General features: G+C 33.4%; 2 protein-coding genes across 3 annotated transcripts; both read left to right on the plus strand.

The window, feature by feature from the left end:
- Positions 1-6,373: 6,373 nt before the first annotated feature.
- On the plus strand, positions 6,374-20,576 carry LOC124364338. Of its 2 annotated transcripts, none has more exons than XM_046819724.1 (3): positions 6,374-6,577; positions 13,888-14,233; positions 18,615-20,576. In XM_046819724.1, the coding sequence occupies exons 1-3, from the start codon at positions 6,459-6,461 to the stop codon at positions 18,819-18,821; spliced, it is 672 nt and encodes a 223-aa protein (XP_046675680.1). In that variant the 5' UTR covers positions 6,374-6,458; the 3' UTR covers positions 18,822-20,576. The 2 variants fall into 2 exon arrangements, with proteins under 2 accessions (XP_046675680.1, XP_046675681.1); XM_046819725.1 differs by lacking the exon at positions 6,374-6,577 and adding an exon at positions 11,986-12,825.
- A 22,945-nt stretch (positions 20,577-43,521) lies between these two features.
- Positions 43,522-53,422, plus strand: LOC124365195 (putative ferric-chelate reductase 1 homolog). The gene is made up of 5 exons (XM_046821151.1): positions 43,522-43,600; positions 44,487-44,593; positions 46,104-46,310; positions 51,241-51,332; positions 53,041-53,422. Exons 2-5 carry the CDS (start codon positions 44,489-44,491, stop codon positions 53,120-53,122), a joined length of 486 nt encoding a protein of 161 aa, XP_046677107.1. The 5' UTR covers positions 43,522-43,600; positions 44,487-44,488; the 3' UTR covers positions 53,123-53,422.
- Positions 53,423-72,089: the final 18,667 nt, after the last annotated feature.

The following is a 72,089-nucleotide window of genomic DNA, read 5'->3' on the forward strand; positions in this document are numbered from 1 at the left end:
TATTCGTGTCCTTTCGAAGTTTTTTCGTAACTGTGCACTAGCCAAAGCTCAACCTGGAGAAAACAGCCATGAATTCAATATTTGGTATGAAGGACACAAAAAGAGTTGTGATATAAACTACAATGGGTCGTCGCCTGTTTTGGAAGTAGCTGCAGCCGAAATATTATGACAGCAATCAATTGATTTTGGCTTCCGATACACAACGGTTGTGAGTGATGGTGACTCGAGTCTTCAGTCATTTGAAGGAGTTTGCTGTATATGATGACAATGTGAATCTGAAGAAGGAAGAATACGTATATACCGCATGTCTCCGAAAGATTAGGAATTGCTTTACGTAACGTAGTAAATGATGCCAGCAAAATCGGAAAAGTTATCATTGGAGGAAAAGCTCCAGGAAGCTTAACAGGCAAAACAATTTCAAAGTTGACAAAAATATTACCAAAATGTCATATCAAACAATGGTAATAAAGATGTCGATTCAATGAAAAGCTCCATTTAGGTATCCACTATCAGCGAATTTCTACGGATGCAAATACAAAACACTTCAAGTGCCCGCAAGGAGAGCACAGGTGGTGTTTCTATAACAGAGCCCTGGCCAATAAAGAAACACCAGGCAAACATGTACAACACTTACAACACCTATAAATAATACAGTTCTGAAGTACATAAAATATTCCCCATTTATAAAAGGTTGTCAGGAAAAGAACTGTTGCAAAGATGCCTTAAGGTCCAGACCCAAAATAACAACGAAAGCCTTCATAGCCACATTTGGCGTAAGTGCGACAAGACAAGAAGTGATTCCAGAAGACTTGTAGAAACTGCTGTGGCACATGCCATAAGTGAATGTAACTTTAGGAATATTGCTAAAGTTACATGTATGGTTCAAATTTCATTGCCACCTGGGAGCCAGGCCAGCAAAACTGCCAAGATACGGGATCGGCGTCGTCGTGAAAAGATTGAGAAAGCAAATTCAACTAGGCTAAAAAGGCGAAGATTATATTTGAGAGAAAAAAAGTTTTCAGGAAGAAGAGAGAAGAAAACACGTTGATTACAATACCTACGGCCTGGACAATTTTAAACGTAAGTTATCCCTAATAAACTCCCTGATAAAGTTCCTTTGCCTAATAAATTTCGTTGTTTTTTTTAGTAGCGTTTTCCGAAATATCACAGTTTTACAACATTTACCTCAATTACTTTAATTGTATAAGAGATAAATTAACGATTTTTTAAACTTTTTTACACTTAGACCTATTCTTCAATGTGTAGTAATTAATTGTAAAAGTAATGATAACAAATTGAAACTAATATGTTTAGGCAAAAGAGGAGTTTTGAGTTATAAAACTTTTTTTATCACATAGTTTGTTCATAAACATTAAAACCTATACTACACGTTATAGATCAGGCTTTTCTGAATAAAAAAAATCACCTCTCTATCTCTCATAAAACGTTAAGACATTTTGGCATACGTAAACCCATACAAACATTTAAAAAGCTCATGCCTCCTCTTTGTGGGATGGGAATAAAATATAGGTTTTACATAAAAAACTAAGGTTAATTATAAAGTAACACTTAAATATATAGGTATATAAATAAATTATTTGAAGTTTTTCATGGACTCCCCCTTAATAGCAATTTAAATTCAGGAACAATTCATCTATGTAACCTATACCTAACCTATTAATAATACAAAATTTTCAGTTTAATCACTTTTATTGATCCTATAACTGTACTATAGAATGTATAGCTCGTTTACAACGGCGTTGAAAATACGTGTAGGAGATAAATATCGACGATATTTCACAAAACATAACTTATATTTGGATGGTCTGATGCCAAACTGAACCAACTCCAATTTCAATGTTTTTCCGGTATTGTCATTTCTTACTTTATAAAATACAATACATTCACATGCCAGAGAGAACCATATTAAACAGCTGAGTTTGTGAGGGAAATTTTATTTTTCTGTTTTACCATACGGGGAATTTTGATTTTGTTTGTGTGGCAGACTGAACTAACTCCTGAAAAACATGGCTGACGCATTAGAGTTGGTTCATGGTGCATCCTCTTCTTTAATAAATAGTGAGTTAAACTCCAGTTTATCCGACTTATTTGAAGATTCTGGCGACGAGTACATCCCACCTCAACATGCTGAAGATAGTAGTGAAGGTAATATTTCACATTTACTAATTATCTAAGGTCATTTCAATTATATGCAATAGGTTAGTGTACATTAGCATTTCATCTTATGCCAAAGTGAACTAACTATTCCCTCCATAATATCAGCTGTTGTGGTTGTGTTTTTTGTAACATATTAATGTTGTAGCCTTTCAATAGTGTTGTTAACAGATATCTGCAATGCACGATATACTATCTGTTGTCATAACTGGGATTTTGGAGTTAGTTCACTCTGGCATACAGTGTTCAGATATTTAAATGATGTTAGTTCATTCTGGCAGACGAGATTGTAAAAATGCTGATTGTTTGTTTGCCCCTGGATTTTTATAAAGCTTATAGACAATGATAATAGATTAATTAATTCATTTTTTAATAAAACAAACCTTATTTTGTTTTTTGTGTGTGTATATATTGGTACATTATTACTACAGTAATCCTTTTACCACCATACTTTAATAAAATAGGACTATTTTATATTGTTGGCTTTGTACATGCTTTATATTGGCATTAATGTTGCAGATGATGTCCCATGTGGTTCTAAGCAAAAAAGGAAGAAGAAGAAGAAGAAGGATGGAAAAGATGTTGGGGCAGATGGATCAGAAATGAGACAGGAAACACTCGTAGCAACAGAAGAAAACCCACCCGAGAAGAAGAGAAGAAAGAGAAACTACGGAGATCCAGCTAAGTGGAAAAAAATATTAGAAAGATAAATCGAAACTCAGGAAAAGCTTATGAGAGTACTAGTGGTAATCCTGTTGCAAGTAAAATATTTGAACCGTTTGACTGTAAATGTAGAATGAAATGCGCTGAAAAAGTTAATATTGATGAAAGGAAAAAGATTTTTGATCTCTTTTGGAATTCAGGGTCATTTGATACACAGACTGCTATTATTGGTAGGTCTGTTAAAGTTCGAAATGCTTTTGAAAAAAAGGGTTCTGATGATTCAAAGAGAGAATTCTCTCGTTACTATTATTTGCCATGTCAAAATATTGATGTCAGGATTTGTAAAAGTATGTTTATAAAAACACTTAAAATAGATAGCGCGAAGATTCATCGCTCACTGATGAAAGTTAGTCGTGGTGAGGTTGTAGACAAAAGAGGTAAACATACGCCTCATAACAAACTATCAGATGAACGAATTAACTCTGTTAAAAATCATATATCATCTTTTCCTGCCTACACTAGCCATTACAGTCGCAAAGATAATCCAAACAAAAAGTATTTAGGGGCTGAATTAAATTTAAGTCTAATGTATAGGTTATATGCCCAAAAAATGGAAGCTGATAATGTTAAAGATCAGACTGTGTCTCAGTCAATGTATGAAAAAATCTTTTACAAAGACTTCAATTTAGGTTTTAAGACACCTCATAAGGACACCTGTAAAGTGTGCGATTCATATAATGTCCAGAAGAAAGCGATTGAGAGTGAACTAGACTCTGCAGAAAAAAAATTGAAACTCAATCAAGTGTTGGCCAATACTGAGCTTCACCATAGAAAAGTAAATGCAGCAAGAGATGAAATGAAGCGGGACATGCAATTTGCTAAAAACGGCGAATGCACCGTTTTAACTTTTGATTTACAGAAGACATTCTCATTGCCAAAGGTTCCTACAGGAATAGCATATTATAAGAGGCAATTGTCCGTTTATAATTTAGGCGTTCATGACTGTGCCTCGTCAAAAGGAACAATGCACCTTTGGAATGAATGTCAAGGAGGAAGGGGACCAGATGAAATTGGATCCTGCCTTTTGAAATACATTTCTGACCATCCTACAAAAGAAAAGATTGTGTTGTGGTGCGACTCATGTGGTGGCCAGAATAGGAATTTCAAAATGGTATCCCTACTCATGCGACTAGTGCAAAACCCTTTAAACAACATTAAAGAAATTGAGCAAAAATTTCCCATACCAGGCCACAGTTTTTTGCCAAACGACACGGATTTTGGTCACATAGAAAAAAGCATGAGAAGACACGAATACATTTATGTCCCACAACAGCTTGCTGAAATAATAAAGGGATGTAGGTCAAAGAAGCAAGCATTTGAAGTCATTACTATAAAGGAAACAGATTTGATAACTACTGATCAAGTTTGCGCAGCTCTTACAAACAGAAAAGAGTGTGACGGAGAGAAAGTTGAATGGTTAAAGATCAGAAGTTTATGTGTAAGACAAAGTCATCCTTATGTCATGTATTATAAGTACACACACAATAGTGATGTTGAGTACCACTCAATCAGTCTCAGTAAACGGCTCCAAAAAAAGAAATCAAAAACCCTTGAAACCAAGAGGTCTGAACCCAGTAAGACTCAAGTTCCTCTTCACCATCTTCCTTTAGTCACAAAGAATCCTAACGGCAAACCTCTTTCTTCTGAAAAAAAGGCTGACTTAAAATCAATGTTAGAACTTGTGCCACCGATTCACCATGGATTTTATGAAGACTTGTTCCAGAAACAGGAAATAACTACCAGTGAAATCAACGATGAAGAATTGGTTGATAATCTATAAGTTTTATTAAATTTGACCTGTTTTTAATTTTGTAATACTGTGTTTGTTTGGTCTTCTCACTTTTTAAATAATAAAATCAGAATGAAAAATCAGTAATGAACTTATTATTCCTCCCTAATTTAGAAGTAAAATCCACCTTAGAACATTTTAGATACAATTCAGTAATTTTAAAGATGAAAGAAAAATATTTTAAGTAACTTATTTTACATATAAATATTGGTTCACTGAAGCACCCAGGGTGCAATGGTAAGTTTCATGAACCAGACTGAACCATGTCAGTACAAAAAAATTTTGAAAAAATATTTTCATCCCTTGCTGAGTTTTATATTAATTTTTTTCAGTAATTATGAAGATACAATTAGTGTAACTTTTCAGATTATCACAAAACAACAATATGTTTTTCAATTTCAAAGTGCTATTTAGCATCAAACATTGAAAATCTATTATTGTTCGTACTGAAAAATTAAAAATATGGAGTTGGTTCACTTTGGTATCAGACCATCCATTTTACTGTTGTTGTCAAGAACGCGCAAGCCACCCACGATCGAGGCAACGTTGCCCTCGGCAGTCTCGGTTTGTACATTCCAACGAGTAGGCTCCAGCAGTAATAAATCAATAAAAACAGTTTGTTAAAATGAAAAGTTTTAAAGTGTGGTTTACTCAATTACATGCCCAAGATTATGACTTTAAGAGCTCATTAACGTGATCATTGCTGACATTAAAGTTGAAATGGCAATTTAATAACAATTTTTAATATAATTCTAAAAGTAAATTTTTAAAAACAGTGGAGATACCTATATCGTATTCAATCATGTCTTATAAAATCCCAAGTTTCTGAGTTATGAAGTTTTGAAGTTTGGTTGAAAAACGCCAAAAGCCGGCCTTTCTTGTCGTTCTTATTCATATAAAAATTTAAAGTTATTAATTGTTAATAATTTTATTTATATTTCTAAAATCAGAAATGTACAAACAAAATTGTAATGTAACTCTCTGTTAATTTTAATTAATTTATTTTAGCTCTACTAGTTAATTTGTGGTTAACGTTCAAACCTGGGTTTCTGTACTAGATCCAATTGTAAACTGAACCAAGAAAAGAGGACAATATAGTGAACAGAGATACGACAGCGAGAATTTCACAGATTTATTAGTTTACGTATATTTATATTTTCCAAGAGTAAAAACAGAGGATACGAACGTGGACATACGCTTCAAAATTACATGACTTCTTCATATTATACATAAGATACTCTCAACGAAAAAGCTATCAGTGTTTGACTTTAGGATTCCTCTCCCTAGCTGAAGATCATTTAAGTGCTAATTAAATACTTTGAACTATCCAATAAATAATTATAGAAAGTTGCACGGAAATTTAAATCGTAATACTCGTATCTTACAATGGCAATAAATTATCTTTCGAATGCTACGCCATTTAGAAAAGAAATAATTCTATGACATACTTGTTATTGAGAAAGAAATTGCCGGTAAAATATAACTTTCGATTGAAGTTATTACCACTACAAATAGTTTGTCTTTAATAAACTTTTATACTCCTTCTCTTCTATCATTCAACGAAACAAACAGAGTGGAGCAAATTCAACACTACAGTATTATTTAGCTGATGGGAGTGGGAGTCGATTGAGAGGGAGACGCATTGTTGGTGATGAGTTTGTTGATCTTGTGCTCGTATAAGTGCTAACGAAACATCGTTCACCACTCTCGCTCAAATAATTTGACCTTGCCCTTCAACTACCGTTGAGGCAGTAACGTGCCATTGTGGGTAATGCAGTTTATAGATTGGAAATTTAATAGAAACATGTGTAGTAAACTACCGGGTATAATTTTGATCGTATATATCATATCATATTCTAGTGCTATCCAGGACAAGGTCATTAGAAAAAGGTAAATTCATTATGTATTACATACAACTATTAATTTACTTCCATAATAAATAAAACAATTCTAAATTTAATATGTATTTAACACTCTCTAGTTAATTTAAATGCCTAAATCAGGTGGAAATTTAATCTATACTGTATTAGATTCAGAAATAAATAATTACTGTTTCTTCAAAAACAATGTTCACTTTGTAAACCAAAGGTTTATTGGCAAGTCCACCAACTTGACAATCCAATACACAGATGTAAAGTAGAAACTAGGAAACTGCTGACGTCGTCTGTAAAACTTCTGAATGATAGTAAACAAAATAAATGTTGCAGTAATTATTAATTTAAAATAACGTTTGCGAAATTACACTTTATTCTAGTAAATATTGAAATCTGTTTTAATTTTTATACTTCCACAATGTATGATTTTGTTTTGAGTAAATATTGAGATACCTATTAATGAAAAGGTTATAAACACAGAGCGTGTGTTATCAATGAATTTATGATTGTGTTCTAGATACATTATTATTTTAAATGTATTATTTAAAGTCTTGAAGAATATTTTACAGCTATGGTACATTTAATAGCTTAAAATTTTGCATACTTTGAGATTCTCCAAGATTTGGTTTACTAAAATTTTATGAGAAATACTATGCTTTTTAAAAATAAGGTTGCCTAACAGTAGATTGTGTTTATAAAACCAGATTGAAAAAAGTGTTGTTGAGCAAAAGATATTTGAAAACTAAACTGTTGAATTAATCTGCAATTGGTGAGGATGTTTATTTAATAGGCTACTGATGCATGTATGCCTACCATGCATGATGCATGGGGCAGGCTAAAACTTTATTAATATGTGCTAAATTTTATAATTATATTTTATTTTAATTTACAAAGTGTTTGGAAAACCTCCAGATTCAGAGGGAGATACTCTGCTCACTCAACTTTTTACATTTTTTACTGTTTAAATATATTACAAAGTGAATGTTTAAAAACATTTTAGATGAGTACAGATGTTAGAAAGATGAAATAAAAAAAATGTATTAATATCAAATTATGCAAAGAAATCCTCTGTCCCTATCTAGGGGTAGGCTACAATAAGCGGACCGGGTTTTTTATATCGAAGAACGTAATCATCGATACCTAATAATAAAAGTGTCTGTAGTCCGCAACAACAAACATATGTTTTAAATTAAAATGTGAATTTAATACTAACAGTGATCAAACAAATTATTATAACCAAAATTAGGAAAACTGGAGACGACCATATTTACTCCTCTCACAGTTACATTTGTTTCTTTCCCACAAATTTCACATAATGGGTTTTTCAGTACGAGTCCTACATGTTGAAGCTACGAAAAAACATGTATTGTCATCATTCAAAGCAATGTTGTGTAGTTTTCTAAAATTGACTGCCATTCTTAATAATCAAATGTTACTTATGTAAAATTTAAATATTACCTTACATGTATTACTTGAAAGTGTTTACAGCTGTAGATATAGATTATTTAAGTTAATTGTTCAAAATAATTAATTAGTATTGATTGATTATATCGATGGTTATAATTGAGTAATACCGTTTGCCAATTTCGATATAAAAAACCGGATCCGCTTATCGTACCCTACCTCTATCTAGGCTTACAGTTTGTTATTAAGTGATCTATACATAATTAAGTACATATGTATTATAGATAGAACAAATTTAATTCAATCTCAACGGGCGCTTATGTTTTTTGAGATTGAATGTAGGTACTAATATGAGGAATGTATGTCTTTCTACCATAGTGTGGGTAACAATGTGATGGCCAGGGTCATTTCTGATTGGTACTTTCCCATGCCAGATTGTTGAATGTGATCTGAAGTCAGAAAAGTACCAATCAGAAATGCCCCTGCCCATCAGTGTCGGCTTCAGTGGCGCCGTCGGCACCAGTCCACTCTTCTGGCAGAAAAAGATAAACATTCTTCCAGGTAATACCTAAATTTAAGCTCAGATTTTATTTTATACTCCAACGGCAATCATGTAAGCGCTTGTAAAAATTAAATTAAATTTCCTTTCTAATTAATAATACATACATACCTATCTACCTGTGTCACGTAATAACAAATAATAGGAGAGACACAGACACGTCTATAACCAGCCTACACTTGTTATTCTATTGTTATTATCTAAAGATTTACCCAATCTTTATACAATAATTGTACGCAAAAAGAATTATAATACATTAATAGCTAGAACAACACATTACAATAACAAAAGTAATTTCAAAAAGGCATTACAAATAACAAAACTAACTTTAGCCTGAACCTACATATCAGAGATGCTTACAATAGTTACATCTTGCCCAGCAGTGAGCTAATTGTGAAATGAAGGAAAAGATTTTCCACAGACCGGCACACTTCCCTGCGGTACAAAAAAAAACCCAAAGGTAGTCTGCTATAGTCTGCCGATATTCCACTCCTCAACATCTTGACTGCTCGCAACTTTTAACAATCAACATCTCAACTTTCAATCTCATATTCATCACTATATTCAAATTCTCCAAAATATAGTGAATTCTTGTTTATAGCTTACATTATACATTATTATAGGTTATCAATAAGTTAGTTATATTTTAAGTTAAATAAATTGTTATTAGGTTGTATAAGTAGGTAGATACATACATATGTATTATAAATATACAAAGTTAAGAGTGCTCATGTGATCTGAGGTTGAATTATTATATAATTAAAGTATTATCTTGAGGTATCATTTTCTTTTTTGGCCAGAAGAGTGGAGTGGCACTGATACCCGCACTAATGGCTAGAGACATTTCCGAACTGTACTTTTCCGACCTCAGGTCATGTTCCGGATCGTTGAAATTTTCAGATGTCAGATCACATTAGCACGGATATTGAGTCATTAAAGGTCAAAGCTTATTACTTGTGCAGGCTTGTTTAAGCAATCGGTGAAGGTAAGTGGTAAGGGGTCGCTGTGCCTAGTCTATATTTACATGTACACATATTTCTCCCCTATGTCATATCTTGCCTCTACCCTATCTCTCTCTATCTCTCCAAGGTTGTGGACACAGCTACATGCCTCCTTCTGTAAATAGGATTACTTCAACACTATAAAGGATACAGAGTCATTGTAGAAGCAGGCCTGTGTTAGCAATCAGGAAAGGTAAGCGGTGGCAGTGTCCAGCTACACGCCTCCTGCTGTAGATACATATTTTGTCTTAACAACACCCATTTTCATCTCAGATGTAATTAAAAACGGTTTCTTATTTCAATATTAAAGAAATTTAAGTTGATTGAAATTGTAGAGAATATAAAAAAATTGAATCGCGTAGGCTAATAACAAATAAATAGGTGATGGTGACAGAGGATTACCATGTCATATTCAGTTAATATTTAGAATTTTTTTTTCATTTATTTCATTTTTTCCAGCACCACTAATCATTTAAAATGTTATTACAAAATTAATTTTAAATATATTTAAATAGTAAAAGAATTGGAAGTTGTTACAGTAATTGTAGAGAATTACCCTGTGGTTTTAACCCAATTCCCAAGATCCATTTTTGTTTAAATTTAAAAAAACTCGCATTCCTTTTGAGGATTTTCACATTTTATAAAGTTGTAAAATTTTTACCAAATATTTTTAAAAGTCAGATAATAGTGTTTTATAACGATTTTCGAATAAACGCACAAATAATTTTTCATCTTCTGATCCAACTTTGGGGGAGTCAGAAAACCCTACCAAATAACATGACAGGGAGTTTGTATACAATTACTTTGTACTGGTCCTATTAAAATAAACATGTAATAAATATCTAAGGATGGAAGAGGCCATAGAGAGTCTGTGGTGACTACTCCCAAAAGACTTCCCTATCAGTATTAGAGTCCCATGACACTCATTTTTAAAGTTGTCCAATTTTTTAAACTTGTAAAATCTATGTCAATTTTCATTAATGTCTGATCGCGAATGCCTGAGTCAGCTAAAGAATACTAAAACTCACCTAACCACAATATTCTAGGTAGGATAACTATAATTTTGGAATCTTCAGATACAAAAACACAAACTGTATTTTCTTCACTTAAACTAAATGGATAACTATATCTTTCTATTCTGTTAAACTCTTCAACAAAATGTTAACAATCAGGATTATGAAAAATTAATCAATAAAATATGTGTAAAAAACACATATGAAGTGGTAGACAAGACTGAAATCACAGATACATATAGGTCTCTGAGTACTATGTTTTTTAAGGTGAAATTTTTGTTGAATTATGGTTACACCTTCCTAGGAATATTATAAATTAAAACACTTGATATGTGAACAGGGAGTAATACATAATTTATCAGGTCCTTGTTATTAAACTTAAGAGATATCTAAGAACAAAATTTTATCCTTAGATAATTTTTCAGAAAGTCTGTTATCGCCCATCCCCCAGCAGTTCAGCATAATCAGATATGCTCAGTTCTTTACCACCAATAAAATTTAGACAGATAGATTAATTTGCCAATCACCTACAAGGCAAATTGTGTACACCACATCACATGTTGCGTTACAGGCTTTGCTGAAGTTGATTACAAAATTTCAAATAGTATCTATTTTCATGTTTTAACAGTCTCCCACAAGACAAAAAAAATTATGTCAGTGTCCTGTGTGATAGGCTTCAATAACGCTCCGCCAAATTCTATGGTTAGACATGTAACATCACAGAACTTGTTCTTATCTATGTTGAAATGAGGTTTCACAAAAAAATTACACAAGAAATCTTTCTTGAGATATCTTGCCACATGGTACATTCACATTTTTCTTCATTAAGTGTTCAGCAGTATTCAAATAATAAAAGTTTCGGTGAGCTACGGAGAATACTACAACACAAGAATGTGCCAAATCAATTCTTTTCATTTATTTATAACAGTGACTTTCCACTCTATTGTTTTACTTTTTCCTCTGTTAATAAAAATGACATATGTTGAACTTCATATTATGATTTTTTATACATATATTTATTCTACTAATTTGTCATTGCTTTCATGGTTACCTATAAGACCAATGTAAAAATATCCCTAAAGCTCAGCCAAATCAAATGGGAGTACCATAAATGTTCAACAAACTCTGTTTTCTATGATCCTGTGAAGTACACAGTGGTCATCAGCAACACCTTAAGACTTATGATTTTTAAGAACCGTTTTAAGATCTATTGTGATAGTTGGATAAGGCAAATAAAGAAAATAAATTCATTGTTTATCTACAAGTAACGTTAGTTCTAGTTTCTTGTGTAGAGTGGGCAGTGGTTAGCAACTACTTCAGACTATTTGGTTCTTAAGAACTACTTTAAGATCTACTAAAGTAAAGTAAAGATGTCTTATTTTACCAGGTGAAGTTAGGGCTAAGAAGCCTTCTCTAACAATCTACTGTGTATGTTACAAAAATGATAATAAAACAATAGATTTATTTGACCAGTAATACAATCCCAGGCCATTAAACATTTACACTCTCTGTAAGTAACTCTTTTTAAGCACTTGAAGACCAAATAGGTACATTTTAAGAACATGATGTTACAGTCAGAGCTGTGACTTTGAATTTAAGTTGACAATCCTAAACTTGCAACAATCAACAAAAAACAGCACCTTAAGTTAATTTTGGGAAAAATCTTAGTAGTAGCAGCCAGTCACTGTTGGAACTTGGACCAATGTTTGAGGGCAAGCTAGACAGTGGCTGTAAGGTGACGGTTAGCAGCTCTGGGGCTCCTATTTATTATGTGGCCAACAACTACGTGGAAGCTGACTGAGGGCTTCACCCACAATAATCATGGGAACTGGTGTTAGTGTATCTGATAATTTTAATTTTAGTATCTTTTCTAGGACTAGACGAATTGCCATTCATAATCACCCTTAAAATGATTTTCTGAATGATTGGCTTTCCTCTAAGAGTAGATCAGCCCTCCGGCGATAGTGTAGGAAAGGCAAATAGGGTAATAAAGGAGGCTGTTGAAGATATTCAGTTCTGCAACTTTATTGACACCACTTTATTGTAATGTATACATTGTACAAAACATTGATTGCACATAAACAATACTGGAAAACATGTTTTGGCTCACTCGATCTGTCAATCTTGGAAATAGAGTAAGATATCGTAATATATTAAGATAGATAGCCACTAACCATTGCTCCTCACTAAATAATTCCACATTTTCTATCATCAAACATCACATATTTTACGCAGCAACCAATGATCTATCAGCAGAACTATTTCACCACTTTCATGCCTCTACACAGTAAGTAGTATTGATAAATTCTGATTCTAATAAATAAAAATATAAGCAGTATAGAAAATCATTAATAGTAATATAACTTGTAAATCTCTTTCAAAGAACAATTCCATTTCATTCTATGGATCTGTAAGTATTAAGATGTGTAGACAAATCAGTAATTTATAAATGATTTAACAATTTTTAATTTAATATTTAACTGGTGTGAAACATTTTCTAATGCAGAAATAGTAAGTGATTAGTAAATTTAAATCAAAGAAATCCCTAAGTCTAGATGAAATATCTCCCAGGATTTTAAAACAATACATTTATATGCTATCTAAACTTCTTGCTTCTATGGCAAATGATTCCCTGAATCAGGATGTCTTCCTTGACCACCTTAAGGTAGCCAAAATAAACTAATATTTTGAAACAAAGATTTAAATTCTGCAGAAAATTGTAGACATTATTCTGTCTTTTCAAAATTATTAGAAACCAATATAAACAAGGTTAAAAATTCGCTTCCAATAAGCTGTGGTAAAAAAGCTTTAGTGGTACAAAATTGACAGTGTTCACATAGTCTAAGAATATTTACTAGAAGGAAACGTTATGACTATTACGATCATAAGCAGCATTAATGTCATTTTTGTGATGTGTCTGACAAAGATAGCCTTGCTATCAAAAGGCCTCACAAAGATAAAAGTTTTAAGTATTGGTTTCAATGTAATAAAGTTAATTGTAGCCAATACAAGCTCCATCTTCAACAACAAAATATGTGTTGAATTCATTTGGTTCCATTTCAGATTTAACCTTTTGTCGTTCAACTTTATTACGCTTGCAGATTTACATTTGTTTTATTACTTTCAAGTACTAAACATTCATTAAAGGTTTGACGTCTTGTGAAGATTTTAAAACTTATTCAATTTTAAAGACTTGTTTTGTATTGATGATTTATTTTTACTATTCCTTTAATAAGGAGTTAAAATGTATGACTTTCTTCATAGAAGACATATACAATGTTTTATCTGGTTTCTTTTATTAGACTAGTTTTTGTCTTGAAAAAAAAAAAAAAATACTTTTATGTTTCAGAGAAGCTATGGAGGAGTTTGTACTGTTTGACTTCACCAAACTACCGAACTTGCATGGGTGGTCAGAAATGTCAGATGTTGTGAGGGAAGTAGGCATGTCTAAGGCAGTATTGGTTCTGCAGAAGACACAGAGGTTCCAGCGAGGAGTGCTCTTCACTATGCTCAATCCTCAGCCCAATGGGGCAGGGTTTGCTGGGTTCCGGACAGATACAGAGTTAGACCTGAGTGACTACAACACTCTCCGGCTCCACTGTCGAGGTCAGGGTGAGAACTACGGATATAAAGTTGTGCTGAGGCATAAAAATGAGAACACTGAACCGTTCCCTTCCTATGAACAGATGTTTCAGGTAAGAACACAATATAATCCCTGATTGACTGTTTGGAAAAGACTAATATAAACAACGAATATAGGTTCTTTATTGAATTATTTTCTTGTTATTGTCTTCATATCTTAATATTGGTGTGTGGCTTCATATAATAACAGCAGCCATCTTAAAAAACTGTTCCTTATTGGAATTAGAACAAAAACAGTTATTGTAAGTTTCGAAACGTTTCTTTGAAGTCAATAAATATGTCATACAAACTTGATTCTAACATTCTTTATTAAAATAACTACTAAGTTTATATCACTTTGAAAGCTTCCATTGATATGATGCCATTTTTTAGTGATAATAGAATATTATCTTTTTTTGAAGTCTGGATAGAACAATCTTTTTGATTAATTTTTAGACAGTTGGTAGCTGTGTCATATGTTGGACTAAGTTATTAGTAGGTTTCTCCTTGTCCATTTGTTTATACTCCGAGTACATTTTAGCTACTTAGTTTTTCTGGGGAATATGTCTTGTCCGAAAGAACGGTTGGTGATATGTAATGTGGGACTTTAAATTATCCTTCTTCGCAAAATTTAATGATTTTGGATGACATGTTGACCAGTCCAGAGGGTGTTCTTAATTGATAGGATTTTTCATTTCATCTCTTTCTTGGAGTTATTTCTGTTACAGTTGTTTCTATCCTGTATGGGGGATGATAGGTGTTATTCAGTGATATTTGATTTTGTGTTAGTGCCATCAGTGATGTTCAGAAAAAGGTGTGGAGGTAGTCACCAATTTTTCTAGTGTTGGTTTCATCAGCTCTTTGGATTTTCAATTAAGACAGATCTGAATTGGATCCACATTTTACAGCTTGTTCGTTATTTATTAACTTTTAGATTGCCTTTGTCCTGTTGTTTGCTTGATTTATACGAGGGTGGTCTGAAAAGTTTCTGACCCCAACGTGAAGATGGCAGCACACGGAAACAAAAGCTACTGAATTTCATTGTTCATCTGTTGACAGTTACTCTACAAAGTTTCAGCCATTTAGGACACACAGGTTTTATGTAATAGTTGTTTGAGTAAGTTGATGTCAGTTTTTTTTGTGAAAATGGAAAAATCGAGTATCGAGCTGTCATTAAATATTTGTTTTTGTAAGGCAATACGCCTTCACAAGTCAAAGATGAAATGGGGATTTTACACCATTATTTGCCACAGTGAAATTTTGGGCTGCTGAATTTAAATGTAGCCTTAAGAGCTTAGGAGACGGTTACAGAGATGGTAGCATCGCTGGGAGAAGTGTGTAGAGTTACAAGGAGACTATGTTGAAAAATTAAAATAAAATTCAGAAAAAATGTCTTGTATCTTTGTTTGATCGGATATTTTTCAGACCACTCTCGTATACTCTGCATTTGCTTCCTTTCTTAATTACCTGAGCTGTAGAGTATATGTCATCTTTTTTTGGAATGTTTCATTTTTGTCTTCCATTTTTCCTGTTAATTTGAACCTATTCTGAGCATTTATAAAGTAATTGTGTAGTTTCCTTATTGTAAATAATTTGATTTCTCCTGGATTGGTTTGATTTAGACATTTTCTATGGGTATGCTTTATCTAGTGCAGTTGTAAGATACTGTGAAGTTGAAAAAGCAAGATAATACCGCCTGTCATTGGGACGCTGAGGATCTATTGTGGTTTAATCTTGAAATCTAAACAACCCAGGTCATCTTGAGGCTCAACACATCCCCAGGAACTAAAATCCTATCTTAGCATTTTTTTAGAAATGCCTTGTACAGGTGTGAGGGCAGTCGCTTTGCAGTCACAAATACTGTGCTTAGTAGTTTTCCCGGACTCCCTGCAGAAGTGACATTTGTCCGAGTCAGAGATTCATTTGAATGTTGAGCTTAGCTCCAATTCACCTTCCTTTTATTGCAGCGTTTGATATCTGACACTGTCTCAGCCTTGACTCATGGAATCTGGAGTCATGTTCGTCTAAAGAGATCCAAAGAAAGTCGACAACGAAGAAGCTCTAAATGAAGCATTTACATCATTTCGACATCAGATATATCTGTAAATAGGTGAAGTGGTAGTCTCATTGTCTCATTAGTTACACAATTGAGTGCACTACAGTGTGATAGACACAATCTGTAAGCAGGGTGGAGCAACCGAGTTTTATACACATAATGTAGCTATGATAGGAACGGTTGATGATTGATTCAGTTGAATTTTGAGTTTAGCTCCCTACCACATCTTGTCAATAGTTTATCACCTCAGACATGTTCAGTCAAACTTCAAAGTGAAGAGACTTCGAAACCAGAATTATCAGCCATTAATGAACTGTGTGGATGTAAATGTTAATGGATTAAAAAGTGCTCTGCTAGGAATAAAACTTGCAATGCTTGTGGAAAACAATTGGACATTTTTTCAAGGTATCTACGTCCACTGATCAATACAAAAGTAGGTCAAGTTTATAAATATATTGAGTGGCCATTTTTGTAGGTGGACTAGCAAAAGCAAGAATAAAAAATCTTTAGTGTCATCTGTAATGATTGTAATGTCAAGTCCTAAGGTCAAAAGGGTTATGTTATACATATACACTGTATAAAATGATCATATAGAATACCTACTACTACACAGAATATAATATTTGACATTTATGTTAAGGAGTAAAAGTCAAAATAGATTAAATTAAATCTAAAAGGGAAAATTGTCTATGCTACACTGTAGTATTTCCACCACACTATAAAACAGTTTTTGTTGTAATTATTTCATTACAAAATTCTTGAAGGTTTTTACAAATATAATTTTTTTGCAGGCATAGGCAGTTTTTAAACAGTTTAACACCAGTATAAGAGTGTGCATTTATACTGGACCTTAGTTATAGTCAGCCTAACTAAGGTCTCGATGTCTAAAGTAGTCTTAAGTTTAAACAATTCTAATTTGTTTTAACAAACATCAACACTTAAAAAGTAGATATAAAAGGATAGAGAGTATGTTATGCTTTACATAAAATTACTTACAACAGTCAGTAAACGTTTACATTAAAGATTATATGGGTGGGGGGTCTCATTTGGCATATAATACCCCTTTAGCTCCAGTTATTTAGCTGCTCTGTACCAGCAACAGTTAATGGTAAACTGGTTTTTACTCTAATTGATACACATGAGAAGTTCTTTAAGTTTTGTTGAATGAGAGCACTACAACAAAACTAGGGTTACAGATGTTTCCTTCAACTGAAACAGTATCTTTGACATCAATATCAGTTACTTCAAAAATTACTGGTAACTGTATGATATAGCTCGCATTATTCGAACTTAAATATCGTGATATAAAACTCTTTCTCTTGTCAGACTTTTAATTCTGTAAATGTAATTCTGTACCTACATTTAATAATTGGGTATGATATATTGAAGAAGTACATTAGTGTGGAAGTGATATTTGGTGGTAATAAAGATTCACTGCCAGTTTGTAGTGTAGTAGCTTCAGTAGTTGAGCCCCCTATTTCATCATTTGCTAATATAAAGCTGTAAACTTGTTACCATTAAATCACAACATGATTCTTTGGGTGATATCAAGTTCATAGAAAACAAAACTGCTTGACTGTTGGTGAAAGATGTAATAGAACCAAGAAACTCTTCATGGCGAGCGCAGGTTCTGGTAGCCTGAACGAACACATATGGAAACATATGGTTATTGATTATTCCCAAACAATCAATAGTTTTACGCACTTTGTGTTAAATGTAGGATAATTAAAATTTAACCTATATCTAAAAAGTTACTTTGGCTCTGAAAAGGTAAATAAAAATATATGACCTTTATTGTTTTTTTCATAAAAATATCATTGACATAGTTTTTTTCAAATTATATAACAATGTTTTTACTTTTCTTATTATGATATAAAAGTAATTTGTTTGTTAAGTTAATGTACTACAAAGTACTACAGTCAATATTTACAAAAATTCCTGTATGGAATTATATTGAATGAATTAACTTATCTACTTTATTCATTATTTTTTACTTAATTTTAAACACATATTTTGGTTTTAAATTAATAATTATATAACTGTCATCATCATAATAATCTTGATCATAATTTTAAGTGGTTTGTTGCACTGTTTTTGAAATGGATTAATGCTCGTGTGAATTTTTAATATTTTAGTTCTTCTTGAAAGATAGGCTATATTGAAAAACAGTGTGTTAGTGAGTTGATATTTGAACATTAAAATAAATTAAATGTTTATGTTGATTGGGACAGTAAGTTCCCATATTGGACACCATATGCAAATAAGCCTAGCATCTGCCACCAGATTGGTATTCTCGTGCTGCTTATTAAGAGTCATGTACTAGCAAGCACAGCTGATATTGGTGGGTGGGTGGGGGGTGGGACCTCATCTCAAAGTTTAATTAAATACCTGTTTTCCAGGCACCTAACAGAAAGTTTGAAACTGTGGACCTGCCTCTGGCCGGATTTGAACCGTATTATCGCGGCAAGAAGCAGAATCAGTCGGCGCCGCTAGACAAAAGTCAGATCACCAACTTCGAGTTCCAGATCTACGGTGGGGTCTATCTCCCGGTGAAGCAGGCAGGGACCTCCTCCCTGGAGATTGACTGGGTCAAGGCGGTCCCTTAGTCCCTCTTCATATACCAATCTCTGTAACACTCTTTTGTGATGAAATTGGAATAAATGTTAACCTTTATTGCTCAATCAACCAGTGAAGAGTGAAAAGCAAAACACTATTAATAGTAACAGGTATGTTTTCGGGGATAAATAGGTCTTATTACAAGGTAGGAATATGCCACACACGTCGCGAAACAGGCTTTGCTGAGGTTGCATGCAAAATTTCAGATCTGTAATTCATTTCATTCTTAATATGTCCTGCTGGCAGATAGAGAAATATACAAACATACAGAAAAGAAATTTATACAAAGATTACGCTCAGCCAAATTTCACAATTCCATTCTGGTTGGACTTGCACCATACTAATATTGAACAGTAAATTTTACACCGTCTGTATAGATAAACTTAAATTGTACTGACATTTTCAATGGATATAGTTCAATTACATAAATATGTTGGAGAACTTAAGGTATAAAAACAGTTACACAGGCCTGCTGGTACTACAATTGCGTTCACTTAAGAATGATTTATTACTTATTTTTCATAATAGAACTCATTCTTGTCTATTTACGAATTGTTTCATCCAAAATACAAAATCTACGATCAAGTCTCTATTGGGATATCTTGCCACATGAAATATTTACATTTGTGTTCGTAAGTTAGGTTTCATAGCAGTGTTCAATAGTACAAGATCCAGATGAGCTAAGGAGGGTACTACAACGCAAGAGTTTGCTGAAATCAAATCTTTTCACCATCCTATAACATTAAATTTCCATTGTATTGTACATAAGACCAATGTAAAAATATACAATAACGGTCAGCCTAAACACATGGAGTAATGTGAACTATCATTGAACTCAGTGTTGTTTTTATAGAAATTAAGCTTTGAGCAAAATTTCATGACTATAAGTCAGTTTGTTTTTTAAATATTGTGAGGAAAGATAGACACATAGACAGTAGAAATTAGATTTTTCTAACCTCTCGAGTGATAGGGTTTGCTAAAGCTCAGCGAATTAAATTTTTAGCATCCATCCAAATTTCTGTTATCTACTGGTAGAGTAGGTAAGCTTTTTAAAATTATTTAGCATCATTACATCTAAGAGGCCAACTGCCTTATTGAGACCATAAAAAAATGTACTCTAAGTATAGGTTTCTCTAAAAACTCAATACTATCTACGTTATAAATATTATTATAAACTGTATTTATTATTTTCTAGTGGATAAGTCCTTTGCATCTGAATAGTTGTAATATGGTTCTGATTTACAAAAAAATTATCTTAATTTCTCTTCTCATTAAAATGTAGTTTGTTATTGACAATTTTTTTGTCCCATAAATGTCCAATATAATATCCATAAATGGACCATAACATCCTTGAATGTGTTGCCATTTGAAAATGTGCCATTAAATGCTTTTATGTGGCACATTAACAATATAATGTGCCATTATATTGTTCACCCCATTTAGGGAAGTGAACAATTACTGCTTAAAAATAAACCTCTGGAACTTTAATGAGTACTTCTTAAATCCGCTTTAAATTTTAGGTCTAACTTGGCTCCTAAATAACTAATTTCCTATAAACTATTATTTTATTGGGTTTTTGTACAGTTCCATTTTTATAGCATGAAATTTTGTTGATGTACCTTAATGCAGTTTTCCCAAATTTTAGGATTTAAAACTTTTTAATTGTTTTCAAGCATAATAGAGTTTATATTTTTGTACTGTAATTTCATGTGCTATATTATGTAATAAAAAGCTTGTTAAGTTTTCTTTTGTAGAAGTATCATTTATCCACAACTCTGTATGTAAAACTGCTACACTCACGTGTTGATAATGTAACTTTGAGTGGTGTGCTGTTCATGTGTGTTATAAGTGGATCAGATTTTAGTCTGTTCGGTGGCGGTGAAAGTTTTTAATTAAGTTTCAGAACATTTGATTAAAACAATATTTTAGTGCTGGAAATGCTTACTAACATAAATAATAATTTCCAATATCTAATCCAAATTTTATTATTAAGTTTTTTGTCGAAGAATAAATCAATTCACCAGGTGGCTTCGTCGTTAAAAATAACATGAATGAACATAAAACAATATGATCAAATAAAAACAGAAAACATTTTAAACGGGTTGGCCTATCATATTGTGTTGATAAGAAGAGCATTCAACTGGATAAGACAAGTCCTATGTGCTATTACTGATGAACAGCTGATTGTGGCTCAGGTGGCTTCAATTTGTGCTGAAAGAGGGCGTTAAGTAAACAGTTATAGTTGTACTTAAGCTCTTCATTGAGAACATTGTTCTTCATGCTTTTATTTTGGAATGTTTTATAAATTTCAAACTCCTCTAGCGTATTAAGTTTATTACCTCTTTGTCATATGGGTCCAGACAATCTTTAAAATCATTCATACAAATCAATCTTTCAAGTCCGTACAATTGTCGAGTAGGCATTGAGTGAAGTTCGATTTTAGCTTACCCTTTCTGGGTATAGGTCGATGTTCTTATATCGGGTTTCGAAAGTATCATATTCGGGAGTCTGACTATCATATAAACTAGGAGAGTTTGCACATTTGATCTTGTAAATACTTGTTTTATCCATAGCTGGTGTGTTTAATGCTTTTTGGGGACAGTACATTGTGTAGCAACTCTCCACATAATGTAGTTATGGTGGAAGGGTTAATTCAATGTGAATGCTAAATTTAGCTCTAGTTCACCTTTCTCTTAGTGCAGTGCCTGAGATCTGACATTGTCACAGACCTGAGTCCTGGAATCTGGAGTCATGTTCGCCTGAAGAGATCTAATAGACAGTCGGCAGCGAAGAAGGTCAAAACGAACTCTTTGCATCTTCTCATCATGTGCACAATTGAGTGCACTACGAAGCCTTTAACAGTGTCAGATCTCAGACACTGCAATAAGAGGAAGGTCAGCTGGAGCTAAACTTAACATTCACGCAGTAAAGGCTTTCATTGTTAGTGGTGAAGGCTATAGCAATATCGTGCTTCTTAACTCTTTTTTTTCAAACAGTTTTTGATTGTGTGGATGTATTTTAAACTAATTTAGACTGACATACATCATCTTATTCTTATACACAGGGTCACATTATATTACGTAAAACATCTTCTTGCATAGAAGAATGTTACGTGCCAAAGTGTATTATCCTACACATAAGATTGTTACAAAGTATAACGTATTATTTTGTACATTATAATGTTACATATTCAGGCCTGTGCAGGGACACCGGGATGTATTCCAGTGCACTCTCCAGTCTGGAGATTTTTGGTGCCCTACTGTTCCGAAACTGACAAATTTTACAGTCAGAAAACAAACATTGAGCAACATGACAAAAGAAATAAAATCTGTTGTGGCAAATTAAATCAAATCAGCCGGCAATTACTCAGTTTTGATGATGACTGCTCAATAGACATAGGTAGCTACGATCAATGTGCAGTAGTAACCAAATATGTTAAAGAACATGAAGTATGTGAGAGACTGCTGGCATAAAAAATGTAGTTTCTACTACAGCAGAGGCATTGTTTGACACACACTGTGGAGTATTGACAGACCTTTACATACTTTTGAGTTTTTGTGTCACAAATGCGCTTGTTGGCGCATGTAACATAAGTGGCCAGTATAAAAGTTTGACTGCACAAATGATGAACAAAAACCCAAATCGCATTCACACGTGATAATATGCACACGTTTTAAATCTTGTAATATCTGATAAAGCTAATTGCCTCAGTATATCAATCTCATTTTTAGCATAATGAAGATCTCCAGGCTTTTTTAAAGAATTCAATTAAAAAGTAAGAACTTTCAGGGAGCAAATTCCTGACTACAAGTCAGATGGCAAACCCGCAGCAACGCAGCAAAGAAAATATTCGGCAGAATAGATGAGTGGACCTCTTCTGAAGAACAGAAAATATGAGAATTGCTTTTGAACATTGATGAAGAAAAGCTGAAAGAACTTATCCTGTTCATGAATGTATGGCCCTAGATTTAAAATACAAGTATGAACGTTGAATATTGGTATGAAGATGGCTCAGGTGAGAAAATTGATGACAGTGATGATGCCGATGATCAAGAAGAAGAAGAAGAAGATGAAGGCCACCAGATCCAGTGCAAAGTGTTGGCATCGTGCAATAGTTGTATTAAGTGTGCATATAAAATTGTATTAGAGTATAACATGTATTGTTTAAAATACCCTGAATTTTCAAAAGCATATAAATTTATTCTAACCATCCCATTGACTCAAGTCTCTTGCGGACAATAATTTTCTACATTGAAACTTATTAAAACCAGATTGAGATAGTCTTTGATAAATGAAAATTTAGCATCTTTACTGTTAATACACTCAGTAGCTGATATTTTGAACTCCGTAGATCCAGACACCTTTATTAATTTTCTTTGTCACTCTAGCTCCAAATGAAAAAGACTTCTCCAGGTTTACTTTATTGAAGTAGTAAGTGCTGGTAACTCTTTTTGAAATGCATGTAATGTTAAATAGTTTAGTCTTAATTGTCTATGTGTGTTAGTTTACTAAATTTACACTAATCATGTTTCAACTATTTATTACTTTTGTTTTTTATTAAGTCACTGAAAATATTTTTAATGGATCGAATGAACATTATAAGAGCAAACAAGCATTAGCTCACAATACGATACTCATACGTGATCCCACCTAATGTTGAGCATCACCTTCAATCCATGAATGTTTTTCTTTGCAGTTGATGTTGAGTGGGTTGGTCTTCCTCATGATTTTTTTCACTTTGTATTATTGTAATGAATCCAGTCACTATGCCATGCAAAAAACCTTATCTTCTTGTTTTTGGGGAAGCTGTTTGCAGGTAAAAACTCGCTTTTTCAACATCTCTTGGCTTCTTTCTGGACCATGCCCATGCCTTTTAGACATACTGAAATGGTTTGTTGGGAGTAAATCCAATTTTGCCGCAAGCTCATCTTATGTTTGGCAAGAATCTACATCAGATATGTTCTGCAATTCTTCATCTATAAAATTTCCTGGCCTTCCTTGACGTTCTATATCCTCTGTGTCAAAATCGCCATCGTAGATCCGCCTAAAGGAAAACTCGCCTGGGCTATTCTTGTCTCCCGCCCTCTCGAGGTAACCCAGCACGGCTCTGGACATAATACACTTGTGAATGTTGTTTCGTTTCAGTTCACCTTTCTCTTAGTTCTGCATCTGGAATTTGACGTTGTCACAGACTTGCTTCCTGGAATATGGAGCCATGTTTGTTTGAAGGAATAAAAAAAATCTGTGAGGAAGAAGCTCAAAATGAACTCATTACATCGTTTCAACATTAGAGACACCTAGACTACAAAATATGGTTAATTTAGGTGAAGAGGTATTTTCATTGTCTTATCAGGTGAAAAATGGAGTGCACTACAGTGTATTGGACTTGGTCCCCTAACCATGGTGGAGCAGCTGAGTTTCTACGCATAAAGTAGTGATGGTGAGATAGATTGGTTCAATGTGAATGTTGTGTACAATTCCAGTTCATATACCTCCTAGACCAAGGAGGTACCAAATAATGCACTTTCAGTAAGTAACCTCATTACACAAAATAACTTTCTGTAAAAAATTACACAACAATACATATTCTTATACATTATGTTTTTTTACATTTGACACTTTGACATAACACTTTATGACAAAATAACATATTTTCTAGCTTAAATTTTTATTTTTTAAAATATTCTAGTTTATTCTTTTTATTGGATTTGAATAAGTTTATATTATTGTTTTAAGAGAGCACGGTATGCTGTCATTACATACTGCAGATAAGACATATACAAAGAACATGGTAAGCTTCTATTCCACACTGCAAATAAAACATGTACATAGAACGCGGTAAGCTGGTATTCCGCACTGCAGATACGACGTGTACAGAGTAAAGCTGACAATCGGGAATGCAGATAAGACATGTACACAGAGCGTGGTAAGCTGACTATCCATACTGCAGATAAGACATGTACACAGAGCGAGTTAAGCTGACAATCCATACTGCAGATAAGACATGTACACAGAGCGAGTTAAGCTGACAATCGGGAATGCAGATAAGACATGTACACAGAGCGTGGTAAGCTGACAATCCATACTGCAGATAACACATGTACACTGAGCGAGTTAAGCTGACAATCCATACTGCAGATAAGACATGTACACAGGGCGTGGTAAGCTAACAATCTGTACTGCATACAAGACTTGTACAGAGAGTGTGGCAAGCTGACAATATGTACTGCACATATGAGATTTTAACATGTGACATTTTTATTCAAGTAAAAAAAAAAAAAAATAGAGTGGAAAGTCAATGTTAAAAATCGGCGACATTATAAATTTCAATTTACAATACTTCTTATCAATCGTGTAGGGTCCTTTTTAAATTTATATGGTTTTGTTATCATGTGTTTTGGAGTCTGATTTGACTAAAAAAAAGTATAATATTTTATGATAGTTTTCCAAAATCTGATTTTGAAACTTGCAGTTTGTTTATAGCTCTCTATAAAATTTAAAATTCTTCGAGATAACAAATTATAAACACGAAAAATTTTAATCAAATATATAATTTATTCTAAGTGTTAACATCAATTTGTAATCTAATTGAAAAACAATATTTAAAAAACTTTTAAGAGAATGGAGTATTTAGACTTTCTAAGATTACAAATTAAATAACGATAAGTCATCTGACATTTAAAATCTGCAGATATTTTTGCTTGTTTACTTGAAAACAATCTTAACCGGGTTGGCATTTTAAGGTTTTTAACCTATGAAAAGAGAGGAGAGCAAATGCCAATTCTTTGAAACGTCTTATTTAGTGTAGTCAAAATATAACAGAAGCTGTAAAAGTCTCCTTAATAAAAAGAATTTATTCATCCTTTGATATTAATCTTAATTGTAACTAAAGAGGACTTGTTTTGAAAAAGTTTACATTATTTTGTTTAAGTTTTTTATAGAAAATGAGCGATGTAAATTAAAATTGTTGAGAAGTTTGTAATTAGCTATATAGTTAGTTGTTATAACTTTGTTGAAAAAGTAATCATGATGTTTAGGACAGTAACCTTTACTCCATAAAATATTGTTTCTCATGAAGTAACCCAGCCATTAGTGTAGTAACTAACTTTTTGTCAAGTTTAACTAACTTTAAGGAAAGAAGTGCTTAATTACAAAACTTAAATTGGTTTGTAATATTGCCGAAATTCCTGAAAGATGTAATTTGAAGTGTTGAAGGTTCAGATTAACGACCAACAATTTCCGGTAAGTCGTCAGCTACTAAAGTATGTTGCGCTTCCAGATGGTTCACTTGAGTTGTGAAGTTGGAGTTTCACTTGAATTGAGTTAAAGTTTATTGACAATTTTCAGCAGAGAATATATTACCGTATTTATTCAGTTAAATTGTTAAAAGTAACAACTAAAGCGGTTTCAACAAAGTAGTACGGATGCAGCACTTTTATAGAAGGAAAAGTTTATTAAATTAAATTAATTTATAACGTTTAAATTATAAATTTTATAAACACAACGTTTAACGTATAAAGTTTCTTATTATGAATAAGTAAAACTGTAGTAAAGCAGTTATTCTGAAGACTTGATTATTTTGATGATTACATTAACTTATAACGAAATTAAGTTTTATCCAATTACTTAAGTATTTTATTTATATTATTATAAGGCAAACTAACACTTACCCGCGAGTTACTCTGCAACTCCTCTAATTTGCATTGCATCTAACATTCCATGAGTTTGATTGAATAGTTCCAACGATTTCAGTAACACTGGAACTATTTTAGAAGAATGTGAAGAAACCCCAAAGTCGAAATGTTTAGCCTTTTCAGTGAAAGAATTATGACATAGACTAATACAATAGAATGCAAAATGGACGCGGTGTTCGACAGTCTTATGTCGTTAAAAATTACATTTATTGACTGGTGTACTGATTAGTTATTCTAGTTACCCGCAGCTCTGCACTTAATTTCATATGTTTTGCACCTGTATGAGCTCTGGTTTGAGTGAATTATATTTCTAACGCTAATGTTAAGTTTCCCTTGTTGCCACGGTAATGAAAATCTGCCAACAAGTGTTTATTTATGGCCATTGTAATTTAATCTTCTCTTAGTATTTTTGTTCCATAATTGATTTTGCCTTGTTTCGCGATAAAGAATACATACAGGGGTCCACAAAAGGGCGTCACAAATTTCTGTCTCTGATCATTCAAAATAAAAAAAAGTCTTATAAAAAGTCAATAAATGTTTTATTCAGCCATTGGCCGCCTCTTTATTTTTATAATAAAAATATCTCTAGAATTAGTAAATCTGCAGATACCCAACTTTGCACATACGTAATATTTACTGATAAATAAGATGTAACTTTACAAAAATATTAGTGCGATTTGATTGTTGAAAATGGAAAAATGGTGCCAGTTCAAAATTTTCAAAATACATATGTTCAAAATTTTCAAATTAAATAACAAACAATCCATTATATTTATACACAAATTATAATGTATCAAATATTTTCAATGTTTATTATAAATTGCAACGAAACTTTATTCAGCGAAATCTGTCAATGCATAAGCGATCAAGACCACCTATTAGTACGCTTGCACAAGCCGGGAGCAACAAACCTTATTGCCAATCTAGAGGAATCAGCTGTTTTGCATCAGTTAAACAATTTAAAAGATACAAACTTGTTACAATTCCAACTAAATTAAATAAAATCAGAGTTATAATCCGTCCTTTTTTCAATTATAAAAAAAATCAAAAAGTTCCAAATTTCTCTGTAAAATGGTTGAAATTTTTGAGATCAATATGTAAGTAAATATGAAACTAAATCTGTTTTTAAGTTTGTTACTGGCTAGGGGCAAGGTGGGCCACGCCACACAGCGTGTCGCAAAATAGGGTTTGTTGAGATTGCTTGCTAAATATAAAAAAAATATTTGATTCTTGAGATGTCCTGCAGGCAGATACTCTGACAGACAATTATACATAAAAGAAACATTTATATCCTCCAGTAGACATTGGAATTTTGTCAGCCCATTGAAAGGCTTCAATGACATTCAGCCAAATTCTGTGGGTGGACATGCATTATTATAGAACTCATTATTGTCAATTTAGAAATGACAAGTTTTATGCAAAGTTTAAAGTTTCTAGATGAAACTTTTCTTAAAGAATTTCAACATATTATATTAGAATTTTTTTCATTAAGTTTGATTTCACTGCAGCTAGTGTATAAAGAATAAAAGCTTCCGTGAGTTATAGAGGGTGCAACACGCAAGAGTGCGCTGAAGTCGTAGAAATAAATGTTGCATGTTAAAATCTCAAAATGATGTTACTAAGTTTGTCTAAATTTACAAATTCTGTTATTTTCTCGTTGCCATCATGGTTACTCTTAATGCTAATGTAAAAATATTAGCTAACGCTCAGCCAAATCCTGGAGTGACATGCACCATCGTCAAACTTGATATTACCTATATAGAAATGAAGCTGCATGCAAACTTTAAAGAATATTGGCCAGTTCGTTTTAGTGATAAGGTGTGAACAGACAAACAAAAATGAAGTTTTTCCAACCCTTCGGGTGATAAGCTTCGCTAACGCTCATCCAAAAAGTTATGACGGACATTTGCTAGGACTGTGTTATTGTTTTAAGTTGTTACCACTTAAAGGAGTGATGTGGGCATTGGACATCGTCAAAATAAAACTCCGAAAGCCGTGTCGATAACTAGAATGTGGTGTTTCTTCTCCTACTGTTACATCAAATATAAAATTAAACACGCGAAAAGGTTAATGAAAAAAGAAACGTGATTCTGTAAACGCCACAGGTTCAAGTAAAACAACAAAGGGTCGTTTTTGTAACTCGGAAATCAAGTTAAATTTAAAAAAATCGACATTGAAGTCTTGTTGTTATATTATTTTTAGTTAATTTTATTTGAGTTCAGCGTGATTTCTTTTGGTTTGTTAATATTTTTGCATATTTTATCTTTAATTTTATTTCTCTTTTTTACTTGGTTTACACGTTGCAGAAACTAAAACAATGTATAACATCCGTATAGTCTGTTTTGTTCGCAATATTTTCAAACAAAACGATATATAGTAATATAAGATTGGAGATTGAGAGCCGGTGCTGTTTTAATTTCAGTTAGCTGTTTATTTTGGAGTTGTGAAATAGCATATTCAATTCAATTACTAGTTTCGAAAGTGACATAGTGAATGCTATCGAGACCCGCAATAAAACTTTCGTGACGAGTATTAAATGATACTTTTCATCACGCTGCAAAAAGTACACGAAGTATTTTACAATATTTTCTGACGTTTCATACTCTGGTTATTATTTTTTCATTAGGAAACGTACCCGTTTTATAATTAATTTTGGGGTTAAAATCAGCTGTTTGAACAGAGGACTTTCAAAACGAATAACGGAATCATACTGATTGTTTATACAGGGAAAGTATTGTTTTTTGACATAATAATGTGTGGTAGAGGGAGAATAAGCTGTTTAAACATAGGGCTGTTAAAAAAATAACGAAATTGTATTATAGAAGGAAAGAAATATTTATATAGGAAAATAATTGTATACATACGGAAAGAAATGTCTGGGAGAGGGAAAGTTTACTGATTAGCTACCGTACTTACTAGGCAAACGATGACTTTCGCAGATCACAGCTGTATTAAAAAGTAGCTCATGGCCGTACAGAGAGATGACAAATAATTTATTAAGAGGAAATATAAAGTTCAAAAGATAAGAGCGAAGAGCGAGCTAGTTTAGTTTGTTGTAATGACGTGGACGCCTCTTCGGCCAGATGATATAATTAAATTTTGGGCTATGAAATAGTGGGATATTAAAGTGAATGTCCAAAATGTAATAACAAAATTCAGACACAGGTGGAACAGACCAAGGAAGCGGGGACACATTTGGAATTTATTGCTCAATCTTCCCACCGCGTCCCGGCCTCGTATACCAACTCATATTTTACACTCTATAAAATTAAAACAGCAACAGAGTACAGTCACTCTCGGAATTTTGTCTGTGACGTGAATATCAAAAACAATATAGACTACCTGTATACGCCGAGAAATTTATAAAATTTATATTAAGTGTGTGATTACTCAATAAAATATAACTTATTGGAAATTCAAGTTTAATACTGGTACTTATATGCTATATGATTCATTTTCAGATCCAATCTTCGACTTGGACACATACCTGTCAATAGGATGAAGGCTTACTAATAATTTTCGAGACTAGCGTTCGAATCGATTGGCGGTAGGATTTATAATAGAAATGATGCTGTAGTGTAAATGAAGTTATGCACGGACGCTAGCTTTTTATGCCTTAAGGAGTCAGAAGAAAATTTGAAATTAGAGTATAGGTCGAGATGTACTTGAAATTAAAGGTATTTTTTAGTAGAACTCAATACTTTACAGCGGACCTCAAAAGGCTTACCCCATGCAAAACGCCGATATCAAGGATACACTTTAAGAATATCAATAAATACGATGAATTAGTTCTTGTGTGTTGGCAACAATAATCACAACAATGGGATTCCCGAGATAGTGCATTATTTTTCACAAGTCTAAACACTCAAGAACTAATTCATCATTCAATGAAGAAACTCGGCAAATATCTCAGGATATGCTTTTAAAATACCGCCATTTTGAATAGGATAACCCTTTAAGAAGTAGTGTCGCCGCAATGGTCAATATGGCTTCTGCATCGTTGGTTGCAAGCTTTTAGTTAATCTTACACTACATCCTTTATTAAAGTGTTATTTTCGTTCTCAATTATCCCTAAAGTTTTTCCTTGGAATCTTGTCTTTAACTGGTCACAAATTGGGCTGGCTTGAATACAGTTTTGAAATTAAGTATCCTTCCTATTTTGTAGTCAAATGTAAGGAAGATAGGCTAAGTTTTGTATTTTACTGTGCACCTCGGGAGTCTACAAAATCCCGTATGGCGGTGATTCAGTCTACATTGGAGTCTCTAGTATACTAAATAGCGTTCACTCAGCCTGACGTGCTTCCGACACTAGGATGAAGATGGCTTACACTAGGGCCAAACTGAATTATAGACATATTTTTGAGACTATTTTTAAAGTCTTTTTGACTTTAACATAAAATTTATTCGTAAAATGTTGTATTTATATTTATACCTTTTCCACGCCAAAAGACATGTTGTCTGTAGAAGTAATCAGTTTGATTTTAAATGAATTATTAATTGGGCGTGAAGTAGAAACATGGAATTTATTTAAGTTTGTTCTAGTCTATCTTTGACTTCAACATAAAATTCATTCGTAAACTTTGTATTTGTATTTATACATTTTCCTCGCCGAAAAACATGACTGGAAGAGCTTGGAAGGGGTTAAGTTATTTGGAGACATAATTAGTTTTATTTTTAATAACTTGTCGATCAGGCTTGAATTAGAAACTGCGTTTATTTACGTTGGAACATAAGAAGGGAAGAAAATGATTTTTTCAAGTTAATAAAATAAGTTCAGTTTCGATATTATCAGTATAATGAAATTGTGATTACATCCAATAATATTTTAACTAGCCTAATACAGCTTTATTAATAGCTGGCAGCAGGTAATACCTACAGTATTTATCAATTTGGAGTTTCTAGAACAAATTAATTAAAAGTGAGTTTAAAATTACCGACTTTCTTTTTACATACTGTCACTGTTGAAAGTAGATTTGATAAAAAATAAAAGAGAGAGATATGCAATTAATTGCATGCTATGTCGCTTAATCAGGGTCTTCACACAAAGGACCCTTTGTCCTGATTTCACACCCGAGCTCTACAGTTAATTGCCAACCGGCCCATCAAAAGAACATTACTCTCTAATTCTGTGATCACACTCCAACAGCGTGTTCATGATCCAATATATTAACCTATTTTTACAGAAACGATTTACATTTTGTAGTGTCTCTAAACGATCAAACGTACCTGGAAATTATTATTGCAAACACAAGTAATTTATTTCAAATATGTTGATACATGATTAACAAGGAATTTTAGTGACAATCACACCTGGTTTTCTTTTAATCTTAAAATTAAATCAATTTCTGATGGGTTTTCGTATTATTTTTTCAGTGATCACGTAAATGTACCTCCAGAGAAAATCCACACCAACTTTGTGGACTAATTTAACATTGCAACTTTGTCAGAGCGTTAGCTCGAAGATAAAGTTTACACCGACACACGTCGAAAGCAATTTTGTCGCTACGGAGTTACGGATACCATATGGGTAACAAATATGTGATTGACTGAGATCTTCTCTCGAACTCATGTTTGTGGAAAGAAAATGGGGGGAGGGTGGTGTCTAAACCCACTTCGGACTTGATCCTGTTTTCATTCTATTCGAAACCCATCAGCATGGCGAAGTATAAGGGATACTTTAGTGGAGGTCAATAATGCCTATAACTATAAACAGTAGCGGACCCAGTAGCGAGCCCAGAGGCTAACTTTATACCCGGAGAAAAAGTTCACCCTACAGTGTCACGGCCGGTATTATATAGAAATGTTGGGAAATGTACCAACCACTGTAGATATTATTGGTCCCACTATGTCAGCAGCCACTTAACAAGTTACATAACTCATTAGTTTAAAAAGGTATGAGAAGTCAGTATTTATTACGCTCAATCGCAAAAACTATTCTAAGTCCTATTGTGCCATAGAATCTAAATGTTTACATCAGAAATGAAACACTTTACCTTTAACATTGGTAATTCATAAGATTCTTGTATCATGAAAATTACAAACAAATATTCTTTCATAAATAACACTTATAAAATATTTATCACTACTTTTCTTTTGTATGGTGAAAACCAAGTCGCTATCTTAATGATGTTAGTGGTGTCTGAATTGAATGCTGAGAAGATGATACGACTGATTACAGATAAAAATGTTTGTGCTATAATTTAAAGCCTGTTCGTTTTCCCTGTTAAATTTGTATTAGTATCACTAGAAACAAAATTGTGATATCGCAGAAGTTACAATTCTTTGACCTAAACTGTGTGTGGATTTTCAATTTACCTATAATTTCAACGAAAAGAACAGTTTCTAAAATGCTTGATGAAACAACATAATATTCAAGGACCTTTATTGGTACTAAAGGGTAGCTTCATACTTGAATTAGTAGTACTGTGCTGTATGTTGACCATGTTTGGATTAGTTAACATAGACACGCATAGATGCACGTGGACGAAATCCTACACAGTAGGGTAACACGGAGAGAAAAGAAAGGATGAGCTGCGCATGCGCGGCCCTGTCTGTACCACTTGTAGCGGGAAGATTTAATATATTATTAACGCTCCATTTGGGACTGTTCCATTGAATATTGGTTCTAAATCATATCTGTGGCTAAAGTGATTATATTTTAAACTGATCTGAACTTGACAAAACATTATCGCGAACAAAGTGGTAGTTATAAACTTGTTTTCGAAGTTTCTCCTTTTCGAACTAAAATGTAATAAAAATGGAGTAAATTAATTTAATGAAAGATCTATGTCATATGCATAATGTGTATCCTGTTTTATTTAGTAAGAAGAGTATATAAATAGCAAGAATGCAGGTATCTTTTCAAATAAATGCTCCATTTCAGAGTCTTTCTTTTTGAACCCGGTAAGCTCAACAGAAGTCATTAGTTTGATACATTCAATACGTCCCAAAACGGCATCTGGAATTGACAATGTGTCGTCTAAGCTCCTGAAGTCCTGCTCAAATTTTCTAGCAAATCCTCTTGCAAATATTATTAATAGTTCATTTGAAACTGGAATATTCCCCGACTTTCTTAAGCTTTCAGTCGTTAGCCCTCTTTTTAAGAAAGGAAAAAAGGAAATGGTTGACAATTATCGACCTATTGCGATAACATCTACATTCTCCAAGGTCTTTGAGAAAGCAGTTTTAAATAGATTGACTTCTTTTATTGATAGACATGATACTTTATTTTCTGGCCAATTTGGCTTTTTAAAGGGAAAATGTACAGTTGATGCCATGTTTACTCTCATAAACATCATTGTAAAAGAGCTGGATCAAAGAAAATCTGTTGCGGGTGTCTTCTTTGACCTCCGAAAGGCCTTTGACATGGTAAATCATGGTTTGCTTCTTGAAAAACTTGAGAAAATTGGAATTCGGGGCACTGCTCTAAACTGGTTCTCCTCCTTCCTTACTGGACCTAGGCAAATAGTAAAGATACCTTCCATACATCAAGATTGTATGACATATTCTTACTCAGATGAGAAGTTTGTAATCTCTGGAGTCCCTCAGGGCTCCATCCTGGGCCCGTTACTGTTCATTTTGTACATAAATGACTTAAAAACAAGTGTTCATAAGGGTAATCTGTGTCTTTTCGCAGATGACACCTCACTAGCCATATCACATCGGGCACGACAAGATTTGGAAATTGACTCTTATGTTGAATCAAATAACATTGTGCAATGGTTCCAAGAAAATCTTTTGTGTGTCAATTCTAATAAGACTAAACTGCTTGACTTTTATATTGGCTATAAAGACACAATTCCTTTAAAACTTTACATAGGTGAAAGTATCGTTACTGCGGAGGATAACGTAAAATTTTTAGGACTTCACCTTGATGCAAATTTAAAATTTCACTCTCATATAGAACATGTCGCTAAACGTTTGTCGTCAGGAGTTTTTGTATTAAGACGTCTGTCCACCTTCTCCAGTATTGAAATCCTTCTTTCAGCATATTATGCCCTCATCTATCCTTTCCTTTCATATGCAGTTGTGATTTGGGGATCTGAAAGCTCATATACGAGGACTCTTTTCATTCTGCAAAAAAGAGCTGTGAGGATTATTGCAGGAATTGGCAGAACAGAATCATGCGCTGCTCACTTTGGATCTTTTAATTTGCTCACCTTTTCATCTATTTACATTTTGGAATCACTTATTTTCATGAAAAAGAACCAGCACATTTTCTCTGAATTTTTACCATCTTCGAATAGTAAAACCAGGAACAAGCACAGTTATAATATACCACCGCACAAATCAAAGTTTTTCAAAAACCACACTATTTATAATTGTATTAAAATCTTCAATAGCCTTCCGATCGCTCTGAAACAAGAATGTAATGCAATTACTTTCAAAAGAAATGTAAAACATTTTCTCCTTAAAAATACTTTTTATAATATTAAGGATTTATTAGATAAGAAATATGTTTAGCTTTTAGAAAATGTTTGTAATGACGATTGTTGATGCAATTTATTTTGTTTGATAACAATAAAGATATTTGTATTTGTATTTGTTGTATTTGTATAAACATTGACTTTAATATTCTGATCTTTCTTTCTATAATAGAGTTAAACTTAATGGAATGATATAATTGACTACCATTTTGTACATTTTTGGGCTCTGACAAAAGAAAACTTGTTCATACATTTATGTAAACAATCATAACATATAACAATAGCATGCAATATTTGTCTTTACGGGGTTGCCGATGTGTATACACCGGACATGTAGGTCTGCATGAATAATCTCAACTTTAGACATTGTAACTATCGTCAAGTTTTGAAACAAAAAGCCTTTAAGACTTCGATAATCTCAGATAGAATAAAAAGTTTGTCTGTTGCATTTTAAAACGTTTGCTACATTTCTGGTACAGCTGAATTATTGCAGAGCTAATAAAACTTTTATTCAAGGTAGTTTTGATTGACAATACAAAACTGTGAACGTATAGTGTTTGCTTGGACGATTAAAACCCAATGGAAAGGACGAAAATATACAGTCTAACTACGTTGCAAACCATACAGTTGCTCTGTCTGCACCAAAGAACGCGATAGAAACTTGCGCACTTCTTTTCTTATTTCTTTCACAGATATCATAATTAATTAAATCTGTGATTTAAACAAATCTGTATAACGCTTAAATACTATTAAAAATATGAAAACTTAAATACATATAAATATTATAATTCTTATATACGAGTATTAGAATGAAATTTAAAAACTTCTATATTTTTCGAATGACAATCTGCTTAAGGGAATCAAATTTAGGTTTTTCAATGCATCTATATGATCTGGTAGAATTTGATTTTCACCAGAGCTGCAGTTCTGCATCACTCCCTGCCAATGACATGTCGATTTGTAGAATGGCTTACAATAAAATAATACAAGTATTAGCCAAGAATACAAAGTGACAATTATAGTGGATTTACAGAAATGTTAAGAATGTAAAAACCCAAACATTATTAATTCAAAGAATATCTAATAATGCAAAATGCCACATATTATTGCTTTAGAGAATATTTAATAATGTAAGATTAATATATTATTGATTTACAGAATATCTGATAATGCAAATTACCATATTATATTATTGATATACAGAACATATGCTAGTGCAAAATGCCGTATATTATTGTTTTGCACAATATCTGCTAATGCAAAATACAAGATTTATTAATTTACAGAATATATACTAATTTCAAATGTCATACATTATTAATTTACACTATATCTGCAAATGTAAAATGCCATATATTATTGATATAGAGAATATCCACAAATAAAAATGCTATATATTACCATTTGAAGACTACCTGCTAATTCAGTGTTGTAACTATAAGCAATTTAAAGAAAAGCTGCAAATGTAAAATGGTAACACCCATTTTCAGAATGATTATAATATATAGAGAACAGTTCCTACCAGTCATTTAAAGAATAACTACAAAAGAACAATACTAGGTCTTTTCAGGTTTCTAAAATAAAAATCATTATACAAAAATGCTGTTTCATACAAAAAAAAGGAATTGGTTCTCTAAAATTGGTTAAATTATTTACCAAAGTTTCAAAACCTCAATATTTATTTATCTTCTCACTTGATATTTGAAATACGAACACCTTCATCTCTTTGTTAACTCACCGCTAATATATTTGGACAATCCACCAAGTTTTCTAATCCAAGTTTCCCAAGAGTGGTCCACAGGAGATATTTATATTATGACCAAAGTTACTCCGCTCGTAATTGAATTCGGTCTCAGTTAGAGTTTTATCAAACTGTTTATTCCCATCTTGGAATATATCTTTACAATATGTAATTTAATTTCTTTTTAACTATTTGGAACAAAGTTATTACAAATTAAGTTGCCATATTGGTTAAGGTTTGTCATAACATTGTACTAAGAATCCCACCTTGATGAAGAAAACTGTGAATGTTTTGCACATAAGGTTATCAAGACTGGTTGGCACCCTTAACAATTTTACCGTAGTTAAATGAAATGCAAAGGGATGGCACATTCTCCCCCTTATATCAGAAGCAGAATATAAGCGACAGAAGTAGACGCAAACAGCAAAACGCTTTTAAAACTAAGTTGGATTCCAAACCCCACAAATGTGTTTAGTTTCTTGGTCAGTGCAACAACATAACCTCAACTGTGGAACCATAAATAAATTAGAGTGGAAGTGAACTATACGGTTGTATCAGACTCTTTTAGACCATAACTTTTCAGTCATACGTAAGTTTTATATATATATATTTTTTTTAATAGGACAAGAAAGCAAATTATCACTATGCATTTGAACAATCTTAGACACAGTTAATTAAAAGAGACGAGAGTAGACGTTTTTTTAATCAAAGTTTGGTTTTTGTTGGTATATATTTTTTTGATCGGGGCACAAGTTTAACTCAACTATGAAACTTGAAAATACCTTAGATAGAAAATTAGAACTAAACAGACGGAAGTTGAATTAGGTTTCCAATAATTACAGTATATGTTTATATTTATGTATACAACAATTCGGTTTTACATTTTGAATCTCACCATGGAAACTGAAATAATATGTATCTGATATGTATACTTATGTTTTAAACAATTGTAGGGCTCTAACATATTACATCATAAATGCTTTTACTAAGAAAGATATAGCCTCCGAATTTGAAAATTGCGTGTTAAGCCGCGGGTATCTGCTAGTGTATATTTTATGAATCAGAGAAACACGATAAAATCAGCTATGGTCAAAATTATTGCGTCTTGTTGGACTTAGAATTGGTTTTCCGTATCTTGATGTGCCATTTGAGGACCTTCCTAATCGTTTTGGACTCATGTCCTTATACAATAGACGACGAATCCACGGTGCCTCATTTCTGTTCAAGCTTCTTAACAATTTTATGGACTCTCGTCATCTCCTCAGTCGGATCGATTTCTGTATCCCTAATAGACCTTGCTCTTGATATACCTTTGGTCACAGGCAAAATGATGGAAACCATGAGTATTTTGCTCCTCTCCCTCGAATCCAACCCTGATAATGAACTTTCCCCTAAGTTTGAAGAAATGAGTGTCATCAATTTTAAGACAAGGGTTCTCCAGTTTTCGAGTCGCACGTGAATGAAGACTACTCCCTCATTTTGATTGGTTTATTTTGTTATAACTGTAATGTCTGCCACTGGAGCTTATTGTGTTTCACATTGTTATTGTTGTATTTAATATGTTTATTGCTTGTTATATTGTTGAAAAATGGTTATACCGTTGATAAATAAATAAATCACCCGTTGTTTAACTTTTCACCCATTTTTTTAAATTTAAGGAAAGTCATGAAGATCTAAATTACTTTTCACAAAGATACAAAACATTTTCTGGTCTCGCCTCTGTATGTGTTGCGTGTAACACGAAAATGCTGTTCGGTAAGTAGCAAAGTGAAGCGAGAATCCTCCCTCTAGATTGACTCGCGAGGTAGACGATATGTTCACGTCACCAATATGATTGATGGATTTCTGATAGAAAAAGAGCTGGAATATTTATGTTAATGTGGAAGCCAGGGAATGTTCCAGCCGTTAATGGCAGCAGTGGAGCAGCCGTTAGTGCCAAAGGGATACAACAGTAATGGCATTATTGTCAATGTGTATGAGGTTATAATATAGCAGGGTATCAGACAATGTATTGCTAGTATTAATACAACTCGCTCATTAAATATCAATCAGAGTACACTTTTTTTAAATAAAACACTTTTTTTCTTATGGGACTCTGTGTACCAAACACTAAGTTATGTTTACTTAGTGCAATAATCGAAAAAAACAATTTGTTCAGTTATATTGATCTAAACAATTCACACATCGTGTTACAATTTGAGGGTAGTAATTGCTTTCCTCATGTGATGAATATTTGGTATAGTGAGTTTAAGTCAGGCGATAATGACCCGCTAAACATAATCTGTATAATTTAGGCTCGTCTGGTTACTAATAAAATTACTGGTATTTTTATTAAATTTTTTTGTGATTTTGACATAAACTTTAAGTTAAGGTACATCACAATGTTGAACTTTGACTATTAAGACGGCGCGGCGTTGAATTAATTCACTATTCGAACTGTATCGTTCATGTTTATAACAAAATAAATACATTGATTTTATTGCAAAGCACAAACACATTAGTTGTGCACAAAAAAGTGTATGATCTCCCACCTCTCAACGTATATAACTCTATAGAATTGATATTACTCTATTGTAAGCATCGTATTATCTACAGTATTTGAGGCATATAAACAAACAAAGTTTATAATTTTTAATCGTAATTTTTATAAATACCGTACGATCAGAACATTTACAACAAACGCAAATATAACCTGATATAGTAACTTACAAATTCTTATTAATCTTACAAAATAAAATAGCTAAGATTTATTTTAAATTATATAGTTACAACCATAAACTTAGATAAGCAATAAAATGAGGCGATTAAATAAGATTAAATCTGAAGTAAAAATAAATAAAAAAGCAATTTGAAAGAGGAGAAACTACAGCAGTTTGAGACATTGATATTTAAAGAAGCCGCATTACCCTGAATGCGTTTTAACTGCTCCCAAACGGCAGTTTTTATGGCAGTTCTCGCGTTCTCTGTACATTTCGTACGTTGTTGTGCTCGTAAATATTCAGGTTTATTCTAAGCAACCTACAAGCACTTACTTCTTGGATCGATAATTCTTAGCAAGGCCACCAAAATAAGATATGAACTATAACATAATGTTTTGTACTTTAAACTATAAAACTTTAAGACTTAGTATATATGATGATTTATGAATTGCCAGTTTAAACACTGATTGGTAGAGAAAGTTATTTTAAATGAATTAGTGGTACGTTTAAATAAAACAACAATAGAACACTATAAGGTACCTGACATTGAAAGTCAAGTACAAAATTGCAAATAAGGAATTATAAAACAATATTGATACTGAGGAACTTCCAGGGCACAACTTTATCATTGCTCTTTACTTATTTGGTTTGATGTTAATCCATGGGCTTGATTAATTTGCCTTTTTACGTCTAGTAAAACACACATTTGCTCATCTTTTTATGTTTTCCTCATCTGGAGATTATTAGAGACATTTTGAGAAGATTTTTCCACATTGACCTGAGTTAACATCACCACTGAATAGTAAATCACGTACATCTTGTTCGGATTCACAGTCATAGTTCTTCCTTGAATTGACCATTGTCAACATCACCACTGGATAGTAAATCACATACTTCTTGTTCGGAATCACAGTCATAGTTCTTCCTTGAATTGACCTTTGTCAACATCACCACTGGATAGTAAATCACATACTTCTTGTTCGGAATCACAGTCATAGTTCTTCCTTGAATTGACCTTTGTCAACATCACCACTGAATAGTAAATCACATACTTCTTGTTCGAAATCACAGTCATAGTTCTTCCTTGAATTGACCTTTGTCAACATCACCACTGAAGAGTAAATCACATACATCTTGTTAGGAATCACAGTCATAGTTCTTTCTTGAATTGCCCTTTGTCAACATCACCACTGGATAGTAAATCACATACTTCTTGTTCGGAATCACAGTCATAGTACTTCCTTGAATTGACCTTTGTCAACATCACCACTGAATAGTAAATCACATACATCTTGTTCGGAATCACAGTCATAGTTCTTCCTTGAATTGACCATTGTCAACAACACCACTGGATAGTAAATCACATACTTCTTGTTCGGAATCACAGTCATAGTTCTTCCTTGAATTGACCTTTGTCAACATCACCACTGAATAGTAAATCACATACATCTTGTTAGGAATCACAGTCATAGTTCTTCCTTGAATTGACCTTTGTCAACATCACCACTGAATAGTAAATCACATACATCTTGTTCGGAATCACAGTCATAGTTCTTCCTTGAATTGACCTTTGTCAACATCACCACTGGATAGTAAATCACATAATTCTTGCTCCGAATCACAGTCATAGTTCTTCCTTGAATTGACCTTTGTCAACATCACCACTGAATAGTAAATCACATACATCTTGTTAGGAATCACAGTCATAGTTCTTCCTTGAATTGACCTTTGTCAACATTAACACTGGATAGTAAATCACATACATCTTTTTCGGAATCACAGTCATAGTTCTTCATGGAATTGACCTTTGTCAACATCACCACTGGATGGTAAATGACATACATCTTGTCCGGAATCACAGTCATAGTTAATCCTTAAGCTGACCTTATTCAACATCGCCACTGAATTGTATTTGTGGCTTGACAGGATATATGATATAGATTTAAACAAACGATAACCATCTACTTATATTGGCATTTCTTTTTTTTATGATCTGTTCTATACTCGTATTGAAAATAGGGTTATTGAAAAATAAAATTCATAACTAACTTGTCTCACGTGATTATTAGATAGCTGGCAAAAATATATACTATTCGATAAGAATTGTGTTGAATCATTTATGTAAGACCGGACGGGAAATCTGAGGAAATGTGGAAAATCTACTAATCATCCCATTAAATTTTACATGGTATTATTGAAGATCAATTAACTTAAAATTTAGTGTTTTAAATGTATAGGAATATACGATTTCTTTTATAGTATAGTGATAAGGAAAGTAGATTCCACGCACAAAGATTCGAAGATGTTTGAACTATCGGATGGATTCACCTACTCATCAATAGAATGACAGTTGAGGTTTTCATGTCGCTGATTCTGACTCTTTTCACATCTCCAGATGACAATTCTCCGAGAATACTCGTTTAGAGAATGCTCTGGAGATGCTATACGAAACTTGTCATCTAGAGATGTGAAAAGCGTCTGAATCAGTGACATGAAAGCCAAAAATGGCATTATTTAGATGAGAACGGTGAAACCAAGCGGCACTTTCCAAAATCATTGTTCCACATTCTACCCAGTTTGTACGATAAACGATTGAGGATTACATTCCTAATCGGGAGCCGTTAATTAATTGTTGACTTGGTGTGAACAGAAGGACGTAGGGACCTAATGGCTTTCCAAAGGAAACTTTTGTGAGCGGGTGTAAAGGTGTTGATACATTGCGTGATACATAATGTGAGCATACATAAGTCCTCGTGTGCAATGTTGGGTTCGTGTGATAAACTGAATGAAATAAAACTAAAAATATTTCAAACTTACCACAAGGGCACTATTTTAGTTGCAAACTCAGAGTAAAAATGATCTTGTGATAATTTGTATTTCTGCCTAGTATATTCTAGCAGAGCATAAACTAATACACCTTGGAAGGATAACAGGAGTTAAGACATTTGCTATTTTATATGTTACCAAACGTATAAAACAACGTTTTGAGGATTTAAATCCACCCTCTTCTTCAGGTAATTAGTACATAAACAGGAAAGAAAGAATGAAGAAAAATACGTCTTAATGTGTGACTAAAATTAGTATAAGTACATATTTGCATGCATCGGTGACTTCTCCCCCTAAATTATGATTAGCAATTAAATATTTTTGTAAACAATGAAATGGTTTAAAACGTAATCGAAGAGCAGCAGCGAGTGCAGTAGTGGAACACGCTGTTGGTTTCACCAGACCGAAGGCGAATAGCGATCACATGGGCTTAATGTTGTACCATTGTTTTATTTAACAACTGCAGATTTAATTATTGTGGCGTATAAGCTACTTTCATGTACAATAATCTTTCCTTGGAAAACAATTTAGGGAAACAAAGAACTGTTTCTTTGTAAATGAAGTTAGTCTCAGATAAGGATTATTTTGTGAAGGTTAACAGAGTTAGCGTAAGCACAAGGAGCGGGAAAGGCTTAACACAATTCGCAGATTCTTCTGCGAAACCGCAGTCTGTATAGTGTTTAGCGTTGCTAATCTCGGTCCGCCAGTTAGATTGCACAATTTCCGTTTTCGGTTATATCGAAAAGTTTTATACGATTGCTCGCAATATATCATTTCTGAATTGAATAGACACAATAAAATATAGTTAATATTCTTTGTAGTTCTAAATGATATAGCTAATTTATTTAATATATATATATATATATTTATTAAATTTGTATAGATAGCAATAGCCTAACTTTATATACATATAGGGTATATATATATATATATATATATATATATATATATATATATACGAATTTAAGAGAAGATGTTTTAATGAACAAATTTACATAGCATTCTGTGTATTCTTTGAAAAGATTGTCTCAAAGTTGGGGAAGATGGAAGTGGATTGTTTGCCAAACAAACCGGAAGTAATTAACTTGGAACGTTATCAATCATGAGCGTTGCGGCAGATATAGCACATATTTGTGCTTTCTTATCAATTGATGTTATGACTTCATTTTGTGATTTTATGTTAAGACACTACAAATAAAAAAAGTAATGAAAATAAACAAATGGAACATGAAACATGAACATGAGTGATACGTGACGTCGCAAATGGAAGTGTAATCTGTTATCTCTCTATTAGTGATATCATATCAGACGAGAGGATCTGTAGACCCCTCAGTATACGATCTGATCTGTACCTACAACTCAGTTTTATTACTCACAACTCAAGTAAGTTTTAACGTTATTCATATAAATCTTTTGAGTTCCTTTCCAATAAGACTAACAATCTATCTAAAATCAAGCTGTTAGTTTTATTGATGACAGTTATAAGTTATACAAACAAAAGGTGAACGTACAACATGATTTTGGGTATTAAATTCAATAAAATACATCTAAATGCAACTTATAAACAAGTCATTCAAAGTTTTACAAAATATTATTGCATCACAACGACTAAAGTTCGTTACGTATGCTACGTAAAATTAGTAATAACAGCACACATTTTGACTGTGAGCGATATAATGGAGAATTGTAATGACAATTCAATAAGTACAGGCAATGCTTTGTCGTTATGATTCCAATGATACTCAGTTCCCGTCATTTGGTAGAAAAAGCAATTTGTAATCTTTGCATACACACTTTAAAAAACACTGTAAGTAAAAGAGTATGGGACATACTCATAAAACATATTTCAAGTATATATGTATCAATTAGAATTCTTAAAAGTAAAAACCGTCAGTTGGTAAGCAAAGTATCTGGAAAGAACGTAGGTTTACCAGATTAGGGAAAACATTTAAAATCGAATGAAATTGAGAAAACCAAAAGAAATTTAATAAAAAACAAACATTCCTCGGGGATAATGGTTTTGAGTGGATCTGTGATGCTGGCAACACTGACGAAGACGGTGCCCCCTGGCGCTCGTGAGACCATGGAACCCTGTCCAGGCGTTAGTCCTTAGGTGTAAGATACCAGGACATAATACTTAAACTAATTAATTATAATGCATACATATGCTGGTTCGGGTGGTGATGTCTGTGATGTTGGCGATACTGGCGGAGACACAGCTCCCCGACGCCAGTACATAACACTTAAACTAATTAATTATAATGCATAGGGATGCTGGTTCAGGTGGTGATATCTGTGATGTTGGCGACACTGGTGAAGACGGAACCCCCTGACGCTTGTGAGACCATGGAACCCAGTCACGGCGGCAGTCCTCAGGTTTGAGATACCAGTACATAATTATTAAATTATAAATAATGTTTAAACCTTTACATAATGGCATTAGTTGTTTGTTAGATATATTAACTATAATATTGTTAAATACCTACTGCAAAATACCATATTGCGAAATATATTCCAACAGAACAATTTTTCTTCCTGTGTTTACTACCTATTATTCAAAAATTGGTGTAAAATAATTAATAATTACTTTTACTTCATATCAAAACTCACAGAACGCTCGGTCAGAAAATCTCAGTCAACAACCGTAACCCTCAGTTCTGTAGCTTTCTATATAAAAACACTTGTGAAAGGAAATCGTGCAGTCCCATCGTGGCTTGAATGGTCTCGATAATTATCCGCCATTTATCGTCCTGCGACAAGGACTCTTCATACGACAGAGACTTCACCTGAATAGATTTCGCAGAATACAGATTTGTCGAGCTCTTCCCGAGTAATGTTGGCGTAGATGAGTATCCTGTTCTCTGAGGATTTATCATTCAATTCGTGTAACAACTCTTGTATGACAAGCTCTTCCAACAAACGTTCTCTCTAGAATAAGATCAGACTTTTTTAAAATAAAAAGTTTATTGAAAAAGACCATTGTAGTCGATAGTGTGTACCTCACACATTCATTTAATAATTTTAAATTTATATAAAAGACCTTTCAACGTCCAAGATGCTTTCGTCATGTGAGAACTATATTTTCAGAATAGGTTTTCCCAAACCACTTCTCATTGGCTGTGATTTTAATTTGGATTTCTCTGAAACAACCATAATTAGTTAATTTAAACATTTATTGCCTTCTAAACACTCTAGAGGTTCGGCCTTATGTTTGGATAATATTTTTACCAATTTATCGAGTTTCGTTTTTAAAGGAATTTGAATTTTCTGACCATTCAAAGCATACTACAAAAAAATGTAAAATCTCTGAATATAGACTCAAATCTTGCGCAAAGGGAGAAACTAAAACACTCAATCAACATTCTTCAAACATTTCATTCTACATAAAAAATGTCTGATCCCGTTAAAACCGCACACAGCTTTTAGTGCAAAGTTTCATAATTTTTTGTCCCTCTATTTTCAACTTACAAAATGTTAAAAGATTTGTTTTCCTGTTATTACAATATCCTAAATTGTAGCACAACCATCTGGTTGTTTTTAGCGTCAACAAATGCAGAATTATATATAAAAAACAAAATGTCAAAGCAATGATCAAAAATGTAAATATTGCAATTAAATTAAGTTAAGACATCTGCAACATAAACATAAATTTTCATTTAGTTTGTCAAAAGTGCAACTTAATGGCTTTTGATAACACAAACTGAAATTCTGCTTATTGACAAGGATATTGATGATTTAAGGAATTTGTGAAATTTATCTTCAAATAACAATGGTGACCACGATGACATAGTGACAGAATAATTGTATGATACCAACAATACATATTGTTCTTTTCGTTGTTCTAGGAGATTACTTTCTATTTAGTTGACGATGTGGCATGCTACAGGAAGGACCTCCACCATTCACATTCTACCTGCACAAGGACACGATAGTGAGCCGGTTGTCAGCGCACTTCGCTATCCTGGGCAGTGAGAGCCAGCACTTCACGGGGTTCATGGTTCAGGCGCGAGACGACGCCTCAGGGTTACCGGTCGGGCAGTTCGACACAGGGTGTCTCGACATCAACACCATGAACTGCTTCGGCGGTTTCGCGGTACGGGTAATTATGTGGCCTTTATATGTTTGTATCACACACTGATAATATATGAGATGTCACTTACTAACGTCTCGACATCAACATCATGAACTGCTTCGGCGGTTTCGCGGTACGGGTAATTATGTGGCCTTTATATGTTTGTATCATACACAGATAATATATGAGATGTCACTTACTAACGTCTCGACATCAACATCATGAACTGCTTCGGCGGTTTCGCGGTACGGGTAATTATGTGGCCTTTATATGTTTGTATCACACACTGATAATATATGAGATGTCACTTACTAACGTCTCGACATCAACACCATGAACTGCTTCGGCGGTTTCGCGGTACGGGTAATTATGTGGCCTTTATATGTTTGCATCACACACTGATAATATATGAGGTGTCACTTACTAACGTCTCGACATCAACACCATGAACTGCTTCGGCGGTTTCGCGGTACGGGTAATTATGTGGCCTTTATATGTTTGTATCACACACAGATAATATATGAGATGTCACTTACTAACGTCTCGACATCAACACCAAGAACTGCTTCGGCGGTTTCACGGTACGGGTAATTATGTGGCCTTTATATGTTTGTATCACACACTCATAATATATGAGATGTCACTTACTGACGTCTCGACATCAACATCATGAACTCCTTCGGCGGTTTCGCGGTACGGGTAATTATGTGGCCTTTATATGTTTGTATCACACACTGATAATATATGAGATGAAGAAAAAAAAATTTCCGGACATTTGCCATCGTTCAGTGAAACAAGAAATCAGTAACACTACTTTCGAGATCTGAAATCTGATCTCTTCTTCAGGTAAAGAACTAACTTAATACATAATTACAAACTAGGTTAAAATAAACAAATCATACCAAAGCGTTGTGGCACGCCTAAGTCAGGAATTACAACCACCACGTTGTTTGTCAACTTCACTAACTCTAAAAATATGCACTTAATAAAAAACTATACACAACACCAATCATTAAAACTGTTTAGAGTTAACCCTATAGGTATAAGGGTTTCAACCTTACATTTATGCAAAAGTTAAATTATTAATGTGTTTAGTTAACTTAAGTTCTCAAGGTCTTTGATTTGTTTACTGGTTCCGGGTCCGTACCAAGAATCAATTCTTTGTTTGAAGGCTATTTTTGACGATGTAATGATTGTGAAGTTTTTTAAGTGCATTTTTTCTTTTTTTTTTCACCCAGCAGGGATCACTTCTGGCTGGTTTATACCTTCCAGTTGAACCCACCACTGGGCACAGCAAAAACCGATGTGTCACTTCAATCTGGGCAACCTTATGGATGTCCAGTAGCGGCACATCACTAACCGCAAATGTTGAGATTCTGGGGTTCATGGGCAATTCGATAGGTCTTGTCTACTGTGGAAGATGACTGTTGGAGTTGGTGGGGTTTGTTCCCTTACCTCAGAGGTTCTTGTTAACCTCAACAAGGGTGTGCCACCCCTGCCTACTTTGACTGGAGAGGCTGGTTCAGAGCTGGCCTCCCCTTCTTCCGGGATGACTTTGAGATGTAGTGCCCTAATTCTTCCTCATGGATCTCGATAGGAGGCGCCCCCTACTCCCTAACCTTACCCATCCTGAATATCCTATCACTCCGGAAGCAGCACAAAGGTTCTTACAGGACTAAGTGCAATTTATAAGCTTCTTGTCCTAAGAGAACAAAAAAAGTGCATGTTTTATTGCTGCATCATAATAGATCTTGGAACTGCTTTCTTATATATGGGAACAAAGGAAAATATTCGCAAAAATTAACTATTATAACATTATTTATTCCTACGTATCCAGTAGCCACAAAGGAGTTTCGATTGGGATAAGTATCATTAAATAAATTCCTTACTTCATCACAAGATCTCGTTCGGTATCCCTAACCTTGCATTACCAGAATTATAACACGCTCTTCTTCACTTAAACACTTCATTTAAACGTAAATTACCTCAAAAACAGGTTATAAATGTAAATCAGGTTTTGGTTTGTAATGGAAGTGGTTGTCTATTGAGGTGGTTTACCTTCCCAATGTAGATGTTCATGTTTTGCTTCACTTAATTTTAAATTAACTTCAATGAGCTCTAATTGTGTGGTAGGTCGATATAAAAAGCTCTAGTTTCTACTATTCTTCATCTTTTGTCAATATCTTGAAATGCGGTATCTCTTAACGAGTCTTTATATTTACAAATTTTGAGTCACCACCTCAAAATCTCATTTTGGGGAAATGGGCAAAGTTGTAACAGTGACTATAAAGTTCACTTATATTTCCTAGAAAGTTTTTGCAAATTCCTTCTCTCCACTTTATCCATAAAAACTAAACAGAACGTATCCATACTTTTAACTCACACTGTGTATGACAGATTCAACAAAATTAACACAAGTTATATCCCATTATTTTGTCGAATTCGTTGTAGAATTTGCCAACGGCACATCGTGAAACTCACACCATCAGAGCAGACGAGTTTAGTATCAGGTGGCGTTTCACACAGGCATTGAACTGTTTCGAATTATTTATATGTTTGACTGCCTAAGGGAACCTGTTGATTAGTCTGACGCTAAGTTCTGACAAACGCACCGATACAAGCAGCCGATAGTGTTGAGTTGGTTGTTCCTAAATCTTACCCCGTAGTTGTGGTCGTTCTTACTTTGAATCATGTAATATTACAAGTTGCAGCACATGAACTACTAATACGTCAAGGCAAGGCAAATACATTATTTAAGCTTTCTGAAAACCTTTGTTTAAAGTTTGTTTTTCACAAGAAAAGTTTGAGAAAGTTCCAGAGTTTTTCCAAATACTTGTCATTTTTGGGTAATACAAAACATCAGAAAACACTGCATTTAGAGATCTGCAATCTAACCTTTTCTTTAATTAGCCTATATAAATGGCCTAAAACATAAATACAATCTAGGATGAAATAAATCAACGCATAAATCAGGACTCACAACAAATATGTATATAATGTATATAAATATACATTATAATAAAAAAACTATATTATAAAATTTATATTATAATAATATAAAAAGACAAATATTATATATATATATATATAATTTCTTATCGATTTTATTTGTTTTGGTTGACTATATGTTAAAATTTTATTGGGAATTTTTTAACTAATCTTGACGCCAGATTATATTTAAACTTATGTAAACCAGCTACTATTATGCAAAAAAACACGCACACAAGCGCGCGCGCCAACACACACACATATATAAATATACTGCGGATGACAGATTGAGATTAAAACTCTCTGCGACATTTCACTTTTTACCTTTCTTAGCGCTGCGTTTTGTCAGTCGTTTAAATGCTTGGAATAAACTGTCGTTTACATGCTTACATTAGACTGATATTAAAAATTACTCTTGAAAACAGTTTTTGTTCCATAGACTTCTAAGAACTCAATGAATGAAATGTTAATTTTAATTTTTAATTTGGTTGAAGAAAAGTCATTTATCAGTTTTTTAAGATGTGATGAATTCTTTGGAAGATTTGATGGTGAATACGGAAAGTTTATTTGTGATTTTTATAAGTATTAAATTTACGTTTACACATTTTCTGTTAAGTATTCCGATGGTTTAAATTTAAATAAATTTTAAAGGGGTTAATTATGGGTTACACGTTATACAATATAAACATAGTTACATGATTCTTTGTTTGAAGCTTGTCTTTGACTATGGAACGATTGTCAATGAATCAGCATTTTTTGTTTTAAAAATCTATATTACAGATGTATAACAAGTTCGTTATTATAAACAACATAATTGCGCCACAGATACGATTTCGGCACTCAAAACACATGAAGGAAATCGGATTTTCCTAGACATTTGCCATTGTTCAGTGATACAAAATTAGTAACACTACGTTTCGAGATCTATAATTTGATCCCTTCCTCAGGTCAACTAATGACCTATCACATAAGTTAAATCTAGGTTAAAATAGAATAGAAAAAATTATATCATATGAGACGATATGATAATTGTAGTATATCACAAGATATGATGTTATATCATATGACATATCAAACAGATATTATTCTCTTCTTTTAAAAGCTTTTTCTGAAGTAAGCACAAAGAAGCAGAAAGAATTTTAAAATATAGTTTTATACGATACTGATACGATTTACAAATTAATTTAACTGAGACTGACGAAACTGAGACTAAAATTCACTATACATATTAACTGAACTGTATAGACACAAGATCCTAAATATAGGGAGAACGCGTTAATTCAGTGCCTGCAAAATAAAGGTTAATAAATACAATCGAGTGTGGTAAAATACGCAAGTTTTTCCATAATATTCCAAATGTTTTAATGAATAGCTGTAAGAATTTTACTAATACTAATAGGACTAATGCTTATTCAACCCCTACGTGACTAATCTGCATGAAAAATCTTATTTGTTTTTGTTTAGTGCATAAGGCACAGTGTACCAATTTCATCTTTGTAGGACATCGGAATGTAGAAAAAACAGCAAAATTCCTTTAGATTTGCAACCCTTTTCAACCGTTATGGGTGGTTGATCTTGCTTAAAACTTTTCCTTTTTTAGGATATTGAAAAGTTGAATAACCTATAGTCCTAAAAAAATCTGTACTACTATGGATGTTTCATCTTCATGTGTATGCTTTAGTTTTTAAATTTAAGCCATGACGCATACTCATGCCAATTATCAACTTTTTTGGTTATAAAAAAGCGGGAGAGTTTGTGATGAGAGTTTGTATTAAGGCTCTGCCTATTATGTACAGAGATATTTGTTTTTAAAGACGGAGGAGGCAGATCAAATCTTACCCTGTCCAGGAATCCAGCATAGCCTAATCCGATAATTGGCACATTGTTAGAAATTTTAATTTCCACAGGAAAATTTTCAGAATCTTGTATAATTGTATACTGCAATCTAATGTAACTTTTGCAGAATACTGCAGTCCACCTCAGTTCGGAGCCCAAGTCTGACGCTCACATGCGTTGGCTTCCAGATCTGGACTTTGTTGGGAACGTCACTTTCTTGTGAGTTAAATTTTTGCAGAAACAAACTATCTAAATATGTTTCTAGTTACTGTGAGACCAAGTTTATTGTTTTCAGGCTTAAAGGGCACTTTAGTAAATATATAGCATTATCTAATTCATGCGCCTTCAGTCTCGCGGATTCCTATATTATAGTAGTTGGAATTTTTTTATGCAAAAAAGACGAGGAGTTTTGGGGGTACAGGTCCCCAGAGTTGTTTACATTATAATTTTTATTCATTGCGGGGCAAATTTAATAAATAGTGCATAGAAAAACTGGTCGCACAAGAAATTGCAGCATGTATTCCAAATGCTACAGATTATTTTACGAATTGGTAATGAACCGTCTGACTACGGTAATACAATACAATTTATACAACATTTCATATGGTTGTTTGATGTACTAAAATTGACTCTAAGCACCCAAACAATGATTATCATACAAAATATAACGGTACTTGAGGGTAAAAGTATTTGTATTTTATTTTTTTTATCAATGGATGATACACAGAGAATGTACAAACTTTTGCACATTGCCATAATTGGATTAGAAATCTACCTACATCGCTACGGTAGAATAAAGTATTAAGGAAGAAAACATTCTGAAGAGTAGCTTGCCAAGGCAATGTACAGAAAAAGCAATGTTTTGCGGGCTTCTGTGATATAACTACTCTGACATTATATACACTCAAGTATTTATGGGTTTGATTAAAAAAAAGGAGAACTATACCAGTCATATTTTATCACTAGAGAATTATCTTTTAGAGATGTGGCATCTCATAAAGGTCAAGTCAACTTTGTACAGAGAGGAGGTAAAGTACAGCTTTGTTAAGATAATTGGAACAGCTTGTCAATATGGTGAAACCGAAACCGAGTCTTTGAAACACAAATCCAACTCTTGAATTCTCTTCGGTGAAATGGAGCCTGCTGAAGATGTCAAATTAAATAAGGATGTTGAGAATATGAGTGTGGCTTTGAATGCCATATTTAAACATTTTACCGGGTATTTATAATTGAAGTAAAACGTTTTATTTATGGAATGGAGCATTATAAAGTTATCAGGATAACATTGGTGAGATGATAAGGTTCGGTTTTGGAAACAAGATTAATCCTATTCACTAATCCTACATAAAGTAAAAATTAATAAATGAAAATGATTAAATAGAATTATATTTTTCAATTATATTCTTTAGTTGTAATTAATAACAATTGTCAATGTCATATAAGTGTAATCGCTGCCATGTGAAAGTAAGTGGCAACTGTAGAACATAGCCTTACAACATCTTCACTTCAAATTATTTGTTTTTATAGGCTATAGCAAAAGTAGTTAAATTTTATAATAAAAATAGTATTTTAATATTAAATTTAACTACATGGGACAATACTGACGGTTAACATTAATTAAGTACTAAGTTATTACAACTTCTTAAAAGTCACTTTTCCCTGCGTTTATGGGTTTCTTCTTTTGGGATTAAAAGTACTTGATGTATTTAAGTTTACCCCCATTTCAGAAAATAGTTCCTGAAAAAGGGAAGTTTTGTATTATAGGAAACTTGATGAACTTTCTTCCCGATAGCAAATATTTACTTTGCAGACAAAAAAACATGGAAAATAACGGATAAACCTTATTTATTATTTTATATTCTAAATAAGGAGAAAATATAGGTATTACTGTATAAGAAATTGGTTCTCATAAGTTTTTGTGTTGCAGTGCAACGGTGGCCCAGTCCAGGAAAGTTTTCTGGGTGAGGCATCCTGCGAGAAAATTGCAAGTCATCCTTGACGTCGCCTGATCCTCACTTAGTCCTTAATCTGCAATAATAACTTTGTTTCATTTATACCAACTAATTTAAAATATTTTAAACGTACATTGTAAAGTAGTAAAAGCTCTTGTTATATAACGTAACATATATTATGATTTAGCCTTGACACATCCTTAAAGGCTTTAGTATAAGTGGGTGGAGGTGGAAGAAATTTGGTAGGTACATGACAGCAACTTATTACATAAAATAATAAATAGGTTTCAATTGTAAATACAGGGTGAGTTACATAAGTTTTCCTCAGATATATTAAGAGAACGGTTGGATCAATAGAGAAGAAACAAAATACAACCTCCTCAAAAAAATACATGGACTATATTTCAGTAATTAAATTAAAATTTAAGAAAATATGTGCCGGAAATAGAGGTCCCTTATTTGATTACGTAACTAGTATTTCAAAACACGAAACTGTTACCGTGTGGAATCTGACACCTTTACTGATTGACTCCTGCAATCATTACTCCACAACTGCCAGAAGAGATCAATAAAAAGCCATAAAAGTGATAAAGAGGTTCAAAATGAACTCCTTGCATTTTTTCGACATTAGATACACAAAGGATACAAAAGAGCTCAGTCTATTTGCCCAGCAGCTATTCAATGTAGTCTAAATGCAGAGATATTCTCATTATCTCATCAGTTGCACAGCTCGTAATAAGAAGACGTTTTAGACACCATATTTAGATTTGGCACAGCGAGGTAACAAAGAAGAGGGAGCATAGTTTCACATTTACTTGAAATACATGAAGTAACGTGTTATTATAGTTCAATTCGCGCGGTGCGGCGTAGTGAGATTTAATCAATGGCGAGGAGACATAGGCGAGGGATCTTAGTTCCACATTCACTTGATATACATGAAGTAACGTGTCACTATAGTTCAATTCGCGCGGTGCGGCGTAGTGAGATTTAATCAATGGCGAGGAGACATAGGCGAGGGATCGTAGTTCCAATTTCACTTGATATACATGAAGTAACGTGTCACTATAGTTCAATTCGCGCGGTGCGGCGTAGTGAGATTTAATCAATGGCGAGGAGACATAGGCGAGGGATCGTAGTTCCAATTTCACTTGATATACATGAAGTAACGTGTCACTATAGTTCAATTCGCGCGGTGCGGCGTAATGATATTTAATCAATGGCGAGGAGACATAGGCGAGAGATCGTAGTTCCACATTCACTTGATATACATGAAGTAACGTGTCACTATAGTTCAATTCGCGCGGTGCGGCCTAGTGAGATTTAATCAATGGCGAGGAGACATAGGCGAGGGAGCGTAGTTCCACGTCCAATAATTTTAATTGTTTTCACACAAGGCCTTTCGGCATGCAATGCAATAAACAACTAGATTCCTATTAAATAAAGCTTATGACAAAGAATTGTGTTGAAATTTTGATCGAAGCTAGTTTCAAGGATTTTCCACTCAACCCCTTAGGTCAGAAGCAGACCACAAACGATGGAAAGTGGATGCATTTTAACCTTAGTAGTTTTATAAGCTTGCGTGAGTATATAGTATCCTGATCGGGATAAACAATCAAAATCAATTATAGCACTAGAAATATCGTAAAAATGCTCGTACAAAAATAATTTCAATTACTTTGTTTTCGAAACCTACAAATTTTTTGGTCGGGCAATAACGTAATCTCAACTGTGGAACCGTAAATAAATTAGACTGAAAGTGGATGGCCGTAAAAACAACTTTTTTTACTGTAGTATTTTTTCATACATATGTAAGTATGTTTATTTTCTTCATTGCTTTTAAAAAAGTAAACTTCTATGGCACTTGAAAATTTGAAATTTTTCTAAGTGTATCTATGTTAAACATTGCGTGTAAAGCCATAGGTAACAGCTAGTTATTTTCAAAAAATATTATACTTAAATAACAGAGAGGTTTGTTCATAACAATAGTTGGGCGAGGTATATGAGACAAACAAAAACGCTATTCAGGAGCAGTTGGAGCACTAAACAAAGCCAGCCACTACAGTTGTCGGGAATCATATTTTTCACACCAAAACAAAGCAACAGCACGGCATTGTTATTGTATATCATGTGAATGTGAAAATACTCGTCCGCGGCTCTGTCACCTCACCAAGGCGTATCTTATTGTGTCACACCGCGCGAGCCGAGAGTTTACTGTTTACGAGAGTATTTCGGGAACCGATTCTACAAACAACAATTCCAAGTTAATTCATCTAAAACAACACATTAACTAAAATGCTAATTGGCGCAGTCTTTGTACTCAAGTGTATATATTGTTGTTCACCTGAGCAGAAGGTGAAGAGGAGATGGACTCATCATTCCACTCTAGCCATATTGAAAAAATATATGTACAGCTAAATATTATTACTTTTCTTGTACTATTCTTTTAATATCATTGCATATAAGAATTTACATTTCAAATAAACTTTTAACATTATTGAAGATAAATATAGAACTGAAATCAAAATGCAAAATGTAGAGATATAGTGGGATTAGATAACAAAATTTTATTGTAAATGTAGACTATAATTTATTTCATAATGGTATTTATTATATCTAATTTCCAAATTTCAATATTGAATGCAGGTGATGAATACGTACATAACATCGATTATCTTTGACTTACTATGTGGATGAACAGTTATTGACGAAACTACCAATTGAATGGCGTTTTATTTTTTAACATTAGCCTGTTATCTTTTGCAATATCGGTTATAATAATATACATAATAATAATAAAATAATAAACTAATAATAGTTGTAGTAATAGTAATAATAAGAATCCTAATAAATTAACCGTGCCCATGCGCTGAATAAGCACCCTCTTTAAACCGGAGGGTTACTCAGCATCTTTACCGTGTCCATGCGCTGAATAAGCACCCTCTTTAAACCGTAGGGTTACTCAGCATCTTTACCGTGTTCATGCGCTGAATAAGTACCCTCTTTAAACCGGAGGTTTACTCAGCATCTTTACCGTGTCCATGCACTGAATAAGCACCCTCTTTAAACCGGAGGGTTACTCAGCATCTTTACCGTGTCCATGCGCTGAATAAGCACCCTCTTTAAACCGGAGGTTTACTCAGCATCTTTACCGTGTCCATGCGCTGAATAAGCACCCTCTTTAAACCGGAGGGTTACTCAGCATCTTTACCGTGCCCATGCGCTGAATAAGCACCTTCTTTAAACCGGAGGGTTACTCAGCATCTTTACCGTGTCCATGCTGTGAATAAGCACCTTCTTTAATCCGGAGGGTTACTCAGCATCTTTACCGTGTCCATGCGCTGAATAAGCAACCTCTTTAAGCCGGAGGGTTACTCAGCATCTTTACCGTGTCCATGCGCAGAATAAGCAACCTCTTAAAGCCGGAGGGTCACTCAGCATCTTTACCGTGCCCATGCACTGAATAAGCACCCTCTTTAAGCCGGAGGGTTACTCAGCATCTTTACCGTGTCCATGCGCTGAATAAGCAACCTCTTAAAGCCGGAGGGTCACTCAGCATCTTTACCGTGCCCATGCACTGAATAAGCACCCTCTTTAAACCGGAGGGTTACTCAGCATCTTTTTCGTTCCCATGCGCTGAATAAGCACCCTCTTTAAGCCGGAGGGTTACTCAGCATCTTTATCGTGTCCATGCGCTGAATAAGCAACCTCTTTAAGACGGAGGGTTACTCAGCATCTTTACCGTGTCCATGCTGTGAATAAGCACCCTCTTTAAACCGGAGCGTTACTCAGCATCTTTACCGTGTCCATGCGCTGAATAAGCAACCTCTTTAAGCCGGAGGGTTACTCAGCATCTTTACCGTGCCCATGCGTTGAATAAGCACCCTCTTTAAACCGGAGGGTTACTCAGCATCTTTACCGTGTCCATGCGCTGAATAAGCAACCTCTTTCAGCCGGAGGGTTACTCAGCATCTTTACCGTGTCCATGCACTGAATAAGCACCCTCGTTAAACCGGAGGGTTACTCAGCATCTTGGCCGTGTCCTTGCTGTGAGTAAGCACCCTCTTTAAACCGGAGGGTTACTCAGCATCTTGACTGTGTCCATGCGCTGAATAAGCACTCTCTTTCAACCGGAGGGCTACTCAGCATATTGACCATGTCCATGCACTGAAGAAGCATCCTCTTTAAACCGGAGGGTTACTCAGCATCTTGACCATGTCCATGCGCTGAATAAGCACCCTCGTTAAACCGGAGGGTTACTCAGCATCTTGACCGTGTCCATGCACTGAATAAGCATCCTCTTTAAACCGGAGCATGTTAATTCAGTATCATAGTCGTGTCTATATGCTGAATAAACGTTCTCTTTAAATCGAAGAGTTCTAACTCAGTATCTTGGCCGTGACCAAGCGCTGAATCAGCATCCTCTCTTTAAATCGAAGAGTGCTAACGCAGTATCTTGGCCGTGACCAAGCGCTGAATCAGCACCCTCTCTTTAAATCGAAGAGTGCTAACTCAGTATCTTGGCCGTGACCAAGCGCTGAATAAGCACCCTCTCTTTAAATCGAAGAGTGCTAACTCAGTATCTTGGCCGTGCCCATGCACTGAATAAGCAACCTCTTAAAGCCGGAGGGTCACTCAGCATCTTTACCGTGCCCATGCACTGAATAAGCACCCTCTTTAAACCGGAGGGTTACTCAGCATCTTTTTCGTTCCCATGCGCTGAATAAGCACCCTCTTTAAGCCGGAGGGTTACTCAGCATCTTTAACGTGTCCATGCGCTGAATAAGCAACCTCTTTAAGACGGAGGGTTACTCAGCATCTTTACCATGTCCATGCTGTGAATAAGCACCCTCTTTAAACCGGAGGGTTACTCAGCATCTTTACCGTGTCCATGCGCTGAATAAGCAACCTCTTTAAGCCGGAGGGTTACTCAGCATCTTTACCGTGCCCATGCGTTGAATAAGCACCCTCTTTAAACCGGAGGGTTACTCAGCATCTTTACCGTGTCCATGCGCTGATAAGCAACCTCTTTCAGCCGGAGGGTTACTCAGCATCTTTACCGTGTCTATGCACTGAATAAGCATCCTCGTTAAACCGGAGGGTTACTCAGCATCTTGGCCGTGTCCTTGCTGTGAGTAAGCACCCTCTTTAAACCGGAGGGTTACTCAGCATCTTGACTGTGTCCATGCGCTGAATAAGCACTCTCTTTCAACCGGAGGGCTACTCAGCATATTGACCATGTCCATGCACTGAAGAAGCATCCTCTTTAAACCGGAGGGTTACTCAGCATCTTGACCATGTCCATGCGCTGAATAAGCACCCTCGTTAAACCGGAGGGTTACTCAGCATCTTGACCGTGTCCATGCACTGAATAAGCATCCTCTTTAAACCGGAGCATGTTAATTCAGTATCTTAGTCGTGTCCATATGCTGAATAAACGTTCTCTTTAAATCGAAGAGTTCTAACTCAGTATCTTGGCCGTGACCAAGCGCTGAATCAGCATCCTCTCTTTAAATCGAAGAGTGCTAACGCAGTATCTTGGCGGTGACCAAGCGCTGAATCAGCACCCTCTCTTTAAATCGAAGAGTGCTAACTCAGTATCTTTGCCGTGACCAAGCGCTGAATCAGCACCCTCTCTTTAAATCGAAGAGTGCTAACTCAGTATCTTGGCCTTGACCAAGCGCTGAATCAGCACCCTCTCTTTAAATCGAAGAGTGCTAACTCAGTACCTTTGCCGTGACCAAGCGCTGAATCAGCACCCTCTCTTTAAATCGAAGAGTGCTAACTCAGTATCTTGGCCGTGACCAAGCGCTGAATAAGCACCCTCTCTTTAAATCGAAGAGTGCTAACTCAGTATCTTGGCCGTGACCAAGCGCTGAATCAGCATCCTCTCTTTAAATCGAAGAGTGCTAACGCAGTATCTTGGCCGTGACCAAGCGCTGAATCAGCACCCTCTCTTTAAATCGAAGAGTGCTAACTCAGTATCTTGGCCGTGACCAAGCGCTGAATCAGCACCCTCTCTTTAAATCGAAGAGTGCTAACTCAGTATCTTGGCCGTGACCAAGCGCTGAATCAGCACCCTCTCTTTAAATCGAAGAGTGCTAACGCAGTATCGTGGCCGTGACCAAGCGCTGAATAAGCACCCCTAAGTGTGATGTCAGAGCTCCGAGGATAATAAACCAGCGATCCCGCTGTATGTGCAGCCTATCCTGATAGTTCGTAATGAAGCATCGAGACGCGCACATTTTGAAACTAATGTTGTAAGTAAAAGAAGAGTACAAGAACCTATGTAAGAGGTAGATGTAATGGTAAATGCTAGATATTGTATATAATATTTATATCCAGAAATGAGCCGGACCACTGTAAAATTATCTGTTTGCAGGCCACAAACACTTACAACGATATGAATCTGGCTAGTTGAAAAAATTTTGTGTCTATAATTACTACATGTTCTAAACAGGTTAATAATAAAATACAAGTAATGGTTAACGATTATGTCTGTGAAAAACACTTCCTAGAATCTGTCAGCATTGCGGGGTAGTAGGTGAAAAGTTGCATCTGAACTTGTGCCGACTGCTGCAATGTCCATTAAACGGCCAAATGTTAACGATATTTATCGCGTCATATCCGATATTAATAAAGTGCATGACTATGTTCTGTGTAAGTACAACTATGTCAATAGGCTCTTACGGGTTAAGATATACATATACTCATCAATGCAATTTACATAATGTAAAGTACATTATGATCTATGTAAGAAGTAACCTACAATTTTAAATACTCAATAACTAGTTGCCTAACAATAGCGTGGAGTTAGTGAGCGAGGATCGAGCTAATAAATGTTATAAGTGAGACGATATTTCAACGTAAAGCAATTTCATGTCGGCCATTTGTCAACCTCGAGACCTTATCAGATCTTATCTACTTTATTTGTGGCAATCCTGTACTAAACTTTATGTGGTAAAAGTTACAAATTATTGCATGAGAAATAACAAAAAAATTATATATATATATATATATATATATATATATATATATATATATATATATATATAACACACACACACACACATATACAGTATATAATTATTCTTTGAAAAAACTGAAGTGGAAGACGAGTATTATTTAGATTACAAGTAAGTTTTAATTCATCATGTCATCATCGACTGTACTTTTCCTGAGCAAATGAAACATTAAATTAACAGTTCACACGTTTGTAATATTACGGGTGTCCAAAAGAAGTGTATCAATTTAAGGTTTATAAAACAGAAAAAAAAAAATTCTAAAGAACATTTTTAGTGGCTTTAATAGTAATGTATAATGATTTCTCATAACTTTTCCTTGAGTAAGATCTCAGAGAGCACATACCAATAACTCATATGTAAAGCAATTCCAATTAGCCTAGAGAGAACTCATGTTTGGAAACAGTATCCAGTCAACAAACCAGGGAGACTGGTGTAATATGACCGTGTCTTACAAAGCTCTGTCATGAACTGTGCTTAATATTGAAGAAAATCACAGAGTACTGTAAAGATAATTTATTATATTATATAAGCGGTTTGAGCTGATAAAATTATATGTAAACAGTGTTTTAGATTATTAATTAATATTAAATAAAATTTAAATAACTATACACACTTCACTAAGTTCGTCTGCAGAGGGAAATTATTTCGAACTTCCTCAGATGTAATGAACGTTGTTAAAGTTATAAACCACAAACTTAGCTTAAGTGTAAATGCTCGAAGCAAACCTTACACCTTCAAAAGTATTTTCGAAGCTTGTAAGTCATTAGCAGAAAATGTTTACAGCTCTATAATTATGTAATAAGAAATTTGGCGAAGATGCCCTTAAAGTTTAATTTCTAACTTCTACTTGTTTTTTAAAAATATTGGTTTTTTTCAGAAAATAGGAGGAAACAGTAGCAACTGTGAAATCAGAATTTGGTATTCAAGGTTAAAATAAAAAAATCATATCAGATCGTATGCGTGTTTTAGATTGTAATTAATTGTGTTTAGATTGTAATCACATAAAAAAGAGATCAGATTACACATCTAGAAACGTAGTGTTACTGATTTTTTGTATCACTAAAACATGGAAAATGTTCGGAAAATCCTGTTTACTTATAACGATTGCAACACACGAAACCCAATGGGCAGAACTTCTTAGCTGAGTTGAGCCCTGAGGCCATATATTCTGATAGTTATTGTGTCCACATTAAGTATTATAACGTATATTAGACGGTAGTCACCAGCTGTTTGATGTGGCAACGATTTTTTTGAGGCAATTAAATCAACCCTTTTAATCTACATAATTCTAAGTTAATGAATCATTAAGTGTTGCTAAGCGCTAATCTCCAGAAAAGGTTAACCAATTCGGGTAATTCTTTAGTACAATATTCGATGAAGTCCGAGCAAGGTTTTATAAAGGGAAAATTTGGAAAAACTTCTTGGAATATTTTTTAAATTTTAAAATATAATGATAAAGTTAATCCCTACCCGAATAGGAATTAATTTTCAAATTGTTCTTATATATTTAACTATCGTAAAACACAAAAAATACTGATTTGATTTCGATCCTTGTAGTTGACATTCATATTAGTGTCTCATATAAAAAACAAGCCTACGCTAGGATACCACTTTACTTTAGCTGTATTATTAATAATGGAGCACTACTAGCATTCCTTCTCTTATTTTTGTAACACATTAAAAAAAGTTGGATGAAACTTTCAACAACTTCAAATACAAACTTATCCAGTCCTCTTAAATATTGCAATAAGCAAATGGAAGGCACTGAAAAGCGTTTTAGTGAACAGCAACATACCGCCAGCTTCAATATGCAGCATGTCGAAGAAGAGAGTCGTGCTCTTTGTGTCTCTCCTCTCGTAATTATCGTTGCTCTCTCGCTTGCTATTAATTGTTCAGGTTCTCGACAAATCTGAATAGAACTCTATCTCTTCATCTCTATCTTTAATTATCATTTGTGTTTTTTCCATATAAGCAATGAATAAAGAATTTTACAATTATATTACCATATAAAGTGTTCATTTTGCTTTCTGACAGAAACATTGTTGTCAACCTCTAAAACAAAACATAATTTATAAGAAAGTTAAACATTACACGGGAAAAATCCAGAATCGACTTTGTAACGTAGGAAGTACGTAATAACACTCCCTGTCATCTTTCTCTCCTTCCCCCACCCCCTCCTAACAACCCAGTCTCCCAGTAATAAACAATTTTCTGAAACCACAGTTCTTGTCGGTGTTGACGTAGCTATCAATAAAGTTGTAAGTCGTGTCTCTCTATCTTCTCAAACCATTAAACTACTGTACCCTAATAATGTAGCTGTAATATAGGAAGTTTAACTACTGTCAAATAAATGTGTAGACTACATGCAGTTAAACCATTATTGTTAAACTTGTCCATGTATATTTTAAAATATTCCTATTTTAGAACATTGGTGACGTTCTGTAATGTTTTAATCTGTAAAGCAATCTGTTGTATTCAATAACTTGTTTAATTTATCTTCTGAAACTGTAAAAGGGGATTAAAACATTACAGAACATCACCAATGTTCTAACACAGGAATATTTAAAAAAAATACATGGAAAAGTTTTACAATATGAAAAAGTAATTACATTTTGTTAGTAACAATAGGACTGTCTGGAAACAATGTCCACAGATACGTTTTTTTAAAATGCTATATTATAAAAATAGCAATATAAAAAATAAAAATCAAAAGAAGTAAAAGGGATCCTCTATTGATATTAAATATACTTAAACATATTACTATTATTTTGTTTTTGAAATTACTCTTTGAAATATTGTTTTAAAATTACTTTGACCATTTGATTGTTTTGCAGCATAACGCACTTTTTCGGTTTTGTTTATAAAACTTTTTGCATCCCAAATTCTTATTTTGGATATCAGTTACCTTATGATATTGGCGAAAGTGGCTCATGGTGTTGGTGGTAACTCATGGCAGTAATGGTGACTCATGTGGTGGTCGAGGTGACTTATAATAGTGGTGACCATGATGGTGATTCATAGTGGTGGAGAGTGACTCATGGTGGTGGTGATGACTCATGTTAATCGTAGTAACTCGTGGTGGTGGTAGTGACGTGGCCTATAAAGGACTAGACGAGAATCTGTATTATTAAAGTAATGTTTCCGTAAATGAATAAAAAATGCATGTAATGATAGATCAGAAACTCAAAACTGTCATTCACAGTGGTGTCTTTCAATTAAGTTTATATTACATAAATTATTGTCAAAAAGTATTTCTTATAAAATAATAAGATAACCATAAATACTATACTTGGGATTGTCTATGGTAAGCTGTTGAAATACTTACAGCTTAACCACCACTATTATTTTGTAAATAATAAATTTTCCTGTGTTTAATTCTGAATTAGAAACTCAGGCGAGATTTTAATGAATCAAATTTATTATTTATTTCTTTAACTCGATGGAATAGTATTCCCCCCCCACATTTGTACCAAAAATGGTTTTCAAATTAAAACGTAAACCAAGAAGTTTCCCTATATTATAATTTATGTCAACGATGGAGTGGGAAAACAATGTTGACATCTACGTATAATGTTTATAATTTAAGTATACTTTACACCCTTATAAATTAAATTTGTAAGGGTTAGGACTATCTAGTGTCTCCTATTCTTCAACTACAAAGAGGCATATCTACGGTTCAGTTATATGTTTTCCGGTTACATATTGGAGTGGAGATGTCTAAGATCGTCCACTCTCATACTTATGTTTGTACAAATGTTAAGGCAGATATTGTACCTTATTAACGCTACATCACAGATTGTAGATATCATATGCCTTACCCCGATACTACCAAATGTCTACGAATATTAGTTCAAATAAGGGATAAAATTTCGATCTCGGGCCATGGTGTGCTTGTCAATCACTACTTACAGTTTAGTGTTTTATCACTACGTTGAAGTATGATTGTATTCAGAATTGAGGAAGTCGGTGGTTACATAATCAACGTTGATATCCTATATCCTAATATGGCTACTGCCTAACAACGTAATGGCTAATATTCTAAGAGTACATCTTGTACTTTGCTGACATTAAAGTCATATAATACATCACTATAATACAGTACAGTATGAAACCCACTTAATAATAATAGCAATCTGTTCCTGAGGCAGACTTTCCTCTGTCATTGACTACAAACAGACACGCGTTTTTACATTTACCCTTACTATTACTCCGGAGTAACCTTCAGATCATACACTTCCCTCAGTCATTAAATATCTCTTACCCTGAATTATCACAGTTTCGCAGACTATTTATTGACACATATTTACCTCCTTATTAAGTATTACTAATTATTAGAATTTTCCTATTCCGGAGATATCTTCAGGCATATTTTGTTGACAACCAACCATTTAGATGAGTTAAAATACGATACGGTATCAAAGACCAATAAGAGTACTCGGTTGTGGTGACGTCGACGTGGCCAAAGAGTCTACTAGACGTAGCTGAATGATGGAGAACTATTAATCATCTGTGAAATCTTTAAGGAATGCACGAAGTTGCATCCGCCCAAGAGGTAGAGCGTGATTTGATTCGGGACATTTGGGACAAATTCAATTATTAACCTCAAGTATTAATAATTTAGTAAACTAAAGTAATTAAATAGTGAATTTTAGTATTGTCTAAATTTTACACTAGGAGCGTGTTCGTATCATGCACAAGGAAAATCACAAGTCAAATTATGTGACCTCAAGTATTAATATTTGTTTAAACTAAAGTAATTAATAACGTAATAATTACTATTATTATATATACGAGTACCGTTGTCACTTAATCAAAAGAAAGTTGATATATTTTACTCTTTTATAATACCATACATGTTATACTTTCCTCGTGGGTTTTTTTCAAATAGTTCATAAAAATACTTTTTTGTAAGATTGTGTGAAGGTAATTTTTATTCCACTGCAGTTCTTAAAAATGAATGATACTTCACTGAAAATAGTGTTGGAATCAGCTGTTAGTAAAACAGGAGTCATATGACAAGGTCAGTCTAAAAGTGAGTGTTCCATATTTACGTATATTCCATATTTTGATCAATGGAAAATGTTCAACCTCCATTAGTGTACGACGTGTGATTGATTGTGTTTCTTTGTTTTATAATTGTTAAAAGTCTATTAAAATATATACATTTAAACGTGTTCAGACGATATCAGTTTTAAAAACGATGAAAATAATGAAAATATTCGGTGTTACAGAATAATAAAAGAACATCACTAACGTGCGTAAGTATTAAATTTATTAATAATTTATGCAATAATAATTATTAGTAAATTTATTATTATACATAATGAATTATTAGTCATAATAAATTTTCATTGTATGCATTGATACTTATGTCAATGTATTAGTATTTCCGTACAAAATTATAATATCTATCACAACGTATAAAACATGTATATATATAGCACGACACATAATATTTTTAGTAGGACAATGACGGTGTTAATAAGTATCACTATTGATTATATGATTATATACATACATCAATTAGTGATGTAATATTTTAGAACAACACTTCACCACGTTTCGTTCAAATGGTTGATTTCACGTTCTGAGCTAGTCACAAAGTTGGAGGCAATATTCTCTGCCTGCACAAGTGCTCTCCATCAGCTGCCAAAACCTTCACTTCACCGACTCTGCTGATGGAGCATAGCTCGACGTGAACCCTTCATTCTTCCAAAAATATTCACAAAATATAATATGTAGATATTACATATATTCTCTCCTTAGTGTGGATTGTTCTAATTTGTCCATATTTACAAAATGTGGTCGGTAAATAACTGTATTTCAATTGTATTCTAATTCTCATTTTATGCTATACCTAGTGAATAAAATAGTGAGTAGTTATTAAATACGTTCTTGGTTTCCGTATGGTATTCCAACCATTAGTTCTTGTAATAGCTGAGATAATTTCAATCGGTACAGAGTTATATTCAGTGTTCTTTACAGGAACGGATAACATTGGGTTTCGATCGTACGTAGAGTGCATAGGCGTGCGCAAGGTTCATAATTTAGAGGTGTCTGACGTACGGGGGGATTTGATGGTTATTGAATATCCCCAGCAAAAAGGAAGGTGGGGGTGTCACCTCTGGTAAATTGTACTCAAAATAATTAATTTCAACGTTTTTGACAATTTTTTTTAACAAAGAATTCTTACAAACCACTGCACTACTTTACATGGGCTATAGGTAATTATGTCTTAAACAAATTTAATAAATATCGTTATTTGATAGTAAGCAGACATATTAAATTCAGGAAAAATAAATTTAAGGGAAAATATGAGAATTAAATAAAAAATTGTTTTTAAAATGTGGAAAAATAACTTGCTGAAAAATTGCAATGGAATTAGCCTTTCTCAAGGAATCAATATTTAAAATTCCTCAACAATATCTGAGTAATAAACATTCAAGGCGAGTTCTTGTTTAATGAACGGCAAATCACAAAGTTCTACCTGTCTTGTGTCATTGTTTATCAAAGCATTGTTTTAATAATGCTTAAATATATTTTTATATATAATGGAACTAAATAACGCACCAAATAATAACAAAGTAAACTTTAAATTAGTTGTTTCGTGTTGTTAGTTAATAACAAAACTAAACAATTCTCATTTCAGACCATATTCTTATATGGTGTGGTGGACGACTGTTAGGTTATCGTATTGTTGAATATGTCTGGTGATATTTATGTTGTATCATAAGAAATAATTATAATTAAATTTGACAGTACGACAAACAAGTTTCATGAACGCTTCTTTTTTACGTTGCTGAGTTTAAGACCCACTTCCGGTATAAGAGTGGTTATTTCCGTTGGACAAATTGGCCTGTCTCAGCTCGAGACCACATTTCCGCGAGCTGTCTCCGTAACAATTAATTTTCCGCATAATAAATAGTTATTAAAATATATTGAAAATATTAATATTAACTCATTGTGCAGTAAATGCTTTATTTGTAATATACCTGTATTTAAAAGAAATTAGAATCATTTCAATTGATTTAATCCTTTAAGTCTAAAGATCGGAATTTCTACATAGGTAAAGTACATGATGTTTTGAAACTGAATTGGATTTATTTATTTCAATTAATCGATGTTAAAATCGTGTTTGTTATTCGAAACTTTTGAATTTCTTTCGATTATTTTCAGAAAGGATGGTAAAATTGAAAGTCACTACTCAGACTAGAAACGTGCTAATGGATATTCAAGATGTAAAGTCTTGTATGCATATGTGTATAGTGTATTGGCGGGAGCACGGACTTGTGTGCCCACCAGATTTCGCTGCCGGCTCTGCAGATATTGCGGTGATTGCCAATATCGTCGAAAATTGCTTTCGCGGTGCTAATAAATAACAATTTACATCCATGACATCAAGACGTTCCTTGAAACCATATTATATTTATTTATTCTGAGCGAAGATATCCGTTATCACTTTCAGAGAGTGAGTGTGTTTGTAATAAATATAAACATTGCTAGGTACGTTTCTCATATTCGTACTAACTTAACTATTTCCGCAACTGTTGGTATCGGAAACGACATCACATTTTTATAATGGTTTATTGTAAATGCCTTTATTATGAAGATGTAAAACAGTTTAGGATTAATTTGTTGATTGTTACTGATACGTATACATTTATCTCTAAATATGTATGAAACTTTAATTTTGTAGTATATTTTTAATTATTGTTTTATATAATATTTATTGAATTTAATTATATGACAGTATACTACATATTATATAATACTATATAATAATACTACAAAAAAAACAAGAAAAGTGTGCCAAAACCCAAAGGAATAATAAACATTTGAAATACAAATGATTTTGTATCACTGAAACATGGCAAATTTCCGGAAATATCCGGTTTCCTTCTTAACTGTAAGAGTCTCGTAACTAATCACTATCTAGTATTTTCCGCTCCGCCACCACATTTTAGTTTCTTTTGCATTAACTAGTCCTACTGTCATGTAACAGGCTTCTTATTAATGACTGAGAGTACACTGAACTTAAAAACTGTTAACTTATATTAAAAATTATATTTGAATAATTATGACTATTCTAACGTTAATTAATAATAAATAAAGTTATGATTTGTTCCAAAAGAGAACTAAATTGTCTTTGTTAAAAGTAATCTTAGCAGAGCCAAAGTCTGTATTTTAGATACTAGTGAAAATTATTGGTAAATTATGCACCAGAGCAGAAACACCGAAGGCTTGTCCCTCTATTGAAAGGTAGATTGGTGTAAAAGTGAAGGAATAAGAATTTTTAATGACTTGTAAAACAAATAGAGTGAATCAATATGATTCCTTCATTATTTTGAACATAATCAGTACAAAAACCAATAACAAAATAAGATCACGTCAAATAAAGGAAAGGCACTTTTGGGGATTGGAGTGACAATAATGCAAATAAAAGTTAGAATATTGATTTTAGAAAGTAATAATAATTAAATAAGTTTTTTGTGTTGTTTTTTATATCTATATTAAACTAGATTAACTCCTACTTAAATTATAAACATAAATAGTAATTCAATGAGGTGAGCCAATATTATCTCCAGATATTGCAAGAAAATTATGTACATGATAATAAAAGTTTTGACGATGAAACTTTAATATCCGCTATTTTATGATCGCGTCCTGACTGAAAGCCTCTCAACTGCATCCATCAACGATGACATTTAACTTAAGTGAATATAATTTTGATTGCATTACTATGACAGAAAATACAGTTTCCTTATACTGTTAATATATGTATTTGAGAAAAAACATACAGTTTACATAAAAGTAAGTTTTAATACAATTGTTTGAATTGTAAGAAATGTACATGTATATGGGACCTCTGGTATTGTACTGTAAATATTAAGTAATTTCGTAATTGTAACCATTATAAAGATATTGATATTAATACGTGTATATGTTCACAACCTGTAACTGGATAAAATTAAGAAATATGATATATTCTTAGTAGATGAGAAATACAACTATAAGACACACGTAGTGTAGCAAAATATTTTTCTAAGTATTAATTACGATATTTTTAACTCAAGGACTTATTTGAAGTTTTACAATTTACGAGAAATTTTTTTATATAGGGTGTTTGGTATTGTAACCGAATAGTTATAGGTGACAGTTACCACTAATGAGACAGGAGCTTTTCCAGGAGAAAAAAAACAAGAAAATTCAATTTGTACTGTATCGATAAGTTGCTGAAATCAGGTTTTGGCGCTGTAATTTAACCATTTATCATATACTTTTCTAACATTTAGTTGTCAAAAAAACCTAGATACAAAAGCTTTTTAAATAAAAAAATTTAGCTCGCCTAACGATCTCCTATTAAGATGCTTTGGGAAAATAAAATTATTTAAAAAATGATGGTAAATAAATATTTTAGTAAAAAAAATACATTTTAGTAAATAAATAAAAAAGAAACTTTGCACAATCTGGTTTTCGTGTATAGAGAATTCTCCTTTATAGTCCTGAAGGTAATATGTGCAGCCAGGGGTAAACAATATACGGGATAAGGTGGAAATGAAAATTTGATGAAATGTGTAACCGGGGAATGAATTCAATTATGGGAGTAACGTTGATCACAATATAAATATCTCCTGTGGGTCACTCTAGGAAACTGAGATTAGAAAACTTGGGACTGCCCATATACAGTACGGAAGTGCTTGGTTATGAACTAAGTTTTACACTCTCAGTGTTTATTTTTGAGTTATTATCCCAATTTGTAACTAAAAAACAACAATGTTTTAATATTTGTATTGAAATTAAATTTTACTATTTATACAAGGCACAACTGTTGACTACAATCTAAATAATAAGGTAATTAACTCTAAAAGAAACATTTTTTATGCTTCACTCTTGTAATGTATTTGACCTCGGCTATCTGCTCTAGTGTTTTCTGTCTCCTAATACTGAAATGTATCTAACATTTATTAATAAAAATCACTTATACTCGTATGTGGTATAAATGTCAGAAACAAAGGTATTACAGTTTAAGATTTTCATTAAATAAAAGATTTTTGCCGAAATCAGAAAAAATCAAACATATGCTACTAGTTTTTATTAAAATAAATAATTAAATTCTCGATTAATTAACACTACTCCCAATAATTAAGTTAATTGACTACCTTGAAATGTGATTGGTTTTCCATATTTCCCAATAATACTTTTATCTGAGACCTATTCCATGCATATACAGTTTATTCAAATGTACAGCACAAATTTCCTGAAACAAGTTTTAAATGCAATAGTATTTTTTAAGTTTAGTACACTATAACGGAAATATACAACTTTACTTTTGCCTACAATAGCTCGTTTGCACAAAATTCATAAAACAAAACTTGTTTAACTTACTGATGAGTGCATTTATATCTAATGGTGTTAATAACTATGAGTATAATTGATTAATCTAATATAAAAAGAAAATATAGTATTTTGAAACAATCAACCAAAAATAAGGAAAATGAGAGTACTTCTAAATTAAAAGCTTGTTGTTATTACATAGTTTTATATTGTAGTATCTAGTTTGATATTTTTTTTAAATTTCCTTATATACTTAAAAAGAAATAAAGTTTGACAATTTCGGAATAACGCATTTCAGGATATATGCCGATGCAAGAATATTTATATACCTCAATAATATTATGTTCCTGAAGATAACAGTATATAATATATATATGTGAGCTTCTCCTATATCAGTAACGACAGCAACAACATCATGAACTGTGGCCTAATCGTGACATATTTTGTCGTATTAAGCAACTGTAGAGACATTCTGATGATGTCCAGGTGAATATTTCTTTAGCATCTGTCCAGCAGTTTAGAAATTAAGCTTATAGAATATATTATTCTAACATATCAATCCAAATTATGCCAAGTAGTTAGGGTACAAATTTAAATTTAGTTTTCCGAAAACTATGTTGTCTCTTCAGTAACAAAAGGCAAATCTGGGCATAGCAGCAAATATTGCAATACTTTATAAGCATTTGGAGTTATTCCTATTGTGAAGTGAACCTAACCTCATACTCAAATGTGACAAGCATGCATTTTATATTATGCCTAATATTGTCATTAGTATTTATAGTTAACCATAAGGAAATGTCTAAAATTTCTTATATTTCATCAAAGGTTTCTAAAAATAAATCGTTTCAATTATTAAATAAGTGATAAACTCTTATTTTTATCGTGAAAACACGCAGTATAATAGTTTATTATATTTATTTTCATAACATGTACTTACATTAGATCATTAAATATAGGTAACAGCTGTTTAGAATAACACATATTTTCATGTTATAAGGATATACATAACTTGTATAAGTGGATTTAAATCTACATTTAAAGGCTGTGAAATAAAAGCAAACTTTAGAATTATAATAAGGGGTATTAATAAATACTTCACAAATACTCTAGATCAAGACCATTTATAGATCAATTAATCGTCAAAGTACGTTCATAAATAATGGAAGAGTCCTGTTTACAGAAATTGCTGTACGGCATAAAATTAACACACACACACACACACATTTATAATATATTCATTAAATTTGTATAAGTGGCAATGGCTTTATTTAATTTCAATGATCATTGAATCACAAAAAGTAATTGCTCCACCGGGAATCGAACCCGGATCTCTCTCTTGCCGGGCAAATGTGCTACTATTACACCACAGAGCCCTTTCTTTTTATGATTAATTTATTTTTTGGTTTATCATAAAATTTGTCGTATAAAGCTAAGTCAACTTAAAACTGTTCGAGTCTAAAGAAAAACTACTGTCCTCTTATGATTTTTAACACCTTTCTTCAAACACAAATTTGTTAGTGGAGTGAACTTTAAAACATAACACCAGCAGATATTGCGAGACACCACAAAACAAATTAAAGTAATAATAACGTTGCCTGAGGATATAACATAAAACTAAAACTACAGGAGTAGGAAGCGCACGCAAGGCTGCCATGCAACTAAATATT

This window comes from Homalodisca vitripennis, chromosome 6 (genome assembly GCF_021130785.1).
Source record: "Homalodisca vitripennis isolate AUS2020 chromosome 6, UT_GWSS_2.1, whole genome shotgun sequence".
NCBI classification, from domain to species: domain Eukaryota; kingdom Metazoa; phylum Arthropoda; class Insecta; order Hemiptera; family Cicadellidae; genus Homalodisca; species Homalodisca vitripennis.

Bases quoted from the DNA above. Each gene is read 5' to 3' on its own strand.
- LOC124365195 (XM_046821151.1), top strand. From the start codon at position 44,489: ATGCTGGTTCAGGTGGTGATATCTGTGATGTTGGCGACACTGGTGAAG. The intron at 44,594-46,103 runs GTTTGAGATACC...GGCATGCTACAG, and splicing joins GTCACGGCGGCAGTCCTCAG to GAAGGACCTCCACCATTCAC. The intron at 51,333-53,040 runs GTGAGTTAAATT...TTTGTGTTGCAG, and splicing joins GTTGGGAACGTCACTTTCTT to TGCAACGGTGGCCCAGTCCA.
- LOC124364338 (XM_046819724.1), top strand. From the start codon at position 6,459: ATGCAGTTTATAGATTGGAAATTTAATAGAAACATGTGTAGTAAACTA. The intron at 6,578-13,887 runs GTAAATTCATTA...TTTATGTTTCAG, and splicing joins GACAAGGTCATTAGAAAAAG to AGAAGCTATGGAGGAGTTTG. The intron at 14,234-18,614 runs GTAAGAACACAA...CCTGTTTTCCAG, and splicing joins CCTATGAACAGATGTTTCAG to GCACCTAACAGAAAGTTTGA.